The following is a 72,089-nucleotide window of genomic DNA, read 5'->3' on the forward strand; positions in this document are numbered from 1 at the left end:
ACTACGCGATCACGGCAGTGCTCTCGCGAACGCGAAGCACAACTTCTCAGCCTTCTGCGATCGCGGACCACACTGTGAGATCGTGTAGCACAAATTTTGTGCTTCAGCTTCTGCCTCATTCCTTCTTCGCGAACGCGATCCATTCTACGAGTTCGCGGTGCACTGAAAACTAACCTTCCGTGATCGCGTGCCTATCTTCGCGTACGCGAAGGGTAAAACTCACGGCTCAAAATTTCCTCTTTGCGATCGCGGAAATGGCTTTGCGATCGCGAAGCACCATGCACCAGATGACAGCAGAAGCTCAAAAATCAGATTTTTCCAAAGTTCAAATGGTCCGTATGCTATCCGAAACTCACCTGAGCCCTCGGGGCTCTAAACCGTAGATGCACACAAGTCCAAAAATATCATACGAACTCGCTCGCATGATCAAAATACCAATTTAACACCTAAAATTACGAATCGGATACCAAATTAAATGATATTTTTAAGAAAACTTTAAAACTTCTATTTTCACAACTGAACGTCTGAATTACGTCAAATCAACTATGTTTCTCACCAAATTCGACAGACCAGTCATAAATGACATAACGGAGCTATTCCAGCTTTCATAATCGGATTCCGGCCCCGATATCAAAATATCAAATTCGTGGTCAAATTTTAGAAATCTTTAGCCTTTAAATTTCTAGTTTTCGTTAAATAGCCATAACTTGAACTAGGGACTTCCAAATTAAATTCCGGGCATACACCCAAGTCTCAAATCACGATACGGACCTACCGAAACTATCAAAACACTTATTTGAATCTGTTTGCTCAAAATATTGATCAAAATTAACTCATTTGAGTTTTAAGACTCTTTTTCACATTTTAATCAATTTTTCACATAAAAATATTCAGAAAAAATTTATGGACTGCGCACGCAAGTCGAGAAATGATGAATAGTACTTTTTAAGGTCTTAGAACACATAATTAATTATTAAATTTAAAGATAACATTTTGGGTCATCACATTTAATTTTAAATTCATGTTTAAAATTTCTTACATGGTTCAAAGCAATAGTTAGATATCAAATTTTTAGTTGATTTTGAGAATGGGATAAGTTTTTAAAGTATTAGCCACTGTTCTTCGTGTAAACTTTGTACCTACTATCCATGATAATCGTTTGCTTGGTAATATATTTGTCGTTGTACATACTTTTACAAAATCTAAACATGGAAAAATAATATTACTCATTTAAAGTTCTAAATATTAGGACTTCTTACCTAGTTCAAAAAGGGGAAATTTAATAACTAAAATTTATTTGATTTAGAATCCTAAATATTAGGAAAATAGTTAAAATTACAATTTTATCAAATATAAAATGAGTTTTTAAAAGGTAAAAAGGACGGACAATATTTCGCTAAGAAGCTTAGACTTCGTATTTTTAATATAGTATATACGGAAAAGGTCCAAATATGCCCTTGTACTATACGAAATTGAGCACATTTGTCCTTCGTTAATACTTTAGCTCAAATATGCCCTTACCGTCACATAGTTGGTCCATATATGTCCTTAGAGTTACACAGTTGGCCTATATATGCCCTTTTCGAAACGGAATCCACTCAAACTAATTAGTTCTTTCGTTAATTGTATTAAAGTGTATTACAAATACTATTTCTTTTTTATTATTACTTTTTTTCTTTACCTTTCTCTTTTCTTTCTTCTTTTTTCTTTTCTTCTTTTTTTTTTCCTTTTTCTTTCTCCCTTATCCGATTTCCTCCATTGCTGATGTCTTCTCCATTTTCGTCACCAATTTCACTTGAAAAGACTCATGAATTCCAATTACTAAGAAAATTCTCCCATAAGAATATTTTTATAGATCATATGTTTGTCAATTTTTAAACTTTTACTCAACATATATTTAGTTCTAAAAAATTTAACAAAGTAAGATTGAATAATATTTATGTAACAAAAAATCCGAAAAATCCAACAAAACCGAACAATCCAAACCGATATAATTGATTTGATTTGGTTTTGATAAAAACTGAACCAACTCGTTCCATGTACACCCCTAATTTACATAGTTAATAAAAAAAAATAGAAAATGTCCAGCTGAAAAAAGATAAAAAAAAGACTAACAACTCAAATTTATAACACTACAACTTGAACTCTAGGCTTTTAATCATTAAATTATCTTTCTGGAAACAATTTAAATATTTTGGTATTTTGAGTATTGTTAAAGGTTGAGATATTTTTATTATTTTATAGTTTAAAGCATAATTTTTGGAACAATTTAATTTCGTTTATTTAGAGGGCCAGTGAAATTGATACTTGATTACCTTATGGGAGAATTTTCTTAGTAATTGGAATTCATGAGTTTTGTCAAGTGAAATTGGTGACGAAAATGGAGAAAACATCAGTAATGGAGGAAATGGATAAGGGAGAAAGAAAAAGAAAAAAAAAAGAGAAGAAAAGAAAAAAGAAGAAAGAAAAGAGAAAGGTAAAAAAAAAATACTAATAAAAAAGAAATAGTGTTTGTGATACACTTTAATATAATTAACGAAAGAGTTAATTAGTTTGAGTGAATTCCGTTTCGAAAAGGCATATATGGACCAACTATGTGACGGTAAAAATATATTTGAACTAAAATATTAACGAATGACAAATATGTTCAATTACGTATAATACAACGGCATATTTGGACATTTGCCCTAGTATATAAGATTGATGGTTCATTGAACATATGCAGTTTCCTTCGAAAGTCAACTTGGTTATGATTTGGCGGTTGATACCTCCTACTCTGCTGTATGTGTGCAAGTGAGGACAAAGAATATGTTTTCTAATATTAAGTGCATGTGATCCATTTCCTATTCTATATTAAAATTTCTTAATAATAAATAATAATGATAACTTTGGTAGTCGCTTTTCTATTTTGCACCACGCATGCATAATCATGATGTGGAACCCTTGCTCATACTCTCTTACTTTTAGATTACAGTTTGATGGAACTCTTTGCTCCTTTTTTTTATGACATTGTCTAGGTAAGTCTCAATGTATTCTGTATTACGATTATCACAATACATATGACTAGTTTTTATTTACAAACCCGTCAACGTATTATATTATAATCTTTCTCTTTTAATCGTGTTTTAGACAAGAGTGTGTTGCTCTAGTGGTAAGCACCCTCCACTTCCAACCAAAAGGTTATGAGTTTGAGTCACCCCAAGAGCAAGATGAGGAGTTCTTGGAGGAAGGGAGCCGAGGGTCTATCGGAAATAGTCTCTCTACCCCAGGGTAGGGATAAGATCTGCGTACACACTACCCTCCTCAAACTACACTAATGGGATTATACTGGGTTATTGTTGTTGTTGTTTAATCGTGTTTGAGACTGATCGACAATTTGAACAACCTCACACAACAAGGTGTGTTATGTCGAATATGATATGAACTTGTTGTGCATTTAAATAATATACACGTAGAACAACATATAAGCTTATCACAATACAGTCGAATATATATAAGTGTCCTTCCAACGACATACCTCATTTTAGCTTTCTTATCAAATTATTCTTTGAAAAAGTAAAACCTAGTAGTAATAATTATGTGGTTAATGTAATTGAATACATTATTTAGGCACCTTAAGTTTTATTTATTTTGAGGTATATTGAGTTAACGTAATTGAATATATATTTTTCGGCTATTATTTTTACACCGACTATACATTGTCATTTTTTCAAATAAAATCAAATGAAAGGAAAATGACATTATATAGTCGATCTGAAAATAATAGCCGAAAATATATTTTTTTGTATATATATATATTTATATGTTATATACAAAAAAATATACAAATTTTATATACTTTTTGGCTACCAAATGTAAATAGTTTCTGACGCATGCTAAAAGTGAAAAAAGCTCATTTTATTTAGGAATTTTTACCTTCCTATACTATATATGAAACTTTAGTACCCTCCCTAATCAAGTGCTAACATTACACGGGCATATACAATTTACCAATTTTATATAAAATAGTTTTAAATGAGTATCCCTTTTATAGTAGGAATTGAATAGGGAATCTCCATCCTTACACACGCGCTCTCTCTCTCTCTTTGTCTCACTTTCTCTCTCTCTCCTCTTCTCTCCTTCTCAGTTCTTTCCCCAATTTTCTTCCTTCATTTTTCTCTGCTTTTCATCCTCTCTTTTTTTTCCCAGGAAATTCATCAATAAATTTTAATTGTTACAATATAGAGTTTTAACTTAGCAATTTCATTTTCATGTTGCACAATTGGTATTCGAATTGAAATTGTCAATCAATAAATTTTGAAGGTATTTGATTCTCCACCATTGACAACCATTAAAAAGCTCCGAAGCTTTGAACTCGAATTTGAGTTTTCAAAAACTATTGTTTGTTTGGATTTGATGTTGTTGCAAACAATTAAAAATATTCTCTAGAGTTTATATCTCAATTTTGAGGGTGTAAGAAGAAGAAGAAGAAGAAGAAGAAGAAGTTGTGTTAAAGTTGTATGTAAATTATATTTAAATCGTATTATGTTGTACTTATATATTTTTTATTTGAATATTGTATGAAAGTTGAAAAATAGTTGTATAATGTATGAATCATTATATAAAATTTGTATTTAATTTATGAATGCTATCTTTTTACATAAAGTTGTTGATATATATCAAAATTGTATTAAGAAAGGAATTTTTGGTTGAAATTTTCGAGAGGAAAAACACACCACATACATAATATATACAAATCATATACAAAAGACATATTGTATAAAATGTGTATGAAAATTTTATTTAAGTTGTATGATATTGTAGTTATATTTAATCGGGTAAAAATAATGTATGAGAGTTGTAGATAAGTTATAAAAAAGTTGTATACTATATAATTAGTCGTATAAAAACTATTTTTTGTTTATATATTGTTATAGATGTATCAAATTTATATCAAAATTAAGTATTTCGGCATTCTAAATTCCTTTTGATAATTAAACTAAAGAATTTAATTAGTCAAATAAATTAAATTATTAGTCCAAATAACATATTATTATATTCTTTGCTAGCACAGAGGATATAATTAATATTGTGGACAAATTAAAAAATTTTATTTGGAATAAAAAATTAATTTATATCTCTTGGTTGAAGTATATATGTAAATATATTTAGCACTCACAATTAATATTTATATATATAATAGTTGTATATAAAATATTAGTAAATACTTAATCCAATTTGAAATTGGATAATTGTAAAGTAAAGGACGTGTAAGTCAATCCAATTTTGAATTGGATTGTCGTGAAAACCTGTCCATAAGGACGTTCGACATTCGGCAGAATCTTTCTATTAAGAATGGGATTCAATGTTTCCGATTTTTCTTTAGAGAGGAAGTGATTCTTAAATAATACTTTTCTATTTTTCATTTTACATAAATACTACAGTAAAGGCACTACGAGGAAGAGGAGAGGAGGAGAAAAAAAGGGGGAGGGGTAATTGAATCACCTAATTCAAGGTACTAATAATAGATTATATATGGAGAGAGGCGACAAAGAATATGGAAAGAGGAGAAGAGAGAAAAAAGGAAAAAGGTGTAACTAAATCCCTTAATTTAAGGTACTAATAATGGATTATATATAATTTGTAAGCAATCCTTGTTTAGGGCGGGTAATAAATAAAACTAAGATAATTTTGGTAAATAAGTTTTAAATATTGTATAGGAAAGAAAAAATCTCTTTTATTTCGGCATCTTTACTTGGTTCGAGTTGGGCCGAGATCTATCTTTTGGACCAAGTCATGTCCCTCTTCTCGAAGCCCAATATCCAGATTGCAAACGGGATAACGTACTTACGTAATTAGCAGAAAAAAAGCCTAATTATAGATATTGGCATGAAGTAGCCAATAAATATATTATAACGATAATGATAATGTGAATATCAAAATGTATATCACTATCACAACTTTATTTTCCTTTTTGTATATCTAAAATAAGGAATAAATAATAAAACATGAATTTTAAGATTTGACTATATAATTGCCAATTATTTGTAGTTGCCTTTGCCAAAACCTAATATAAGGCTAAACAATTATCAATTCCTCTCATGTATTGTCACCGGGTGTCATTTAACCATTGTAAACAGCACATTTGTGGGGAAAGAGATTTTTTTTTTTTTATGTAGTTGGTATATTTGCGAAAATACACAAGAAAGGGAAGTATTACATTGTAATTTCATATTGATTTCTCATTGAAAAAAGGGTCAATTGGTTTTTTGATTTTTTACAAACTTGTTTTTAGTTTTACGACCTTACCTCTTTTTTTACACATGAGAGATTTACTTTTACACGTAAGAAGTCTTTCTTTTACACGTAAGAGATCTTTCTTTTACACGTAAGAGATCTAAAAAAGATATTTTCTTAAATTGAACATTGTAAAAGGCCTTGTAGGCCTAAAACCTCTTGAAAAAAATGTAAAGAAATTCTTATTGCTCTTGTGAAGATAAATGAACTTTTGAGCTTTATTATCATTATCGTGGGGACTAAAGTTATAGTATATACCCTACGATTTCTTGATATATATCTCTTAGTTTCTTGTTCAAGGTTAATATAAACAAAAACCTGGTATTTACTAACAACTATTGTAGTAATGAGCACTAAAAACTTGGTCATTATTGTATCCCAAACAGGAATACTGCAAAGTAACGAATTCTGCTTTTTCCTTCCTGTTCCAACATTGATGAATCATTTCTATAGTTCGAACATTATTCCCTTGACACCTGTTTTTTCAACTAAAACCAATAAAGCACTCAAATTTACTGGTCATTTTCCATGATTAGACACCATTTATTCCATGACAATGACTTCCATTCTTACAAGTAATTTTCACTTATTCACATTTACCAAATGCAAGGACCCACAAAAATAGACAAAACAGCTACTCCATTCCATTTTGACGTAAAATTCTTTGATTACACACAAAATTTGAGAAATTAAAAAAAAAAAAGAACAAGTTAATGGCAAATTTATGTCAAGTAACAAATAATGAAATGATAATGGTAAGAACTCCACATATTTTTTTATTTTATCTCTCCTAAACAAAGGAATGACCTTTTATAAAGTGGGTCCAAACAAGTCATCTCACTAAAAATAAAGCTCGAAGACTAATTTTTAATAGTTTTCCAATAAAAGAATTGTCCCATAAAATAGGACAGTAAATACTAAACAGATGTCACATCCTGGCTAGCTCAAATACACGAACCCCAAAACAAAATAACCTCCCCAAAGTAAAGTAAAGAAAAAAAAAAAGGGATTTTTAGTACATCCAAATAGCAATCACCGCAAGTCCACTGTTTCCCGAACAAGTCATTATCTATATTTGCAAGTATCCCTATTTCCAAAATATGTGTCCATAACCTAGCAGCGAAAGTTACATATTCAGCAACTCTTTCTTGTAAATATGAAGAAAGAATTGGCGTAGAATGGAAAGGGAAAAGGGGGCAAAGAAACAATCTTGCCAGTGAAACTTTCACCAATTTGACACTACGGGACTAGATTCATAAGCTAACCAAAGACAGATGAATTTAGCAAAAGACAAGACTGGTTCTTTGTCAATATTCCAAAATCACCAGTGTTCTAACACAATAATACCAGCATTTAAGCCTTTCTTTTTTATAACAATAGTGCCCGAGCACCGAGCCAGCTTACCGGAACCTCAATTATTTCACGGCATACCTACTACCTTCCACCAACACAAGGATCAATACTTCTATAATAGGTAACACTTCCAAGTTGGCTGCTAGCCAACAGAAAATCACCTCATGTGTTAAGACTGATTTTTACCACCTCCAACAATGCCAAATTTCATTATTGCAAAACATAGAAAGACCTCATTGGACATTCAGTTCATGTGCAAGAGAACTATAAATTCTTAGAAACAATTCTGCTTAAAACAATGAGATATGTTGAATTACATATGTTCAATATGTTCATATTGTGTGCATCCTGAAGAAAAGAAACAGTACCTGAAAACACATCTTCTAAGGGGAGGAAGTGTTCTAAGGATGTACGTGTTCAAGATCAAGGAAGTGATAAAGGACAATTAGAAAAGAAAATAAACAATGATAACGCGTGTGCGCAAACACAGTTCTAATAATTCAAGATATTATACAACTTCATAATTTAGGATGTTCATCCATGAAGCCTAGTAGTATGATCACCTATATAATATTAGCAAGGCACCGGTTGGTCCCCTGATGGATCAGCACCAGACTTACCCCCTCTACTACGGAGGTTAACATGGGAAAGGTTAACTGTAAATCAGCATATCTGCTAGCCGAAGACAAGATGACCATAACCACTGGCGCATCTATTAGAATATACAACCAATATCCAGACACTTTTGGTACCTGAAATAAATATAGCACAGATCCAGCTACATGATTGAGGTTTTCTGCTTCCAACAACCAACCCAGCCACTGGAGCAGAATCCAAGCACTAGCAAGACCAATAAAGCAGTAATTGGTAATGCTATATAATCTTTCAAACGGTTGAAAGGCTAGGTACTAACTTCAAGAAAACATCAAGCGTCTCGTCAAGCATCCTACTTTGACAAGGTTAAATCTACTAAGAGTCAGAATTCACAAAGTTACTTATCTCATCCATGACAGTATAAAAGTGTTCATTATTTGGCAACAAGTAGAAACCTATTGTCGCCTTCTCCAAATATATCAGTTTAACCTCTTGTCCAGCCTTCTTAAGCCCATCAGTATAGGCCAACTGCCAATCCTGAACAAGGTCCAACCCTGCTACAACAACAAGATTCTTAGGGAACTTAACTCCATTGAGGTTTATACCATTTGGACCAAACGGGTTGCATGCAGGATGGTCCCTGTCTGAACCTTCAGGAAGATAAGCTCTCCAATACCAGTCTCGGTCTTGAAGTGTGACGAAATATTTGCCATCCAATCGCTTCTCCGATTCAGTTCTCTCTTGTCCACCAAACATAGGGTTCAGCAGTATATTTCCCAACACTTGTACGCCGGATTCTACTGCCCTGAAAGCCACATTGTGAACAATATTACCACCAGAGCTATCTCCTGCTAAGTATATGTGAACCTTTGAGTCATTTTTGCTCTGCAACCATTGCCTTGAATTAACCCACTCAAGAGCAGTCCATCCATCATCATAAGCACAAGGATAACGATTTTCGGGCGCTCGCCTGTAATTAACTGACACAACAACTGCCTTGCAATTACCAACAAGGCGCCTACATAGCGTGTCATAGATAGCACTATTGGAAGAAGAGTGTGCAAAACTTCCACCATGGAAGAAAATTATGACAGGTACAACATCAGCAGTCACAGGCTTTTCAAGTTCAATTATGCTCGTCGAAGCTCCATCTTCAAAAGATGGACGATAGACACGGCTGAGTAGGCCTATTTCACGATCGATGACAACATCAAAAGAGAAAACTCCATCAACTGGATTAGCATTGGCTGGGACCTTACGGTCAAGGAACTCTGCCAAGTGACGGTTGAAAGTCCCATCAGGGCGACGAAGAAGATTGTAAGCCAACTTGAAGTTGGAAATTAAGATCCATGTATTGAGTGGAACCACCCTCTATAAGAAAACAGAGGTGAAAGTTGAGAAATTGTACGATTTTGAAGTGATGATAACCTGCACTATGCATAACAATATTCTCAATTTACATCTAACACTTGCAACACAATTGTAAATAACACTACAATGTCCTATTCAAGGATGCTGTGCCCAACTAAAGCTATCCATTTATTATACACATATATCATGATATTTAGCATAAATACTAGTATGACACTGCAGCATACTAAAAGAGGAATAGCAAAAATGATTCAGGTCCATTATACAAAATAGAAAGTCTTTAGCGGAGCAATTAGAGCAATTCCAGACCCGCACTACCAAGGTATACAGACTGAAAATCTACACAAAAGGACACTCATTTTCCTATAAAAACAAGCATATTTCTGGGGTACTGAGCACTGATAGACCAAATATAGCAGCAAAGAACCAATATTTTAGCAAGTACAACCTTTCAAAAATACAAGTTCCAAGATAAACATAACCCTACCCCTCCAAATCTTCAGTACAAACCTACACAAGATCATTCCAAACTAAATTCAAACCATAACGTAGAAACCAAAATCTTGAAGAAAAAAAAAAACCTTAAATCAACACAACAAATTTAATAATTAGAGAAAAGAAAATATTTACCTTAGATTCATTCTTGGACTCGTTGGCAGTAGCTTCATTATTTCTTGCCATAGAAAAAGCTGCTCCTTTTGATGTGGGGAAAAAGAAAACAGATTACAAAAACCACGAAAAATAAAACCAATTTGAAAAAAGAATTCCACACTTGAGAAATAGTAACAGATTACATTTCCATGAAAAAGCAAAAGAACAATAAAGCTTCCAACTCTGATAGTAATTTCATCTCCCACTCCACACAAACTCTTCCCTCAGCTCATTTATGTATGCCAAACAACAAGAAGAGAGAAATGGGTAGTAGCTTACTATCTGCAAGAAAATGACCAGTTGAGATGAGGTGAGAGAATTGAAGGGGGTGAATGATAAGGATTCCGGCGCAAAATAGCAGGGAGTAGTAGATCGATGCTAAAGTGTGAAGGGTGACAGAGGGCTTCGAATAGATAGACGACAAATTATGGGGGGCAAAAAGGGTAATAAACTTTTTGGGGTAAGTTGTGGGACCCACATAGTGATTTTTAGCATAGATATGGTTTTGGGGGGGAGGACTTAAAGTATGGGGTATTTATGAGTTTGGCCCTGAAAGTGTTAGTTTATTGCCAAAATTGGGTGGAAAAAGACAAAAAGAGTGAGGGAACGCCGTCCATTGGGACAAAAGCTAAGGAGCGTTGGGGGAACGCCAAAGAGGCACGTAACGACAAACGGAGTCCGTCAGTGCCTACGACTTCAAATTGATGTTGACACAAAGTGAACAAAACTTGGCTGTTTGTATGTATCTCTTTTGAAGTACACGTATCCTTTGAAGAAAAAATATAAAAGTACACATTACCCGTTACGGTATTGAGAGTTTTCTTAAATGTGGGTGTGGTCTCTAAAAACTCCTTCGACTTTATTTATTTATATTATCGGTTTCAATTTCGAATAAAAAAATTATATTAAATTTATAATTAGCACAAAATTTATCAATTCATAATAAATAATAATAATAATAATAATAATAATAATAATAATAATAATACGAATTGAGATTAAAAGAAGGTCGATCCCGAATTATCATTTCATGGTGTGGTTTCTAAAATTGGATAAAGAAAAGGAGATTTATTGGATAAATTTGTCTATAATTTTTTCAAAAAAAAAAATGCTTTCTTTAAACTAGAATTGGAGGGTGAAGCTTGGAATGCACATTATTTACCTCTGCTTTTAAGTTGTAGAAATCTGAAATAAAGATAAAATGAATTTGAGATTGGAGATAGATTAATTAATTAATTTTCTATTGTTCTATCGACTGTTGTTGGTTATAACTTCGCAATACAGTCCGAACGGGATAAACCATAGAAGTACGAAGAGTTATGCCAGAGACTTGAATTGTGACAACATAAGGTGAGTGCCTCTTTTCACAAGGAAAAAGGTCTAAATATATTGTCCTGCAATTAGTATTTTAAAAGTTTATTTTTTGGAGATTTTCTTGGGGTTCGCCTTGGAGTAGGGCACTCTCATAATGCCTCGAGACTCACGTGTGAAGCTTAATTTTGTGAGGCTTATTTTCCAAGTGTTCAACTGTATATTCTAATACGCTTACCACACGGCTTTTGGAGCTTGTTTAACAGTTTCTAAGCAAATAATGTGTTGACACTTCTTTTTGCAACCATTTTGCAACCAAAAGAAGTGTGCCAACGGCTTGTTAATTTTTCAACTAGAGGAAGGCATTTAGTGCGCGTTTGGACATACGAATTGTAAAATTTTGGGAAAAAGTTTTTTTTTTTTTAAAGAAAAAAATGGTATTTGAAAATTAAAATTGTATTTGGACATGAATACAATTTTGGGTTGTTTTTTAATTTTTGTGAGTGATCTGAAGTGAAAAATTTTGAGAAACAAATTTTTGGAGTTTTAAAAAATTTCAAAAAATTTTGAAATTCATTTTCAAATGAAAATTAAATATTTTATGGTCAAACACTGATTTCGAAAAAAATAAAAAATATTAAAAAAAAAGTGAAAAAAAAAAAAATTAGCCGGGCCTTTAGACTTTGAGAAAAATAAATGAGAACTTACAAATGCTAAAGTAACAGACGTTTTTCTTTTGATATATGGGTATATGCTAGTTTTCACTTCAAGTAATTCACCAAGAACTTTATATCATTTCTCCCCTAAAGGAAATATCTTGTAATTAATAGAAAACAAATAAAGGATACAAAAGTTCAGTAAACTTTAAGTGTTGAAGTAGGTAGAATGATTGATGGAATATAAGTACAATTGATATTAAAGTCCCAGCTGGATTTTTGAGGTATTTGAGGGGTCAAATCGTAAAAAATAAGTTAGTTGGATTAATTGTTTGTGGCATTATTTGGTTGCACATCTCTGTACTTCATTTGGTCATTCATGCACTGATGCACATCACTCATGTGGCCAAAAACTAAACACCGATTCGTTTTTACTTCATTCATCATCCTAATATATCTTGGCTTCTTGTGAATCATTAGTTTCCCCACCAAGTTTCCCCTCCACAACCCCCTCAATATAATATAATCTCCTAACCTAACAATGCTATACAATTTCTCAAGTAATCAAGTTAATAAGATATATAATGGAAAAATATGTAGCCATTTGTGGTTTTTTCTTTATTTTTTAGGAGTCATTAAAGGGTTTTTCATACTTTTACTATTCTTTTATGTTGTGGTACTTGTGTAGGATGTGTTTCATGTGTCTAATCCTGCAAAATATATCAATTATGTACGCTCAACAGTATAGAACCAACTAGTTATGTCATTTTTATCAGTACATTTTGATGGAATAAATCTTATCACTCTTAATCTATGTGGTTTTCCCAAAGAAAAAAGAGGTACTTATATGAAATTATTACTCCCCGTCCCAATTTATTTGTCGATGTTTGCCTAAACATGGTGCTTTTAAATAAATAATTTTTTGTATACATAAGTTAACTAGTATGTATAAAGCACCAAAAGTAAACCTAGTAATAATATGTTTAGTAAAGCTTACAGCAGACTATGTCAATGACGAAATGAGAACACAAAAAGTTAGTAGATTCTAAATATTGATTTGTGCAAATTCGACTAATGGAGCATATAATGGTGCTATAAGATCGAGTTTTGGCACACAGTTTTGGGCTGCGGCAAGACATGGACAAACTTGGGGAAGTGAACAGTTAGCCACTAATTAGAGTTGTATTTACTCTTACACCACTGTTTAAAATGTATTTACTCTTTAGTTAATATTTTAATAAACTTTACCCGCTTGAACGAAAATATCCCTGTGCTAGACATGATGTCCTTAACTTTATGAGTATTGTGTAAATATTAAGGAAGGTGTCATGAATTAGCACCTTTTGTTTTAAACTTTAGGATATCATGTAATTAACTTCATATGTGCAGTGTAAATGTTAAGGACCTTGCCCAGTCCATTTGCCATCCCTAAATTGATAGGATATAGTATATCTCACTGCTTGTCTTTATCTTAAAACGTAAATTGAGCTGTATATATAAGACGTGTCATATATATATATATATACATATGTACCCATTCATATTTCCACCTCAAACTTTCTTTGCTCCAGTTATGCCTCTTGGTGGTTATCGTCAAAGCCCACCACCAATATACTAATCAATCCTGCGTGAACTAATGTTTCCTAACCCAACAAATAAAAAAGTTACCGTGCAGCACTTAATTGTCAATCTTAAATGCAGGTGCTTTTGACCATATACAAGCTTAGAATATACTATTTTCCAAGAGAATTTATTGAAGCATGCATAAGAAGCGGGACAATAACTCTAATTATCCAAAAGCTAAATCTTCGGATTCTCAAATCTGCTTGTTAAATTCATCTATGCCTTCTCTCTGGTACAAGTTCTTCAAAATGTGTAAGAGAAGTTCCATCAAAGAGATACCTTCTATTCCACCTTTAGCTACTCCAAGGATATCAAGAAGGAAAAGCACAAGATAGGCTGAAGTGTTAGCTATTCCACATTATGCTCATTTTATTTTAGAATTCTATGTCATTAACTTCATGAGTATTGTGTAAATAACTAAATATTAAGGACACGGTGTCCTTAACTTCATGAGTATTGTGTGAATTAAGGACAAAGTGTCCTGTATTTGCACCTTCTGTTGTTAAACTTTAGGACATCATGTCTTTAACTTCATATGTGCAGTGTAAATATTAAGGATATGGTGTCCTTAACTTCATGTGTGCAGTATAAATGTAAAGGACATAGTGTCTTTAACTCCATGAGTGTTGTGTAAATATTAAGGACATTGTATCATTAACTTCATGAGTGTTGTATAAATATTAAAGGACAAAGTGTCATGTATTTGCACCTTTTGTTGTTAAATTTTAGGACACTATGTCCTTAACTTCATGAGTGGTGAACGTCCTTAATATTTACACAGCACTCATAAGAAAGGATAAAACCGACTTTTCGTATTAATTTTAATAGAATAACGGCTATTTTTACTCAGCATTAAAAATGCTGGATAAAAACTAAATACCACATTAAAAAGTAACAACCCCACGTCATTTCTACGACAAACTCCATTTAGCCCTTATTATTAATATCCCATGAACCTCATAAGCTTGTTTGAAGGGATATGGCCAACCACAAAAAGAATTTTTACACAAATAGCCGGCCAGATTCATTATTTATTTATTTAATCGATATACATAGATTATATACCGATTACACTAGGTTATACAAATATTATATATGGATCATACATATATTTTTACATCCATTGACTATATTTATTTAAGCGGTTGGATGAACAACTATTTGAGTTAATTCTTCTCACACGCAAGCTTCATGAAACTGCAGGGCGGAGCTACAGTAGTGGGTACAGGTTCGGGCGAACCCAGTGACTTTTTTCGGAACCCTGTATTTGTATTGAAATATTTACTAAATCTATATAATTATATATTGCCGAACCCAATAACAAAAGGGATCTTGGTTCAATGGTAAGGGTTGTGAGTTCGCTGAGAAAGATGGGGGTTCGATTCCCGCCGAAAATAGTATTTTATTATAAAATTTAGAACCCACACAATTAAATTCCTAGCTCCGCCTCTGTGAAGCTGTTGGTATGCTTGTTAACATGTATTAATACACTTATAACCCTTTAGTAATCACTCCTTTTGTTATATGATACGATTACTATTTAGAAAATAACCTTCTAGAAATGTTTTTTCTTATGTAGACTAATTGTGAGTTATAGTCAACTTCTTGAAATAATTGTAATCCAACAGGTCAAACTATTTTTATAAGTATTTTACGAATAGAAAAGTCGACATTAGATATTTTTTATTGCGCTCGCTTTCCTTTCTAAAAACTTTATAAGTATACTAAATTGCAAGTTTTCACATACTAAAATGACAAAATGTAGTTATGAAAATGCATGTCAAAGACTACTTCATTTTTTCAGTACACCCGCGTAGGTTTTTGCTATCGAGTTAGGATTTATTGATCGTGGGAAATGAGAAAGGACACAAAGGGGAAGGCATATATCACCCTACCTCCAAATATATATGTAAAAGATAAGAACTGAAAAACTCACTACTTTTAAATAACATTTCACAGTTAAGTTAAGTGATATCACTTGTAATTCTAATTATGTAATCTCTGGATTATGATGTGGAAGGATAATTTTTTTCCCGTCTAAATGATAATTTATTGGAGTAGAAAAAAAACCAAAATCAACAAAGTGAAGAAAATAAAAGTACTTCACCTTATCACTTTTACTTTTCGATATTCAAACTATATGATGTTGACTAATATATTTTAATTTTCTGTATCATATATAACATAAGAAAAATTAAAACTAATAGTATTTTTCATATAGTTTTTGAATATATAAATTAAGTTGATCTAATTTAATTTAAATTTAAAATTTAATCAAATTAACTCTTAAAAAAGTCAAAAGTAACACTTTAGGAAGGATGAATAACAAATACTCACATAGAATCTACACTATACGCACAAAAATCTTTAGCGAAATATCATTCGCCTTTTTTAACCTTTAAATTTTTTTTACAATGGACATAATTATAATTTAAGTTAGTTTGTAATAGGCGGGACCTTGAAATTAATTAAAATTTTGCATATTAAATATTTTCTTATTAAAATAAATAAAGTCCTAATATTTAAGAATTTAAAATAAAAAAATATTTTGTCTTATATAAATCATATTAATTGAAATTTTAAAATACGCTTATCAAATCAAAAGAGAAAAATCAAGATGAGAACAATAGTGACTTCAATTGATTTTATAATTAAAAAATTGAAATGTGGGAACATAAATGTCATGGCCTCGATTTTTCCTCTGTAGGATGTCGTGATGAAACCTAGTCTCTAAGACTAAGTAAGCCAAAAATTTGCGGAATAACATAATATAAATCTGAAACCCAAATCTCAACATATGAAATAAATATAAAATTACAAAACAATAATTACAACTTCCAAAACCTAGTAGAAATAAGTCACAAGCTTCTAAGAGAAATACTATGTGTTTCTATACATCAAAGTCTAAAAAGAATAAGGAAAAATAACATAACATGGATATAGGGGGACCCCTAGGTCTCCGGACGTTGGCATATGTACCTTGAAGTCTTCGCGTACAGGTTATCTCACCGGTTTCTAGCCTGGTAGAAAGAACCTGGATCTGTACGAAAAGATGTACAGAAGAGCAGCATGAGTACACCACAACGGTACCCGGTAAGTGCCAAGCCTAACCTCAGTAGAGTAGTGACGAGGTCATGTTACGCCCTACTGGAAATACTACGAAGCACAATTTTTTTTTTGTTGAGTTAGTTGTATAGGATCAATGTTTATCAATTTCAAAAGCTTGTATGTTATTTCAAAAGCTTGTTATGTATTGTTTCATAATGTCGTATATTATTGTACTGTACTAGAGCATTTTGATATATATAATGTTTTGATAGATTGTATTGTTTGTCGTCGTTTCATAATGTCATGCACAAACAGTAAGAAAAATAAACTTGTAATATTATTAAAAAAAAAAAAAAGGTACGAGGTAATATTATTATATAAAAATATATGGTAAATGATAAAAAAAAGAATAAGATGAAAGAAAAAAAAAAGGTAACGATGCTACTTTTCATGATGTATACCTAATAAGACGTTCCATAAAGTAATACTTTTTATTTAACAATATGATATAGTAATAAAATTTATATAACAATCAAAAGAGATTATATTTAAAGTAATGTTACGATACAATAACACTCGTTTGAACACGTAACTAGTGTTCTAAAAAAATTAGGCAAAATGGCCTCCGAGCTATCTAAACTTGCATCGAATTTTAAAGCCGGTATATAAACTTTCGATTTTCCCATTTTAAAACCTCAACTTAGCTGGTTGCTTATAGGTGAACACATCTGACCTTTGACTATGATTATATGACAGTGGCACAGCTGACGTGGTCAAAGTGCGTGCCAATCACGCAGAAAAAGTGTGTCCTTCAAATTATTCTATTTAAAAAATGTTAAATCTGAATAAGGAAAAAAGAAAAGTAAATAAAAGACAACAAATAAAAAATTTAAAAAAATACTAAATCCTAAATCCCTCCCGTATCCCCCTTTCTTATCTTCTTCCTTACCCATCTCTCCTCTCCCCTCCCCCCAAAACCCCCACATTTTCTTTCTCCCGACAGTTTCTTCCCGTCCCCCACCCCATCTCCTTTCTCTTCATTGCAGCTTTGAACGATATATTGGCCAGCCTCTATTTCACGTAAACTAATTATTTTGGCATTGGTCTATCTCATTTTTTCAGTTGACGGTAAAGGTATGGCGGGGACAACATTTCCGGCGATCTTCTTTGGTCGATTGGAATGACGAAATTGCTTAAAACTTTTAGGGGTGGGAAATAATAGGTGTTTAAGGAGGTTTGTTAATTTTGATGAGCTTCGCCGAGATGACATTTTTTCCGAGGGAAACTTTATCGGAATGGTTTTGATATTTTTTTAGAAAGATCTTACGGTTTGTTTAGACTAATTTCTGGACTAAGGTTTGGTTAAAATATGTAGTAGGACATGAATGGATCAGATTTGGACTTTTACCATTGAAAATGGTGGTTGGGCAAGAGAAGGTTGTGACAGAGCAGTGGTGAAGAAGAAAGGAACGAGAAAAAAAAATTGTAAGTTGGTTTTAAAAAAGATGGGACCCACAAATTACAAATGTCAAATAATAAATGGTCTTAAGCATCTTACGTGGTATTTATGTGAGGTAATTGAGATACACGCTCTGAGGGAAAGGTTTATTATAGGTAACTTTATCGAGTTGAGGTACTAAAATGGAAAAATAAAACGGTAAGGGTTTGATTTGCCCCTCTACTATCATAAATAGGCCTTATTTATCCTCTGTTTAAGTTTTTTTTTATCAAAAATATCCCTACAGTTATACATTAGGTTCATATTTATCCCTTACACGTTAAAACGTGTTACATTTGCCTTTCATTATTCTTTATGATCATATTTACCCCTATACTTTTTAAAAAGGGTTACATTTGCCCATTCATTATACTTTCTTGATATATTTATCCTTACAATTATACTTTAGGATCATATTTGCCTCTCATCCGTTAGATCGCCATGTCCCACATTTGTTTTCCTACATGACGTCTATGTGAGTTTCTTTTCTTCCAATTTAAATATGGTCACCTATTTAAGATAATTTAATCCGCCCACCCAATTTAAATAAGACACACTAACTAAAATAAATGAAAATCATAATTCCCAATTCCCCTCCCCCCCCCTCCCAACTCGTCCATCTCTCTTCTCCGGGTCAGCTCCATATTTTTTGGAGAGCGAGAAAATTTTGGATAATGAGTGAACGAAACTATAGTGTTATCTCTAATTGATTTATTTATTTAATTATTTCACCTTTGTCTATGATAATTTGTTTCCCTTTAATACTTACGAGTTAGAGATATGAATCACTCAATGATGTTTTGAAGTATTTGTAGAGATACAACTCTGTAAAGTCTAAACTAGGTCAATTGACCATGATTGATCAACGAAAAGTAATTTTCTAATACGACATTTACAAAGATTGTGCGAAATACAATAGTTATAGCAACGACAACATATTGGCAAACAATAACTTTGAACTCAAAATCAGCAATCTAATACAACTCACAATTATTGCAGTAACCAAAGTAAATTACGAGAAGTTGCACAACAATAGAGTTAGTGTGTCTCATTTAAATTGGGTGGGCGGATTAAATTATCTTAAATAGGTGACCATATTTAAATTGGAAGAAAAAGAAATCCACATAGGCGCCATGTAGGAAAACAAAGGTGGGACATGGCGATCTAACAGATGAGAGGCAAATATGATCCTAAAGTATAATTGTAAGGATAAATATGTCAAGAAAGTATAATGAAGGACAAATATAACCCTTTTTGAAGAGTAGAGGGGTAAATATGATCCTAAAGTATAATGAAGGGGTAAATATGATCCTAAAGTATAACGAAGGGGTAAAAATGATCCTAAAGTATAACGAAGTACAAATGTAATCCGTATTAACGTGTAAGGGATAAATATGAACTTAATGTATAACTGTAGGAATATTTTTAATAAAAAATTTAAACAAAAAATAAATAAGACTTATTTATGATAGTACATGGACAAATAAAGACCCCTATCCAAAAATAAAAAGTTCATGTAGCATGTAGCGGCTTTAAAATCCGGTTCAAGTCCTAACGCTTTTTTGCCAAAAAAATTACTAACCTAAATTGCACAAAACCCAATAACTTTTAAACTCAAAACCCAAAACCTCTGGCGGCTTAGCATCTCCTCCGTCTCTTTTGCTTTCTCAGGTATTATCCTTCTCCATTCTCCGAAATGGACCAAAATTCGTATAATTTATGTTTTTCTTTTCAATGTTGAAAGTATTTTTTGGGCGATGTGGCATTTTTTTTTGTTCCAGTGAAATCCATCGATAAACAATGTGGGCCGCCATTAAAGTTCCATCGAACATCCATGGAGGAATAATTCATTACAACTATAGCAGCAAAAATGGTAATAGTAGTAGTTTTGTCAGAGGGCGAAAATCTTTGGTGAAAATGTGTTTTACTTCTGACCAACATGTTCAGCTCATTCAGAACACGCCTTCAATCGATGCACTTCCTATAATGGTACCTTCCCTTCAATCTACCTGGCATTATTATTACTTGGTGTTTCAATTTTTTGCTGTAGTAGCGACTACGCGATGACATTTAACTACACGGGCTAAAACTGTTCTAAATATTTACGAGTTTTAAAGTTATAGTCACCATCCGTGTAAGGAGTTTTTACATTATCATGTCACCTATACCTATTTTAAGGAGGCTTACCTCTAGTCTGTAGATATCCTTTGAGTGACCTTACAGTGTAAAATATCATTAACAGCTAGTGTACATAACTTAAAGTCATGTTTTATACCAATTGCAATTGGTGGTATCAAATATGGTAGTCTCTTCAAAAGTTAAGCTATAGTATGAGAATTTTTAACAATGTTATATGTGAGTACTTTTTAATTCAGATTGATTAAGCTCAATTTTTTTTTTTGGTTTTATTTGATGATATAAAGGTGAATGGTTGTACTGGTAAAATGGGGAGGGCAGTTCTTGAAGCATCAATCTCTGCGGGACTTCAACCTGTTTCTGTATGTTTTAGTGGTCCGGGAGATGCAGGAAAAATTGTGGAGGTGAGTGGAAAAGAGATAACTGTGCATGGTCCTTCGGACAGAGAAAACATCTTGTCCTCTGTCTTTGAGGAGCACCCGAATTTAATTGTAGTGGACTACACAGTGCCTGCCGCTGTGAATGGTAAGACAAAGATTCAAAAAGTTACTTTCGAGTATCTTTTGGCTGTTCTGATATGCTACACATGTATTGATCTCCTTTAAGTTTTGATTTTATTGTGTTTGATCCCAATGCTCAGATACTTTTGGATATCTTCATCTGAAAATAAGGTCAAGCATTCTCTACGAATTACTTTAGACCTGCTGAATCACTGGTACTGAAAATAAAAGGAAATAAGGATCAAACAATACCGCTGTCCTATTGAAGACAGATGAACAGATCCTACTGCTGTTCCTGTACTAAATCCTCTCTGAAATTTGAGGGGCTTTATTAGTTATAAATGTTGTTTTGTTATTAATAGTGTGGAATTACAATCTTGAAGGAAGCATATCCACATGTTATCATAAACAATAGGTTAGCAACATTGCCCCTGGCCTTTGGTCTAGGGGCAAGAGTTCAACACGTGAGTGTGGGTTTTAGGCGCAAATCACAAGTTCGATCCCTTCCGCAACCAAAAGCACGGTAATTAAGGGGAGAAAGGTAGAGGGACGGACCCATTATCTATCGAGTTTCGAACTGTGCGCCACTGGCATCGGGGATTTCTCCGTTATAGAAGGAAAAGTGGTTAGCAACATTGGTTGACCTTATCACAACAAGCAATTGGGGTCTATCCTTGGAGGTATGCTTTTGAAGAGATATTCAGTCTCTGGAATGGAAGAAGTAGACAACATCATTTACAAGAACTATAACTGCACAAGAATAGGTGAAGGGGAGTGCAGAATGATGTGGACAGCAGCGGAAACATTTTAGTGGCTAGGTTTTACATGACACATCACACATGTCTAATACAAAACAACTTGCAGAGAAGATGTTTTTTTTTGTTGTTGTGAAGATTCTGCTAGATCTTTAAGATATATCCTGTTACATTGCCACTTGGCAAATTGTGTGTATGTTTTGGAACTTTTAAGGTATTCAGTGCGTGATGCTGGGAAGCAAGTAGTGACTAGCTGGTAACAGCAGAAGCTAATGATTATAGGTAGACACGGAGAACTGTTCCTTTATGAATATTTTGGACAATTTTGTTAGAAAGAAACCACAAATGTGTTAAGAGTAAAACATAGAATATTTCTCTTATAAAGTGTAGATGTCTTTATGACTTAAAAGTTTTGGTGTACGGGGAAGGTTAGTAATGATTTTTGATAAAATGCTGGACGTTATAGATTGTCTACGTACTCAGATACCCAATCATCTAGACACTGAAGTTTTTATAAATAAAATTTACCAGCATAAGTAGGTTCCTGTGATATCTATTGCACATGTCTTTAGCAGAGGGGAAAAGGGGATGTGGAATGAGGTTTAAAAAACAAAAGCACCAAAATGATATCTATCACATTCTCCGCAGGAGATGCCATTGTAATGTTCTTGTTACCACTATGAACCTGCAGATAATGCTGAATTATATTGCAAAGTTGGAGTGCCTTTTGTGATGGGAACCACTGGTGGAGATAGGGAGAAGCTTTACAAAACAGTGGCGGACTCAAAAGTTTATGCTGTAATCTCACCACAAATGGGAAAGCAGGTTTACACATTTTGCTCTTCCTATTTTCTTTTAATAGTATGCCAGACTTTAGTTTAACAGGGGGTATACCTTGCCTCTGTTTTAGGTGGTAGCTTTTCTCGCAGCCATGGAAATCATGTCCGAACAATTCCCTGGAGCTTTCTCTGGGTACACTCTACAGGTTTGTCTTCTTCGTCGTGCGAGTTGACCATTGGTTTACAAGCTCTTGTATATTCAGCCAAAGTGTTTCTTATTGAGACCTTGATAACTAAACAATTTCAGATTAAATTGAAATGCTGACTATATTTTGTATGCTTTCATTCTTTTACCATGAAGGTGCCTAGTTGCATTACTTGCATTGGTATTTTCGGTTTCTGATCTCGTTGACAATACATGTATATGAGGTTAACATAAATTCTTTTCCTTCGGAGATTTGCATATATTAAACCCAAATGGCTTTTGAATTTAATGTTGCTATAGAAAATGTTAAGAGCTACTGGGAATCAATTTTACGGCAGACAGCAGAATTTGACTAGTAATTAAGCGCTAAATAACTGGTTACCATTTTTACATCTTTCACTAATATCCATCTTCGTGGTACATGTTCTATGGATGTATTTAGAGTTAACGACCTCAAAAATAGTAATTGCTTGAGATTGTGTACATGAAGCTTTTAATACTGAAGATATATAGCTCAGTGGTGACGGGTATACACGAATTGCTGTATTTGGCATTTCGTGTCCATGTTGTGGCTGGATATCTAAAGGGCCAATTGAAACCACCAGTTGTTCGATTCGTGTGTGATTGGGCCACTAGGCCGCTGGATGTTATCTCATCTTGCTGCGTGATTACAATGGCTGTTCCTCACTCATTGAGGAGTTTAGCAGCTGTTCCTTTTACAACTGGGGTTTTGGTTTGCCTCTTAAGAGTTCATGAATGGAGAGAAATAGGCAGGAACATTAAGGGGTCTGAAATGCCTTGCAAATATCTGAACATTAAAATACTCTTTTTCAACTTCAACCAAATATTGTCCAAACTCCTATTAAATCATTTAGTACCCACCAGGTATCATGCCTGCATTTTAGGTGACTATTTGCATGCTCCAGGATTAGGCAGAGCGATTTAAAGACTGTCTTTCTTTGGTTCGGTTCTTTTATTATTTTCTTCTTCTGATTTGACATACAGTGGATATACCTCATGCTTTTCTTACTGAAATATGAAGGAACTGGTCCGAAGAATTATTGGAGTTACTCTTTTCGATTGTGCTGTTTAACCTAAGATATCTATATCTAATTGAGGCAAATCTGGGAATCCGATCATATATGTGATGTGCATGCTTGTTGCCTTGGCTAATTATCGGTGTATTTGTGGTGCATTTGTTTTCTTCTTTGCTTGCCCTTTATTATTCTCTATTTTGCTGATCCTTTTGCAGTCTTATTCATCTCAATGTGTTAACAGAAAATTGAGTTTGATTTATAGTATCCTGTGATTGAAGTGTGAATTTTGAGCCTCTTTATCAAATTATAAGGTGATGGAGTCTCATCAAGCAAGTAAATTGGACACCTCTGGAACTGCAAAGGCTGTTATCTCTTGCTTTCAGAAATTAGGCGTTTCTTTTGATTTGGATGAGGTACGTCTACAACTTTTTTTTATTCAATAATGACAGAACATTTGTCCTATTGTGGTTCTTCCATACCCTTTTCTCTCAAATTTCCATTCCTTCTTCCATTTTATTTCGTCTTGACTTTATCCTTTCATAAAATAGTGCTCGTGGTCTTCTATACTTTTACGAACGCGTTCATCTTTACACAATTTGACTATTTTCTAATACCACCAACTTTTTTTGATGATGTGAGTGCCTGTATATTAATAACAGAAGCATCCAGAAGATGCATAAATTACAAAAGAGGAAGATATCAGCTCCTAAGGAAGACAAAAAAGAAACCTATTAAAGGACTATAGAGCTGATAAATTCCAAAAAGAGGTCATGGCTATACACGGGTATGATTGACCCAACAAAAGAGGAAAACTAAACATCTAGCCTTAAGTTTGCATCTGGCAGTTGTAACGCCATCAAAGCATTTTTGATTCCTTTTTGTCCATTAGCCCAACAAAATAGTAGCAGGAACCATAGACCAGATTTTCTTGATGGACTTGTCAACTTTCCAGTTGCTCCAACACACAAAGGCTTTCCTGACACTGCATGACATAGTCCATTGCATTCCATTTCTAATACCACCAACTATACCGTCCTGCTTAAATAAGTTGAACGGGAAAGAATCTGATAGCATAGAGAAAAAGATTGACTTTACTGCTCCGTGGGAGTTCTTATGCTTCATAGCTCGTAAAGTGAAGCATCTGAATTCAGGGTCATTGATGAAGAGTTTCAGGCCTAGGTTGTGGAGCCAACTTTACCGTCCTGCTTAAATAAGTTGAACGGGAAAGAATCTGATAGCATCGAGAAAAAGATTGACTTTATTGCTCCGTGGGAGTTCTTATGCTTCATAGCTCGTAAAGTGAAGCATCTGAATTCAGGGTCATTGATGGAGAGTTTCAGGCCTAGGTTGTGGAGCCAAGTTGAGTGGAAATAACTGCCACAAACAAATTTGTTGTGTTTTAACTTAACCATGTTTTAGATAACTGAAATGGGCTTCATGAGAGGATCTGATGATAAAGCTATCAGACTCGTACAATATGAATGTATCACCTCCCTCCTCTCCTGTGTATGGCTTCAAAATGGCGCTTTTTGCGTTAAAACTTTTCTTTATATTGAATCAAATTTCTGAAATGGTGACGAGATCTGACAGACATAGAGTACAGATAACATCCACTATTTTTTCTTCCGAAGCTATCAATATATTATCATCCCTGGCACTTTATTGTCATGCTACTTGCTCCTATATCATATCTTATTCCATCTGGTTCGTATATCTTCCCATAGTGCCATTTTGCTATGGGGTTTCCGACCCCTTCCGCAACCCTTTTCCTGGGACACACATTCCTGTAGTTAACTTGCAGATATATGTTTCTCTTTCTTTCTTGGACATTCATCTAGCAGAACTCACCACGTTCTCTTAAATCCATTGTACAATTTCAATAACAGCAAAAAGTCTCGAGTAAATTCTATTTCCTGTACAGGATTACAGTTCTATTAAGCTTGTCTGGGATGGTTTTTCTACAGACTGTCAAGTTACCAAATATTTTCAAACTGTGCTTCAAGTTTGGAAGGGAAGGAGAATGAAACGAAAGATACAAGGTCTAATATTTTCAGCCTTCTCCGAGTTTTGGAGGAAAAGCGAATGAAATGAATGAAGAAAGATTAAATTAAATTGGAGTTGGAGCATATAGAGAAATTCAATTTGCTCTCAAGCGTTGAAAGTGATTTTTCTATATAACTTGCATTTTACAAGGTAGAATACCGATTCTCAGATCCCTAACAGAATATTTAATTATCCTCATGAATATTCTGTCAGGTACAACTAATACGAGATCCCAAGCAACAAGTTGAGATGGTTGGTGTCCCAGAAGAACACTTGTTAGGTCATGCTTTCCACATGTACCATCTGACCTCACCAGACGGAACGTAATACTGTCTATCCTTTGCTTTCCCCTATCTTATTTTTGTTGCCAATGTTTATAAATTGAACAACTTTAACTTGGTATCTCCCTTTTTTTTTTTATAAGGTTTAACTTTGTATATCCTTTTTCAGGGTTTCTTTTGAATTTCAACACAATGTTTGTGGTAGATCAATCTATGCAGAGGGAACAGTTGATGCTACACTTTTCCTTGCTAAGAAGGTAATCTGAACAAAAAATGTCTAAATTTGTTATTGGAGCTTCTCTTTGCAGAGCTTTCACCATGCATCTCAAGGAACAAATTCAGTTAGAAATAGAAGTTTCAAATATTTTTGTGATGTGTTCTAGCTTTTTACTCTGCATTCACCAAAGAATAACAGTAGATGTTTTCTGAATATAGGTGAAATTGAAAGAAGAGAAGCGAATATACGACATGATCGATGTGCTGCGGGAGGGAAACATGCGATAACAGCTGAGTAACATTAACATATGCTGGAGTAGGATGTATAACATTTAGACCTAGGAATGCAGAGAAACAAATGTTGGGTTCAATTTACTTGTTGTTTTCCCTCCAGTGGTTATTTTACAATATTCACCATGTATTGAGTTTTGGCTATTTTACTATTGAGATTATTACATGATTTACATTCATTAGGTTTGATTTGATTTTATCTGGTTCAATTATTGTAATATGCCGGGATTAGATGTAATCTTGCCTAGAATCAATAGTATGCCAATGTATATTTGCAGTTTTACAAATCCCAAGCAAGCTCGAGGGTGTTATCAAAGTATTTCCTTTATTTCTCTCTTCTGAGTTTGAGAGTCAAGTGGATTTTTCATATCCTCTTAAATATTTTGAATTATTAATTATTGTTACTTACAGTACTCTTTTTATCAAGTTTTCAAATTTGTAAATTTTATTTCAAAAAACTTAAAAGATTTTATATCCAAATTCGTGGTCAATATTGAGAAGTTTGACTCTCGAAATTTGAACTTTATCAAATAAATTGGGATGGATGGGGTAGGTATTATGGTCTATATCAGTCGAACTATGGTCTGTGGGACAAAAAGTTAAAAGATCTATTAGCGTATAGTCCTAGTGATGTTTCAGATGCTCTGATGAGACTAGTAGAAAAAATTAGATAGTAAATTGAGTAACTTGTTATGGAATACTTTGTAGCTTAGTTTGTCAATTTGTTTCAATCATGCCAAACTTATGGTATGGTTTGAACCAAGGACAATTCTTTATATACGAATGGTGCAATAAGTATGTGAATTTGTCTTAGATATGGTGAGTGACCAGGAGGTCACGGGTTTGAGTCGTGGAAACAGCCTCTTATATAAATACAGGGTTAGGCTGCGTATAATAAACCCTTGTGGTCCGGTCCTTCCCCGGATCCCGCGCATAACGGGAGTTTAGTGCACCGACTGCCCTTTTATGGTGAGATAATTGAAACAAATGAATCTCTAACTTATGTGATTAAAAATATATACAATATCCATTATATTCAAGGATATTAATTATTGACATCTAAGTGTAGAGGGTCATGAAAATGGTAGCTTGTTAAGCTTTTTTTTTTCTTCTTCAAGTGAAGAGATAAGCCGTTTCTGATTAATATATTAAGAGGGTGTTTGGCTAAGCTTATAAGTTGGCCAAACTGGCTTATAAGTATCTTTTAGCTTATCTACGCGTTTGGTAAATATCCAAACTTCAAAGTACTTATAAGCCCATAAGTCATGAGTTGATCACCTCCAACTTATGGCTTTTTAGCTTATAAACACTTTTAGTTTGACCAAAGCTTTTACTAATTTATCCTTAATACTAATCTTTTGTAAAAATTTTAAGAATATTTTAGTCATTTTAATAAGGAAAAATTTCACATAAGAACAAGTGGACTCCCTACTTTTTAATTTTATAGCCCATATTTCAACTTACAACCAACTAGCCCAAAATAATAGGTTAAGATTCAACATTCAACTCCAATAGATTCTCGAAATTATTATTTAATTTTAAAAAAAGATTGCTCAAGCTTTTAAGTTAATTTTCAAATCAGTAACTGTGACTCAAATATTAGTTCAACAAACCAAATCTATTTGGGTGGTAAAAATTAGATTTTTAACAAGTTTAAATATTTGGGTTTAAATTCCGAATTTGATTTTGTAAGAAATTTGGAGTGAGTGTTATTTAGACTTGTTAGAAATAGTATAAGGAGGTTGTATATAAAATTTGAAGTCATTTAATGAAGATTTGGACTGGTTTTGAACAAGAATTGCAACTAAAAATCGTGGAAGAAGTTCGTCTACAGACGCTTGTATAAAGGTGTATAAAAGTGTATAATAATGTATAAGATATGTTTATACACTATTATACAAGATTATACATAATTATATAAAAAACTAACTTCGTCTTCTTCCTTGCGTTTTTTCTGAAATTTAACTCAAATCTTACTCAAATCTACTCCAAATCACTTCAAATTTAAATTTTGAACTACCTTTTTGATATTTTCAATCAATTGGAACAACATCCAACCCAAACAACTAACAAACTCAAAAAATCTTATTTTCGAAAGCGAAGCTTTGAATGGCCTTCAATGGTGGACTTTACTCTTCAATTTTCTTACACTGCAACCAGGTGATACAAGGGGAGAAGCAGTAACGGCGGACGACCCCTTAAAGCATATGTAGAAGATGTAAGAAGAAGAGAGAGTGAAAGTAATGGTTGTGAGAACACAGATTTAACTCCATAGCTTTTTGAAACAATGGTTATAAGAACACAGATTTTGAATTTGCTAGTGCTTTCAAAATATGTACAATATAGGTTAGGTCGGGTAAAACTTAAAAATATGGGCAATTTTTTGTTATGGCGTGAAGTCACGCCTATTTTCTTGTTATTCTTTCTTTTAATAAAAGCACAACTTATGTCACTTTACTATCAAACATATATTATGGGTTTCAGCTAATCCAGACGGGGGCGTCGTCATTTTATTATGTGTTCATTGATTTAAGCCTCAAATTGAAGGCTTGATCCCAAAAACTCAATTCTGTCATCCTTTCATGTTTTTCAGAATTCAATCCCATCGAACATTGTGATTTGTTATTTTTCAGGCCCAGCAAATTAAATCAATTCATCACTGTCATTCTCGCAAGTTACTCAAAGAGATAAGCCGTTTCTGGTTGAAAACTGTTTCCCTAATTTCCAGTTCACCTGTCTTTTTCCTTCTTTCTGAACACTTGCTCGGGCTTCACTTCACTTGACTTGGCTGTATGTGTGGACGGACCAAGTTGAAAACTGATATTCTAATTTATTGGAACAAGACTCCGGTAAGTCAATTTTCTCCCCACATTTTTCCCTGTACTACTTTCAGTACGTGGCACTCTGTTTTTCTCGATTCTTTAAAATATTCTGAAATGTTAATTATTATGATATGTAATACTTTTATGTAATTTCAAGTATTTAAATTTTATTTCAAAAAAACTTAAAGATTCATTCATGGTAAAAGTTAAGATGTATGACTCGAAATTCAAACGGTACCATATCAATTGGTTAAAGGGAGTACTAAAGTTGAAAGGTATATACTCCTTTAGTTTTGAGTTTAAGGTCTAGGCAATGACATAAAATAAATACTTATTTAAGTAACTAACTTAAATCATTGTATATAACTTAAATCAATTTAGTTTATACATGAATGATCTTTCTTGCAAATTATGGATGAGCTCAAGACAAACAGACCAAGTCTTTCGTAGGACCTATTGTTTTGTTTTCTATGTGATGGCACTTTGCTAGCTTCCTACTTTATTCCTCCAATATTTGCTGAATATATACTCTTCACCTTCCTTTACCACAGGATCCATCCACAAAATTCTATATTGAGGGGAAAAACATACTATAAATAATTTTCCATCGCATGAATTCGCTACACATTCTTGTCTCGGAACAACCTTCGCCTAAAATTATTCCATTTAAATCATATAACTTGCATAGGATCAGTGGCGAAACCAGGAAATACAACCCTTTGCCAGTGGGCTATGCAAGAGTGTTCAAAGTTTATTTTTAATCAATAACAAGTAATATTTTACCTTATACGTAGTATAATTTTTCGACAAATGGTGGTCAGTTGACCACCCTTGGGCCAACATAGCTTCGCTCCGGCATAGGACTATGACATACTTCTTTAGAAAGAACAAAATAAATACAAAGTTCAATCAAGTATCTACGTTAAAGGTGGCATGTGGGCCGGTCCCGGGCCGGTTCCAATTTAAACTGGCTTCGCGGTCCCGGTCTTGGTGGTCCTTTTGTAGGAACCGGCCCGGGACCGGGCCCACGAACTAATGGTCCCGGGCTAAGTGGGACGGTCTCGGGCCTAAGTGGTCCCAACGGATATTTTTTTTTATTTAAAATTTATAGAAGTTAGAGAAAAAAAGATGAAAATAAAAATATCTAAGGCAATTTCTTGTAAATTATATTATAGAATTGTGAGCTAAATTTTTTAATTCAAATTTAAAAATAAAAATATTGTAAAGAGATATTCAAAGCAATGCATTATAATTTATTATAGCATTAAAAAAATATGGCAATATCTTTCTTAATCTTCCTCCCCCTATGGAATGAGCACAACAAGGTGCTAATACCACTATTGAGAAGAAAAAGAAACTAATCAAGATGTACCAAAATACAAGTTACATAATACATACTAATTTTTGTTCATACAAGTTACATGGTATCTCTTACAAACTTCATAAATCCATTAAGGTTCGGAGGAATTTCCGTTGGTGGTGGTGGAAAAGAAGCTTGGTCATCACCGCTTCCGGGCGAAGCAGAATCCTCCGCAAGTTCAGTGCCAATTCTTTCCGATCTTTTTTTGGATCATAATATAAAATACCACCGGTAACAGTGTTAATTTTCGGTTGAAATTGATTTGACCTGGTACTAGGGTCAGTTTGACTAGGAGTAGGTACACATGTCCTCTCGGCCAAGGCTTTCATACGAAGATATTTGACTTTATCTTGAGGGTGTATCAATATGTGTCTAGCCAAAGTTCCCGTCCCTCCCGACCTCCAAAATATTTAAAAGCTAACTCCTTGCCATAAGTTTTCACTTAGCCTTATTTTGTGGAATTAGCTGAGTAAAAAACGGCCAAACAATAGATTTTTTGTCCGTTTGGTACGTTATCTAGAAAAATTAGGGATAGTAATAGGAGGGTCAGACGGGGCATCATTTGGATTATCATTAATTGGGTTAACTTCAGGAGCAGGACTAGTGGGTGTATCGTCATCCGGTTGCGTTTCATCAAAATCTATTTCCTCCTCGTCATTTTTATCAATAGTTGGATTAGAATAAAGAGCATTCATTAATTCATGGTCTAATTGTTCACCAGCTCCAACATTATAGCAAAATTGGCTCTCAGTAAATTATAATAAACTATTATTACTATCAATAATAGCAGGTGTAGGACGGGTATGGGGTTTGGGTCGGGGAGCCGGGGGAAGTGGAGGAGGAACATATTGGCCACTAGATTCGCCACTCTTGGATTTTTTCTTATTTTTACCAAAAAGATTTTTTAAGGAAGTCATCTTAATTAATCAAATAATAGAAAATAAATAAAACAAACAAAAGTATAATATTAAAAATGAAGAGTTGGAATGAGTTTACCGAATTGACGAACAACTTGTTGAAAATTGATTATCGTTGAAGACTTGAAGGTTTCAATTCACCAACTTCACAATTTTTTTACAAATTGTAACAATAAAGTAAGCAATAGTAGCAATTATAGAAGAAAATTAGAGAGAGATTGATGATTTTGTGAGAAAAATAAAAGAATGAGGGGGTATTTATAGTTAAAAATAGGAAAAATATGTAATTATAAAAAGTTTGGGGTTAAAACAAAGTTTGGGGGGTTAAATGGCTATTTTGACAGACCAAACGGCTAGTTTTTAAATGCCCAAACGGGCAATTTTTTTTTTTTTAAAAATCTGACCGTTGGGATCGTTTAGGCCCGCCAAGGACTGGTCTGGTCACGGTCCGGTCCCGATCTCAAACGGTCCTGGTTTTGCGGTCTTTTGTGAAGGACCGACCTGCCTCAACGGTCCCGGTTCTAACTGGTTAAGGACCGTTTAGGCCCCGAAGCCCACATGGTCCGCGGTCCCGGGCCGGTCCCGGTCCCGGGCCTGGATCGGCCCACATGCCACCCTTAATCTACATTAGGGGTGGCAAGTGGGCCGGTCCAGGCCCGGGACCGGACCAGTCCCTTAGCGGGCCAAACGGTCCCAACGGCTATTTTTTTTTTAAAAAAAAAAATAGCCGTTGGGCTGTCAAAAATAGTCGTTGCCTATTTATAAAATAGCCATTTAATCCCCCCCTCCCCCCAACTTTGTTTTAATCCCAAACTTTTTATAATTACACTTTTTCCCTATTTTCAACTATAAATACCCCATCATTCTTTCATTTTTTTCTTACAAAATCATCAATCTATCACAATCTCTCTCTAATTTTCTTCTATAATTGCTACTATTGCTTACTTTATTGTTACAATTTGTGGAATAATTGTGAAGTTGGTGAATTGAAGTCTTCAACGATAATCAATTTTCAACAAGTTGTTCGTCAATTCGATAAACTCGTTCCAACTCTTAAGTTTTAATATTATAATTTTGTTTGTTTTATTTATTTTTTATTACTTTATTAATTAAGATGGCTTCCGGAAACAATAGCCTCAATTAGAATAAATGCTCAAACTATTTTTAATACTTATCAAGTTGCATTAAATCATGCTAGACCAAATGTTCCAACTCATTCTTCTTCTGATTCTCAATCATCTAAAAGAACTGCGGGAGTAAGAGCACTTAGTGCTTGGACGGGGTTTAGGGGTTCTCAAGGTTCTAGTAGTAGTGATTTTTCACAACTAAATGAGTTTGAAATTTATTTGTCACAGAAAATTGAGGAAGTGAATCCCGACGGTTCCTTTAATCTTTTGGAATGGTGGAAGGACAAAGAAAAACACTTTCCTGTTCTTTCAAGGATGGCTCGAGATATTTTAACTATTCAAGCTTCAACAGTGGCATCAAAGAGCGCTTTCAGTCAAGCAAGATTTCAACTCGGTGATTATAGAGCGTCTATGAGGGAGAGTTTGAAAAAATCAGTACTTTTCAAAGATTGGATCCGGTCGAAAAGAAGAAATTTTGGACTTGCTGAATCACAACCAAATGAAGATGAAGCTTACGAAGAAATGCTAGCTGAACTTGCGGAGGATGTTGCTTCGCCCGAAAGTGGCAATGACCAAGCTACTTTTACGCCACCACCAACAGAAATTCCTCCGGACTTTAATAGATTTATGAAGTTTGTAAGAGATTCCATGTAACTTGTATGAACAAAAATTAGTATGTATTATGTAACTTATATTTTGGCACATCTTGTTAGTTTCTTTTTCTTCTCAATGGTGGTATTAGCACCTTGTTGTGCTCATTCCATAGGGGGATGACGACTAAGAAAGATATTACCATATTTTTTAATACTATAATAAAATTACAAGGCATGTCTCTTTACAATATATATACTATACTATACTATATATACATCTTATATATAGTATATAAGATGTATATATAGTATAGTATAGTATAGTGTATATATATATATACTATACTATACTATACATCTTATATACTATATATAAGATGTATATATAGCTTATCGAATATGAGAATACTCACTATTCTTGCTAGTACTCATTTCTTTTATCAAAACTGTTAATGGTATCAGAGCGTAGGTACTTTCATGGTATATATAAGATAGATATGAAATATTCGACATAGATATATTTCTGAAATATGGATTTAGGAGAAACTAGTATGAAAAATACTAGATTGGAAGAGGTAGATATACCTCAAAACCTTGATTTGTTAAACAAATGGACTATTCCTAAAGTCCCTATTAGAACAATCTATGATTATGGATGGTTTGATAAACTCTCTTCTAAACAACTTGTTAAAACAACTGAGCAATCTTTAGCTTTAAATTCGTCTGAACAGACTATTCGTTTGTTAAACAAGCATGATGTAGATGTTTATAAACACCAGTATAATTATTTGCATATTGGTATGGTTCAAATTGCTTTTAAGCCTTTAACCCTTAAAGGGTTACCAGAGACATTTTTGGCTGCTCTCAGAGATGCCAGAAATTTGAATTTTAGACAGTCTCTGATGGGTTCTATTGAATCTACTGTCGCCTATGGCCCAGTATATTTTAATACTCAACCCAATTTGCAATTATCTTTATCTGATGTTAATATACTTGATGCATTAACATTAAATGTGAAAACGCATGGTTATAATTATGCGCCTGGTTCTGAACTGATATGTTTATCATATAGAATATATTTTAAATTACTATCTACGTTAAACCCCAGATGTAAATTATATGATACATCTGATCAGACTATTCTAGTGGAAACGAATTTTGCAAAGTCTAAGGTCACCACGAGAAGACCTATTAAGTGGGAAGAAATTAATTTTCCAACCACATGGACTTTGGATTCGGTTATATCCCCCAATCAGATAACTAATGCTGTCAGTAATACTGAGTATTCTCATATTACTCAAAATTCGGATGGAAGAATTTGCATTCAGTTTGATGATAATAGTTCCACTTATAGTAGACAGTCATTTTCTAATAATAGACAATTGCCTGCTATTAGTTCTAATTATAATAGACATTCCTTTACCAATCGTAGACTGTTGCCTGATATTCAACATATTTCTCCTATTGAACCAGTCTATGGACCAGCTAAAAATCGTACTGCATCTTTACACACAATTTCTACTAAAGTAGATGATAAGCCAGTTGAAAGGGTTAAGATTAACCCCAAGAAAAATATTATTCAGGATAATGATAATATTTCTGATAAGGATATTCTTTCTGCGTCCGAGATGGATTTTGACCCAAATGATGTTTAAATGATTCCACACCAAATTGATTTTAGTCCAGGGTCACAAGCTAGAGGTTATATTCAAAAGAAATTTTTCAATGATAAATGGAACCGGTTTAAAACTTGGTTTTTTGATACTTATAGTAAAGAGGATTTAAACAATATTTCTCAAGAATTTTATGAAATTTCTGCTTTACATAATCAAATTATGTATTTTGTTCCTTGGTTTATAACCACATATTTACCACTTTTTATAAAAGTTTTAGAAAGATCTTATAAAGACGGGAGTGGCAATATTACTAAAGCTATTTACCCTCCTCAAGCACCTTTTGTTTTACCTAATAATACAGGTATTACTTTTACTGCATTTTAAAAATTTATTGATGAAGATATTGTTGCAGTCAGCATCGCAGAAATTAATAAATTAATTTCGCAAAATAATTATTTGAGCTTATATGTTAAAGTTTTAGGAGAACATATTAGTTTTCTTGATAAAAAACTTGATGATTTAACAGTTTTGATAAAAGAAATTAGTACTAGAAAGGAAATAACTGATATTGCCTCTACTTCAGAAAGCAAATCAGAATCTCAAATTGTCTTTACTCATATTCAAAGACTTCCTGAGATTCAGGATTTTAAATTTAAATCTTTTAATGATTTAGAAGAACTTCTTGATAAAAAGTTATCCGGTTTGAATATCAAACCCATTGATTTATCAAATAATTTTGCTGATAAATTAGATTCTACTTTTGACTATAAAAAGGATGTTTTGTGAGAGTTTAATAAACTCAGAAGTTACCCCAAAAAGAATAGTAAGTTTGCAGATAGCTGATACACTGATAAACCCGGAATGCAAACTTATTATTACAATCGTCCAACTCCTCAAGATGTTTTAATAGAGAAACGTGATTGGAATCAGACTAATACGTCTTACAGTGGTTCTGAAATTTATGAATAAAATCTTGATGGATTAACTGATAGACAATTGACTATTCTTGTACATAGAATGTTTATGTATGCAACTATCTGTAAAAGTGTGAAAAATACAGATAGAAATATTTGCAGAATGATTGTTGCAGGTTTTACTGGCCATTCCTGGTTGGTGGCACAATTTGTTTGACTATCGAAGAAAGAGCAATGGTTATTACTGCTCAAGCCACTGAAGAAGGAGTTGATAACTTAGGAATGGCCCTAGTGGCAAATAGAGAAGATGCTATTTATACTCTTATTCTTACTATATTAGAACACTTCAACGGTAGATTTACCAACCAGAATGAGACTGTCCGTACTCTCCTTAATGGCCTTAGATGTAAGACCTTAGATGAGTTTAGATGGTATAAAGACACTTTTATGAGTAGAGTGATGGAACTACCAGAAAATAAGCTTGAACATTGGAAAGCTAAGTTTATAGATGGCCTTCCCTCTTTATTTGATGAAAGAGTTAGAAAGATTTTAAGAGGTAGTTATGGTGAAATTCCATACAGAGACTATACCTATGGTAAGTTAATAGTAATTTGTACAAAGGAAGGGTTAAACTTGTGCAATGAATTAAGATTGTCCAGACAGCTTAAAATGGATAAGCTCAAGGAAAGAAACCAATTAGGGGACTTTTGCACCCAGTTCGGTTTACCCGAGACTTCTACTCATAAGAAGAAGAAACATAAGTATCATAGATACCCCAACCAAGACAGTCCTTATAGGAGAAAGAGATCTAGATATAGATCCAAAGAAGAACGAGAAGCTAAGAAAGCCCATCGTAAGGCGACTAGATTTACCAAAAATAGGTCTAAGAGAGATCTAGCTGACATTAAGTGTTACAAGTGTGGTAAATTTGGCCATATAGCCCAGAATTGTAAGCTCCAAAAGCTGAAAACCTTAGGACTAGACGATGAGTTACGTGATAAGGCTTATGGTTTGTTATACACTTCTGGATCAGAATCTGATTATTATTCTGAATCAGAATCCGAAGCTGAAATAGATTTAATTGATTTATCTGATAGTGATAAAACTGTTGATAATACTTGTACAACATGCAAAGGTAATACATGTACTTGTGATGATGATGAATTTTATAAATTGCAATCACAGTTTCAAGATTTGAACATGAAAACTGTTACATCTGATAATGTAATAGAACTTTTAAAAGAAGTTACTGATGAAAAACTTCGTGAAAAAAATTATTAATTTGGCTGCTAGTTCAAGTTCTAATTCTAGTTCTAGTTTTGCAAAACCTTTTGAAAAAGAATTTGAATATTCCCCGCCTTATTCTTTTCTGGAGGTTAATAACCGTCTTTTAAATAAAAATGTAACTCAAGCAAGAGATTCTTCTTTCGATAATTTGAAGGTTGAAGTTGAAAACTTGAAACGAGAGATCAAATCACTTAAACAGAATCAGATGATTTGTGATCATAGGATTACTCAGATTGAGAAAATTAATTCTCCAGCTGAGAAATCTAATGATAAAAAATAAAGGTATTTTTGAAAATGATATTGAAAAAAAACCTATTAGTTTTAATCCTAAACATGATATGTTTTTATGAATGATGCAAATTATTACTGCTCATAAATGGTATATTAAATATACTATTCTCATTGATAATAGTTTTTCTATTACAAACATTGCCATGATTGATAGTGGAGCAGATGTTAGCTGCATTCAAGAAGGTTTAATACCTACGAATTATTTTCAAAAAATTACTCACATGGTTAGATCTGCATCCGGACATGCTTTAGAAATAAAGTATAAGCTTTCTAATACGGGTATTTGTCAGAAGAAAGTCTATATTTCTCACTTCTTTTTCTTGGTAAAAAACCAGTTATGCCCTCCTATTATACCTGAAACACCGTTTATTAAAACCATTTATCCTTTTACTAGCATAGACTCGAAAGGTTTTACTGCTACTTATAATAACAACAACAACCCAATAAAATCCCACTAGTGGGGTCTGGGGAGGGTAGTGTGTACGCAGACCTTACCCCTACACTGGGGTAGAGAGGTTGTTTCCAAATGACCCTCGGCATCCTTCCCTCCAAGAACTCCCCACCTTGCTCTTGGGGTGACTCGAACTCACAACCTCTTAGTTGGAAGTGGAGGATGCTTACCATCAGAGCAACCCACCTTGTCAAGAAGGATAAAGAAAAAAGTTATACTTTTGTTACAGATCCAGTAACTAGAGATATTAATGCTTTAATTGATATGAAGCAGAAACACGTTGATTCTTTGCAGTTAGAATTGTTTAGTATGAATATATTTGATACTTTGAATTCTACTAAAGTACAGAAAAAAATCAAATTGATTTCCGAGCAGATTGCTATTGATATTTGTGCTGAGCATCCTAGCGCTTTTTGGAATAGAAAAAAACATATTGTCACTTTGCCTTATGAAGATAATTTCTCTGAGGATGATATTCATACTAAATCTCGACCTTGTCAAATGAATGCAGAATTGGTAGAATTCTACAAGCAAGAGATTGATAGCTTGTTACAAAAGGGTTTGATAAAACACTTAAAGTCTCCTTGGTCTTGCACAACTTTTTATGTTAATAACGCAGCTGAAAAGGAACGTGGTATTCCTAGATTAATCATTAATTATAAACCTTTGAATAAATATTTGAAGTGGATTAGGTATCCTATTCCCAATAAAAGAGATTTATTATCGAGATTATATGATGCCAATATATTTTCAAAATTCGATTTAAAATCTGGATATTGGCAGATTCAAATATTCAAAGAGCATACTTATAGAACCGCTTTTAATGTTCCATTTGGGCAATATGAATGGAATGTTATGCCTTTTGATTTGAAAAATGCCCCTTCTGAATTCCAAAAAATTATGAATGATATTTTCAACCCATATCTAGACTTTATCATTGTTTATATCGATGATATTTTGGTATTTTTCAAAACACTTGAAATGCATATTAAGCATTTAGATATTTTTAAAAGAATTGTTATACAAAATGGTTTGGTTATCTCAAAACAAAAAATGAGTTTATTCCAAACTAACGTTCGATTTTTAGGATATTATATTTGTCAAGGAAAGATTACTCCTATTCAGAGATCGATCGATTTTGCTTCAAAATTTCCCGATGTTATTACTGATAGAACCCAGTTACAAAGATTTTTGGGAAGTTTAAATTATATATCGCCTTTTTATAAAGATTTGTCGCGTGATTTAGCCCCCTTATATGATAGGCTAAAAAAGGATTATAAAACCCTCGGACTGATAGTCATACTGCTTTAGTTAAAAATATTAAGCAACGTGTTAGATCTTTACCTTGCTTGACCCTTGCTAATCTTGCTTGGCAAAAGATTATCGAGACAGATGCGTCTAATATTAGTTTCGGAGGGATTTTGAAACAGATAAATCCCAATAATAAACATGAATACCTGATTAGATTCTACTCTGGTAAATGGTCTGAAGCCCATAGAAAATACGCTACTGTGGCACATGAAATGTTAACCATAGTAAAATGTGTTTTAAAATTTCAAGACGATTTATACAATCAAAAATTTTTGATAAAAACTGACGCACAATCTGTTAAATATATGTTTAACAAAGACTTTAAACATGATGTCTCGAAAATGATATTTGCAAGATGGCAGGCTCAATTAGCCCATTTTGATTTTGAAATACAATATAAAAAGGGAATTGATAATTCTCTGCCAGATTTCTTATCTCGTGAATATTTACAGGATGGAACCCCCCTGGGGTAGGGGAAGAGGTAGAGGTTGGGGAAGATCATCCCCACAGTCCAGAGGAAGATCATCACCTTCAGGATCGTCATACGGATCCACATCAAACTCCCCAGTTATACAAATGGGAAGAAAAAGTTTAACCAATGAGAGGATATCTCTCAGAGAAGAAGCATCGATCGGACCATCCGTCCATCTGGAAGATATTTCAGAAGATAGTCCGTTATACGCACATTTGCAGGCATATTTGACTGCTCAAAAACAGAAAGATACTTCTGCTAAGCAAAGTGATACTTTTGCTTCCATTACAAAAGATGACAATGATGATATCAAGTCATATGAGAAAGTGTCTAAAAAAGAAATTATATTTCTTTTAGAAAATTCTGATATTCAGAGAAAAGAAGAGCCGTGGAAGATATTCCAAAGGTATTTAATAAATAAATTATATTATCCGGGTGAGTCATACAAAACCCGCTCCTATTATGAAACAATACTAACCAGTACTGGCAGTGCAGATTTTCAGCACTTTTCTGGGTATGGCACAGACGAGAACGTTTATAACTTCTCGAAGATTATAATTAAACAGATTATATCTATTGAAGATTGGGGTATATCCACAATAAAAGAAAAGGCAGATAAGCCTTAACAAATCTAGAATGAATTTTACCTATTGGGATTATATCCAAGCATTTGATAAAGTATTATACTACAATAATAATCGACACAAACATACTTGGTTTATTAAAGTATGTGCAAAGATATTTGCAGAGGCTGTTCCTAATTAGTTTTTGAACTGGTGGTCATACCACGGTCCGACAGTAAAAATTTTACCAGATCCATTTCTCAAGTTATACAAAGAATGGATAAAAATTTCCCCTTTTATAAACAACCTATATCACACGGATCATATCTGTTACCCAGATAAAATTAACCAGATTTATTTCTTTCTAGAATTCTCTATTCCTTGGATTCACAAATGGACTCCAGAAGTCGGATTCACCGAAGAACAAGTCCCATGCTTATACAGGACTTTTTACAACAATATTTGGGATAAACTGACGAAGAAGGATCCCAAAACAAAGACATTATATGGTCAAGAAATCTTGGATTCAATTGAAATAAAAATTCAAGAATATTCCAGTAATCCTCAGAAAGAGGTAATTGATGACAGCACAGTGAGGCATATTGCCGGAAGGATTTCCTTTCAAGAAGGAGATAAAGCAGAAATGATTAACAACTACTTGGAAGAAGTCAAAAGAAATTTACTTCATTCCATTAATCAATATGAGAAATCAGACACTTCTATGCAGAGTGAAACCAGCAATGATGATATTGCTGAAGATTCTCAACCCTTTGAATCAGAAAAAAATACTGTCTGATGAAGATTTACAGTATGCGAAAGAATTCATCCGCAAAATGAAAGAAGCAGACAAGAGACCAGCACAGTGAAATAGCTGGACCCTACAAAAATAGTGAAGCCCCCGGACCCACAGCACCGTGAAGCCGTCGGACCCCACTCAAACAGTAGATACACTGTTTCAACAGTAGAAACACTGTAACAGGGACCCACGGGACCCATTTTTTACTGTTTATAGATTCTTTTCTTTTCTATTTATACGTTTTATTCGTTCAGAAGAAAGGCAAGCTAAGTCGAGACCCTCTCTCTCTAAAACTCTCTCTCCTCTCTGGCCGTGACGATGTCCGGCTAAGAGACTTCATATCTATGTTGAGTATCTAACTTCTCTCCTATATAAACCATGAAAGAGATGGCATCTATTTAAATATAAATGAACTTTATATATAGAGTTTTGACTTGGTGTCAAGATGGTTGGTACAGTCTAATATAACACTGCTCTAATTGGCTTTGCCTTAGTGGCTTCGTCTAGCCAGCCATGAACCTCAGCCCGATAATGGAGTTAAAAAGGGCATCTTCTTTCACGGTTAGAACTGCTAGACACATGGGCTCAATAAAAGTATGTATTATATTACGACAGACCCCTTGCTTGAGTAAAGGTTATAACCTTCCATACAGTCATTAAACTATATATAAAATTCAAGTATATTTCAATTCTTATATCCTTACTGATTGTGCGGATTACCGCCAATCTTTAAATATAAAGGTACTGAATTAGCTAGATTAAGAATTCTCAAATATGTTAAAATAGAAATCTTTAACTGGTGGAAACCTCGGTGAACATATAAAAGTCAGCAGAGGTGCGAAACAATTTCAGTTTCCGGTCAAACGGTGATTTCTGCTTTAGCTTAGTTGAGAAGGCCGTGCGGATTACCGCCCGCCACTTGATCCTGTTAAATGGTATCAGAGCGTAGGTACTTTCATGGTATATATAAGATAGATATGAATTATTCGACATAGATATGTTTCTGAAATATGGATTTAGGAGAAACTAGTATGAAAAATACTAGGTTGGAAGAGGTAGATATACCTCAAAACCTTGATTTGTTAAACAAATAGACTATTCCTAAAGTCCCTATTAGAACAATCTATGATTATGGATGGTTTGATATACTCTCTTCTAAACAACTTGTTAAAACAACTGAGCAATCTTTAGCTTTAAATTCGTCTGAACAGACTATTCGTTTGTTAAACAAGCATGATTTAGATGTTTATAGCAACCAATATAATTATCTACATATTAACCCTTAAAGGGTTACCAGAGACATTTTTGGCTGCTCTCAGAGACGCCAGAAATCTGAATTTTAGACAGTCTCTGATGGGTTCTATTGAATCTACTGTTGCCTACGGCCCAATATATTTTAATACTCAACCCAATCTGTAATTATCTCTATCTGATGTTAATATACTTGATGCTATGACATTAAATGTGAAAACGCATGGTTATAATTATGCACCAGGTTCTGAACTTATATGTTTATCATATAGGATTTACTTTAAATTGCTATCTACGTTAAACCCTAGATGTAAATTATATGATACATCTGATTATACTATATTAGTGGAAACAAATTTTGCAAAGTCTAAGGTCACCACGAGGAGACCTATTAAGTGGGAAGAAATTAATTTTCCAACTACATGGACTTTGGATTCGGTTATATCCCCCAATCAGATAGCTAATGCTGTCAGTAATACTGAGTATTCTCATATTACTCAAAATTCGGATGGAAGGATTTGTATTCAGTTTGATGATAATAGTTCCACTTATAGTAGACAGTTATTTTCTAATAATAGACTGTTGCCTGCTATTATTTCTAATTATAATAGACATTCCTTTACCAATCGTAGACTGTTGCCTGATATTCAACATATTTCTCCTGTTGAACCAGTCTATGGACCAGCTAGAAATCGTGCTGCATCTTTACACACAATTTCTACTAAAGTAGGTGATAAGCCAGTTGAAAGGGTTAAGATTAACCCCAAGACAAATATTGTTCAGGATAATGATAATATTTCTGATAAGGATATTCCTTCTGCGTCCCAGATGGATTTTGACCCAAATGATGTTTAAATAATTCCACACCAAATTGATTTTAGTCCAGGGTCACAAGCTAGAGGTTATATTCAAAAGGAATTTTCAGTGATAAATGGAACCGGTTTAAAACTTGGTTTTTTGATACTTATAGTAAAGAGGATTTAAACAATATTTCTCAAGAATTTTATGAAATTTCTGCTTTACATAATCAAATTATGTATTTTGTTCCTTGGTTTATAACCACATATTTACCACTTTTTATAAAAAATTTAGAAAGATCTTATAAAGACGGGAGTGACAATATTACTAAAGTTATTTACCCTCCTCAAGCACCTTTTGTTTTACCTAATAATACAGGTATTACTTTTACTGCATTTCAAAAATTTATTGATGAAGATGTTGCTGCAGTCAACATCGCAGAAATTAATAAATTAATTACTCAAAATAATTATTTGAGCTTATATGTTAAAGTTTTAGGACAACATATTAGTTTTCTTGATAAAAAACTTGATGATTTAACAGTTTTGATAAAAGAAATGAGTATTAGCAAGAAAATAACTGATATTGCCTCTACTTCAAGAAGCAAATCAGAATCTTAAATTGTCTTTACTCATATTCAAAGACCTCCTGAGATTCAGGACTTTAAATTTAAATCTTTTAATGATTTAGAAGAACTTCTTGATAAAAAGTTATCCGGTTTGAATATCAAACCCATTGATTTATCAAATAATTTTGCTGATAAATTAGATTCTACTTTTGACTATAAAAAGGATATTTTGTCAGAGTTTAATAAACTTAGAAGTTACCCCAAAAAGAATAGTAAGTTTGCAGATAGCTGATACGCTGATAAACCCAGAATGCAAACTTATTATTACAATCGTCCAACTCCTCAAGATGTTTTAATAGAGGAACGTGATTGGAATCAGACTAATACGTCTTACAGTGGTTCCAAAATTTACGAATGGAATCTTGATGGATTAACTGATAGACAATTGACTATTCTTGTACATAGAATGCTTATGTATGCAACTATCTGTAAAAGTGTGAAAAATACAGATAGAAATATTTGCAGAATGATTGTTGCAGGTTTTACTGGCCAACTTCCTGGTTGGTGGCACAATTTGTTTGACTATCGAAGAGAGAGCAATGGTTATTAATGCTCAAGCCACTGAAGAAGGAGTTGATAACTTAGGAATGGCCCTAGTGGCAAATAGAGAAGATGCTATTTATACTCTTATTCTTACTATATTAGAACACTTCAACGGTAGATTTACCAACCAGAATGAGACTGTCCGTACTCTCCTTAATGGCCTTAGATGTAAGACCTTAGGTGAGTTTAGATGGTATAAAGACACTTTTATGAGTAGAGTGATGGAACTACCAGAAAATAAGCTTGAACATTGGAAAGCTAAGTTTATAGATGGCCTTCCCTCTTTATTTGCTGAAAGAGTTAGAAAGATTTTAAGAGGTAGTTATGGTGAAATTCCATACAGAGACTATACATATGGTAAGTTGATAGGAATTTGCACACAGGAAGGGTTAAACCTGTGCAATAAATTAAGATTGTCCAGACAGCTTAAAATGGATAAGCCCAAGGAAAGAAACCAATTAGGGGACTTTTGCACCCAGTTCGGTTTACCCGAGACTTCTACTCATAAGAAGAAGAAATATAAGTATCATAGATACCCCAACCAAGACAGTCCTTATAGGAGAAAGAGATCTAGATATAGATCTAAAGAAGAACGAGAAGCTAAGAAAGCCCATCGTAAGGCGACTAGATTTACCAAAAATAGGTCTAAGAGAGATCTAGCTGACATTAAGTGTTACAAGTGTGGTAAATTTGGCCATATAGCCACGAATTGTAAGCTTCAAAAGCTGAAAACCATAGGACTAGACGATGAGTTACGTGATAAGGTTTATGGTTTGTTATATACTTTTGGATCAGAATCTGATTATTATACTGAATCAGAATCCGAAGCTAAAATAGATTTAATTGATTTATCTGATAGTGATAAAAATGTTGATAATACTTGTACAACATGCAAAGGTAATACATGTACTTGTGATGATGATGAATTTTATAAATTGCAATCACAGTTTCAAGATTTGAACATGAAAACTATTACATCTGATAATGTAATAGAACTTTTAAAAGAAGTTACTAATGAAAAACTTCGTGAAAAAATTATTAATTTGGCTGCTAGTTCAAGTTCTAATTCTAGTTCTAGTTTTGCAAAACCTTTTGAAAAAGAATTTGAATATTCTCCGCCTTATTCTTTTCTGGAGGTTAATAACCGTCTTTTAAATAAAAATGCAACTCCAGCAATAGATTCTTCTTTCGATGATTTGAAGGTTGAAGTTGAAAACTTAAAACGAGAGATCAAATCTCTTAAACAGAATCAGATGATTTGTGATCATAGGATTACTCAGATTGAGAAAATTAATTCTCCTGCTGAGAAGTCTAATGATAAAAACAAAGGTATTTTTGAAAATGATATTGAAGAAAAACCTATTAGTTTTAATCCTAAACATGATATGTTTTTAGGAATGATGCAAATTATTACTGCTTATAAATGGTATATTAAATGTACTATTCTCATTGATAATAGTTTTTCTATTACAAACATTGCCATGATTGATAGTGGAGCAGATGTTAGCTGCATTAAAGAAGGTTTAATACCTACGAAATATTTTCAAAAACCTACTCACATGGTTAGATCTGCATCTAGACATGCTTTAGATATAAAGTATAAGCTTCCTAATACAGGTATTTGTCAGAATAAGGTCTGTATTCACACTTCTTTTTCTTGGTAAAAAACCAGTTATACCCTCCTATTATACTTGGAACACCGTTTATTAACGTCATTTATCCTTTTACTAGCATAGACTCGAAAGGTTTTACTGCTACTTATAAGGATAAAGAAAAAAGTTATACTTTTGTTACAGATCCAGTAACTAGAGATATTAATGCTTTAATTGATATGAAGCAGAAACACGTTGATTCTTTGCAGTTAGAATTGTTTAGTATGAATATATTTGATACTTTGAATTCTACTAAAGTACAGAAAAAAATCAAATTGATTTCCGAGCAGATTGCTATTGATATTTGTGCTGAGCATCCTAGCGCTTTTTGGAATAGAAAAAAACATATTGTCACTTTGCCTTATGAAGATAATTTATTTGAGGATGATATTCCTACTAAATCTCGACCTTGTCAAATGAACGCAGAATTGGTAGAATTCTGCAAGCAAGAGATTGATAGCTTGTTACAAAAGGGTTTGATAAAACACTCAAAGTCTCCTTGGTCTTGCACAACTTTTTATGTTAATAACGCAGCTGAAAAGGAACATGGTATTCCTAGATTAATCATTAATTATAAACCTTTGAATAAATATTTGAAGTGGATTAGGTATCCTATTCCCAATAAAAGAGATTTATTATCGAGATTATATGATGCCAATATATTTTCAAAATTCGATTTAAAATCTGGATATTGGCAGATTCAAATATTCAAAGAGCATACTTATAGAACCGCTTTTAATGTTCCATTTGGGAAATATGAATGGAATGTTATGCCTTTTGGTTTAAAAAATGCCCCTTCTGAATTCCAAAAAATTATGAATGATATTTTCAACCCATATCTAGACTTTATCATTGTTTATATCGATGATATTTTGGTATTTTTCAAAACACTTGAAATGCATATTAAGCATTTAGATATTTTTAAAAGAATTGTTATACAAAATTGTTTGGTTATCTCAAAACAAAAAATGAGTTTATTCCAAACTAACGTTCGATTTTTAGGATATTATATTTGTCAAGGAAAGATTACTCCTATTCAGAGATCGATCGATTTTGCTTCAAAATTTCCCGATGTTATTACTGACAGAACCCAGTTACAAAGATTTTTGGGAAGTTTAAATTATATATCGCCTTTTTATAAAGTTTGTCGCATGATTTAGCCCCCTTATATGATAGGCTAAAAAAGGATTATAAAAACCCTTGGACTGATAGTCATACTGCTTTAGTTAAAAATATTAAGCAACGTGTTAGATCTTTACCTTGCTTGACCCTTGCTAATCCTGCTTGACAAAAGATTATCGAGACAAATGCGTCTAATATTGGTTACGAAGGGATTTTGAAACAGATAAATCCCAATAATAAGCATGAATACCTGATTAGATTCTACTCTGGTAAATGGTCTGAAGCCCAGAGAAAATACGCTACTGTGGCACATGAAATGTTAACCATAGTAAAATGTATTTTAAAATTTCAAGACGATTTATACAATCAAAAGTTTTTGATAAAAACTGACGCACAATCTGTTAAATATATGTTTAACAAAGACTTTAAACATGATGCCTCGAAAATGATATTTGCAAGATGGCAGGCTCAATTAGCCCATTTTGATTTTGAAATACAATATAAAAAGGGAATTGATAATTCTCTGCCAGATTTCTTATCTCGTGAATATTTACAGGATGGAACCCCCTTGGGGTAGAGGAAGAGGTAGAGGTTGGGGAAGATCATCCCCACAGTCCAGAGGAAGATCATCACCTTCAGGATCGTCATACGGATCCACATCAAACTCTCCAGTTATACAAATGGGAAGAAAAAGTTTAACCAATAAGAGGATATCTCTTAGAGAAGAAGCATCGATCGGACCATCCGTCCATCTGGAAGATATTCCAGAAGATAGTCCGTTATACACACATTTGCAGGCATATTTGACTGCTCAAAAATAAAAAGATACTTCTGCTAAGCAAAGTGATACTTTTGCTTCCATTACAAAAGATGACAATGATGATATCAAGTCATATGAGAAAGTGTCTAAAAAAGAAATTATATTTCTTTTAGAAAATTCTGATATTCAGAGAAAAGAAGAGCCGTGGAAGATATTCCAAAGGTATTTAATAAATGGATTATATTATCCGGGTGAGTCATACGAAACCCGCTCCTATTATGAAACAATACTAACCAGTACTGGCAGTGCAGATTTTCAGCACTTTTCTGGGTATAGCACAGACAAGAACGTTTATAACTTCTCGAAGATTAGAATTAAACATATTATATCTGTTGAAGACTGGGCATATCCACAATGAAAGAAAGGCAAATAAGCCTTAACAAATCTAGAATGAATTTTACCTATTGGGATTATATCCAAGCATTTGATAAAGTGTTATACTACAATAATGATCGACACAAACATACTTGATTTATTAAAGTATGTGCAAAGATATTTGCAGAGGCTGTTCCTAATTGGTTTTTGAACTGGTGGTCATACCACGGTCCGACAGTAAAAATTTTACCAGATCCATTTCTTAGGTTATACAAAGAATGGATAAAAATTTCCCTTTTTATAAACAACTTATATCACACGGATCATATCTGTTACCCAGATAAAATTAACCAAATTTATTTCTTTCTGGAATTATCTATTCCTTGGATTCACAAATGGACTCCAGAAGTCAAATTCACCGAAGAACAAGTCCCATGCTTATACAGGACTTTTTACAACAATTTTTGGGATAAACTGATGAAGAAGGATCCCAAAACAAAGACATTATATGGTCAAGAACTCTTGATTTCAATTGAAATAAAAATTCAAGAATATTCCAGTAAACCTCAGAAAGAGGTAATTGATGACAACTCAGTGAGGCATATTGCCAGAAGGATTTCCTTTCAAGAAGGAGATAAAGCAGAAATGATTAACAACTACTTGGAAGAAGTCAAAAGAAATTTACTTCATTCCATTAATCAATATGAGAAATCAGACACTTCTATGCAGAGTGAAACCAGCAACGATGATATCGCTGAAGATTCTCAACCCTTTGAATCAGAAAAAAATACTGTCGGATGAAGATTTGCAGAATGCGGAAGAATTCATCCGCAAAATGAAAGAAGCAGACACGAGACCAGCACAGTGAAATAGCTGGACCCTACAAAAACAGTGAAGTCGCCGGACCCACAGCACAGTGAAGCCGCCGGACCCCACTCAAACAGTAGATACACTGTTCATCAACAGTAGATACACTATTTCAACAATAGAAACACTGTAACAGGGACCCACGGGACCCATTTTTTACTGTTCATAGATTCTTTTCTTTTCTATTTATACGTTTCATTCGTTCAGAAGAAAGGCAAGCAAAGTCGAGACCCTCTCTCTCTAAAACTCTCTCTCTCTCTCTCTAAAGTTGTAAGTAAGAGTTTATAGCTGGTAGCTTGTAATAGAAGAACAAAGTAAATAAAGAGTTTTCAGTTCTACATCTTCAGACCTTGCATCCCGGCCAAAAGGTACTGATTTCTTTCTTAATTAGTTTTTCTTCTAGTCTCTCCTCTCTGGCCGTGACGATGTCCGGCTAAGAGACTTCATATCTATGTTGAGTATCTAACTTCTCTCCTATATAAACCATGAAAGAGACGACATCTATTTAAATATAAATGAACTTTATATATAGAGTTTTGACTTGGTGTCAAGATGGTTGGTACAGTCTAATATAACACTGATCTTATTGGCTTTGCCTTAGTGGCTTCGTCTAGCCAGCCGTGAACCTCAGCCCGATAATGGAGTTAAAAAGGGCATCTTCTTTCACGGTTAGAACTGCTAGACACATGGGCTCAATAAAAGTATGTATTATATTACGACAGACCCCTTGCTTGAGTAAAGGTTATAACCTTCCATACAGTCATTAAACTATATATAAAATTCAAGTATATTTCAATTCTTATATCCTTACTGATTGTGCGGATTACCGCCAATCTTTAAATATAAGGGTACTGAATTAGCTAGATTAAGAATTCTCAAATATGTTAAAATATTACTATATATACATCTTATATATAGTATATAAGATGTATATATAGCTTATTACTTATATATATATATATACTATATATATATATATATATATATATAATATACATACATATTATATAAATGGTATCAGAGCGTAGGTATTTTCAAGGTATATATAAGATAGATATGAAATATTCGACATAGATATGTTTCTGAAATATGGATTTAGGAGAAACTAGTATGAAAAATACTAGGTTGGAAGAGGTAGATATACCTCAAAACCTTGATTTGTTAAACAAATGGACTATTCCTAAAGTCCCTATTAGAACAATCTATGATTATGGATGGTTTGATAAACTCTCTTCTAAACAACTTGTTAAAACAACTGAGCAATCTTTAGCTTTAAATTCGTCTGAACAGACTATTCGTTTGTTAAACAAGCATGATGTAGATGTTTATAAACACCAGTATAATTATTTGCATATTGGTATGGTTCAAATTGCTTTTAAGCCTTTAACCCTTAAAGGGTTACCAGAGACATTTTTGGCTGCTCTCAGAGATGCCAGAAATCTGAATTTTAGACAGTCTCTGATGGGTTCTATTGAATCTACTGTTGCCTACGGCCCAGTATATTTTAATACTCAACCCAATCTGTAATTATCTCTATTTGATGTTAATATACTTAATGCTTTGACATTAAATGTGAAAATACATGGTTATAATTATGCACCTGGTTCTGAACTTATATGTTTATCATATAGGATTTACTTTAAATTGCTATCTACGTTAAACCCTAGATGTAAATTATATGATATATCTGATCAGACTATATTAGTGGAAACGAATTTTGCAAAGTCTAAGATCACCACGAGGAGACCTATTAAGTGGGAAGAAATTAATTTTCCAACTACATGGACTTTGGATTCGGTTATATCCCCCAATCAGATAGCTAATGCTGTCAGTAATACTGAGTATTCTCATATTACTCAAAATCCGGATGGAAGGATTTGCATTCAGTTTGATGATAATAGTTCCACTTATAGTAGACAGTCATTTTCCAATAATAGACAGTTGCCTGCTATTAGTTCTAATTATAATACACATTCCTTTTCCAATCGTAGACTGTTGCCTGATATTCAACATATTTCTCCTGTTGAACCAGTCTATGGACCAGCCAGAAATCGTGCTGCATCTTTACACACAATTTCTACTAAAGTAGGTGATAAGCCATTTGAAAGGGTTAAGATTAACCCCAAGACAAATATTGTTCAGGATAATGATAATATTTCTGATAAGGATATTCCTTCTGCGTCCGAGATGATTTTGACCCAAATGATGTTTAAATAATTCCACACCAAATTGATTTTAGTCTAGGGTCACAAGCTAGAGGTTATATTCAAAAGGAATTTTTCAGTGATAAATGGAACCGGTTTAAAACTTGGTTTTTTGATACTTATAGTAAAGAGGATTTAAACAATATTTCTCAAGAATTTTATGAAATTTCTGCTTTACATAATCAAATTATGTATTTTGTTCCTTGGTTTATAACCACATATTTACCACTTTTTATAAAAGTTTTAGAAAGATCTTATAAAGACGGGAGTGGCAATATTACTAAAGTTATTTACCCTCCTCAAGCACCTTTTGTTTTACTTAATAATACAGGTATTACTTTTACTGTATTTCAAAAATTTATTGATGAAGATGTTGCTGCAGTCAGCATCGCAGAAATTAATAAATTAATTAATCAAATTAATTATTTGAGCTTATATGTTAAAGTTTTAGGAGAACATATTAGTTTTCTTGATAAAAAACTTGATGATTTAACAGTTTTGATAAAAGAAATGAGTACTAGCAAGAAAATAACTGATATTGCCTCTACTTCAGGAAGCAAATCAGAATCTCAAATTGTCTTTACTCATATTCAAAGACCTCCTGAGATTCAGGATTTTAAATTTAAATCTTTTAATGATTTAGAAGAACTTCTTGATAAAAAGTTATTCGGTTTGATTATCAAACCCATTGATTTATCAAATAATTTTGCTGATAAATTAGATTCTACTTTTGACTATAAAAAGGATGTTTTGTGAGAGTTTAAATAAACTCAGAAGTTACCCCAAAAAGAATAGTAAGTTTAGATAGCTGATATGCTAATAAACCCAGAATGCAAACTTATTATTACAATCGTCCAACTCCTCAAGATGTTTTAATAGAGGAATGTGATTGGAATCAGACTAATACGTCTTACAGTGGTTCCGAAATTTATGAATGGAATCTTGATGGATTAACTGATAGACAATTGACTATTCTTGTACATAGAATGCTTATGTATGCAACTATCTGTAAAAGTGTGAAAAATATAGATAGAAATATTTGCAGAATGATTGTTGCAGGTTTTACTGGCCAACTTCGTGGTTGGTGGGATAATTATTTGACTATCGAAGAAAGATCAATGGTTATTAATGCTCAAGCCACTGAAGAAGGAGTTGATAACTTAGGAATGGCCCTAGTGACAAATAGAGAAGATGCTGTTTATACTCTTATTCTTACTATATTAGAACACTTCAATGGTAGATTTACCAACCAGAATGAGACTGTCCGTACTCTCCTTAATGGCCTTAGATGTAAGACCTTAGGTGAGTTTAGATGGTATAAAGACACTTTTATGAGTAGAGTGATGGAACTACCAGAAAATAAGCTTGAACATTGGAAAGCTAAGTTTATAGATGGCTTTCCCTCTTTATTTGATGAAAGAGTTAGAAAGATTTTAAGAGGTAGTTATGGTGAAATTCCATACAGAGACTATACCTATGGTAAGTTGATAGTAATTTGTACAAAGGAAGGGTTAAACTTGTGCAATGAATTAAGATTGTCCAGACAGCTTAAAATGGATAAGCTCAAGGAAAGAAACCAATTAGGGGACTTTTGCACCCAGTTCGGTTTACCCGAGACTTCTACTCATAAGAAGAAGAAACATAAGTATCATAGATACCCCAACCAAGACAGTCCTTATAGGAGAAAGAGATCTAGATATAGATCCAAAGAAGAACGAGAAGCTAAGAAAGACCATCGTAAGGCGACTAGATTTACCAAAAATAGGTCTAAGAGAGATCTAGCTGACATTAAGTGTTACAAGTGTGGTAAATTTGGCCATATAGCCCCGAATTGTAAGCTTCAAAAACTGAAAACCTTAGGACTAGACGATGAGTTACGTGATAAGGTTTATGGTTTGTTATATACTTCTGGATCAGAATCTGATTATTATTCTGAATCAGAATCCGAAGCTGAAATAGATTTAATTGATTTATCTGATGGTGATAAAACTGTTGATAATACTTGTACAACATGCAAAGGTAATACATGTACTTGTGATGATAATGAATTTTATAAATTGCAATCATAGTTTCAAGATTTGAACATGAAAACTGTTACATCTGATAATATAATAGAACTTTTAAAAGAAGTTACTGATGAAAAACTTCGTGAAAAAATTATTAATTTGGCTGCTAGTTCAAGTTCTAATTCTAGTTCTAGTTTTGCAAAACCTTTTGAAAAAGAATTTGAATATTCCCCGCCTTATTCTTTACTGGAGGTTAATAACCGTCTTTTAAATAAAAATGTAACTCTAGCAAGAGATTCTTCTTTCGATGATTTGAAGGTTGAAGTTGAAAACTTGAAACGAGAGATCAAATCTCTTAAACAGAATCAGATGATTTGTGATCATAGGATTACTCAGATTGAGAAAATTAATTCTCCAGCTGAGAAATCTAATGATAAAAACAAAGGTATTTTTGAAAATGATATTGAAGAAAAACCTATTAGTTTTAATCCTAAACATGATATGTTTTTAGGAATGATGCAAATTATTACTGCTCATAAATGGTATATTAAATGTACTATTCTCATTGATAATAATTTTTCTATTACAACATTGCCATGATTGATAGTGGAGCAGATGTTAGCTGCATTCAAGAAGGTTTAATACCTACGAAATATTTTCAAAAAACTACTCACATGGTTAGATCTGCATCCGGGCATGCTTTAGATATAAAGTATAAGCTTCCTAATACGGGTATTTGTCAGAATAAAGTCTGTATTCCTCACTTCTTTTTCTTGGTAAAAACCAGTTATACCCTCCTATTATACTTCGAACACCGTTTATTAACGTCATTTATCCTTTTACTAGCATAGACTCGAAAGGTTTTACTGCTACTTATAAGGATAAAGAAATAAGTTATACTTTTATTACAGATCCAGTAACTAGAGATATTAATGCTTTAATTGATATGAAGCAGAAACATGTTGATTCTTTGCAGTTAGAATTGTTTAGTATGAATATATTTGATACTTTGAATTCTACTAAAGTACAGGAAAAAATCAAATTGATTTCCGAGCAGATTGCTATTGATATTTGTGCTGAGCATCCTAGCGCTTTTTGGAATAGAAAAAAGCATATTGTCACTTTGCCTTATGAAGATAATTTCTCTAAAGATGATATTCCTACTAAATCTCGACCTTGTCAAATGAACTCAGAATTAGTAGAATTCTGCAAGCAAGAGATTGATAGCTTATTACAAAAGGGTTTGATAAAACACTCAAAGTCTCCTTGGTCTTACACAACTTTTTATGTTAATAATGCAGCTGAAAAGGAACGTGGTATTCTTAGATTAATCATTAATTATAAACCTTTGAATAAATATTTGAAGTGGATTAGGTATCCTATTCCCAATAAAAGAGATTTATTATCGAGATTATATGATGCCAATATATTTTCAAAATTCGATTTAAAATCTGGATATTAGCAGATTCAAATATTCAGAGAGCATACTTATATAACTGCTTTTAATGTTCCATTTGGGCAATATGAATGGAATGTTACGCCTTTTGGTTTGAAAAATGCCCATTCTGAATTCCTAAATATTATGAATGATATTTTCAACCCATATCTAGACTTTATCATTGTTTATATCGATGATATTTTGGTATTTTCCAAAACACTTGAAATGCATATTAAGCATTTAGATATTTTAAAAGAATTGTTATACAAAATGGTTTGGTTATCTCAAAACAAAAAATGAGTTTATTCCAAACTAACGTTCGATTTTTAGGACATTATATTTGTCAAGGAGATTACTCCTATTTAGAGATCGATCAATTTTGCTTCAAAATTTCCCGATGTTATTACTGATAGAACCCAGTTACAAAGATTTTTGGGAAGTTTAAATTATATATCGCCTTTTTATAAAGATTTGTCGCGTGATTTAGCCCCCTTATATGATAGGCTAAAAAAGGATTATAAAAACCCTTGGACTGATAGTCATACTGCTTTAGTTAAAAATATTAAGCAACGTGTTAGATCTTTACCTTGCTTGAACCTTACTAATCCTGCTTGGCAAAAGATTATCGAGACAAATGCGTCTAATATTGGTTACGGAGGGATTTTGAAACAGATAAATCCCAATAATAAACATGAATACCTAATTAGATTCTACTCTGGTAAATGGTCTGAAGCCCAGAGAAAATACGCTACTGTGGCACATGAAATGTTAACCATAGTAAAATGTGTTTTAAAATTTCAAGACGATTTATACAATCAAAAGTTTTTGATAAAAACTGACGCACAATCTGTTAAATATATGTTTAACAAAGACTTTAAACATGATGCCTCGAAAATGATATTTGCAAGATGGCAGGCTCAATTAGCCCCTTTTGATTTTGAAATACAATATAAAAAAGGAATTGATAATTCTCTGCCAGATTTCTTATCTCGTAAATATTTACAGGATGGAACCCCCCTGGGATAGGGGAAGAGGTAGAGGTTGGGAAAGATCATCCCCACAGTCCAGAGGAAGATCATCACCTTCAGGATCGTCATACGGATCCACATCAAACTCCCCAGTTATACAAATGGGAAGAAAAAGTTTAACCAATGAGAGGATATCTCTCAGAGAAGAAGCATCGATCGGACCATCCGTCCATCTGGAAGATATTCCAGAAGATAGTCTGTTATACGCACATTTGCAGGCATATTTGACTGCTCAAAAATAGAAAAATACTTCTGCTAAGCAAAGTGATACTTTTGCTTCCATTACAAAAGATGACAATGATGATATCAAGTCATATGAGAAAGTGTCTAAAAAAAAAATTATATTTCTTTTAGAAAATTCTGATATTCAGAGAAAAGAAGAGCCATGGAAGATATTCCAAAGGTATTTAATAAATGGATTATATTATCCGGGTGAGTCATATAAAACCCGCTCCTATTATGAAACAATACTAACCAGTACTGGCAGTGCAGATTTTCAGCACTTTTCTGGGTATAGCACAGATGAGAACGTTTATAACTTCTCGAAGATTATAATTAAACATATTATATCTGTTGAAGACTGGGTATATCCACAATGAAAGAAAGGCAGATAAGCCTTAACAAATCTAGAATGAATTTTACCTATTGGGATTATATCCAAGCATTTGATAAAATGTTATACTACAATAATGATCGACACAAACATACTTGGTTTATTAAAGTATGTGCAAAGATATTTGCAGAGGCTGTTCCTAATTGGTTTTTGAACTGGTGGTCATACCACGGTCCGACAGTAAAAATTTTACCAGATCCATTTCTTAGGTTATACAAAGAATGGATAAAAATTTTCCCTTTTATAAACAACTTATATCACACGGATCATATTTGTTACCCAGATAAAATTAACCAGATTTATTTCTTTCTGGAATTCTCTATTCCCTGGATTCACAAATGGACTCCAGAAGTCGGATTCACCGAAGAACAAGTCCCATGCTTATACAGGACTTTTTATAACAATTTTTGGGATAAACTGATGAAGAAGGATCCCAAAATAAAGACATTATATGGTCAAGAACTCTTGGATTCAATTGAAATAAAAATTCAAGAATATTCCAGTAAACCTCAAAAAGAGGTAATTGATGACAGCTCAGTGAGGCATATTGCCAGAAGGATTTCCTTTCAAGAAGGAGATAAAGCAGAAATGATTAACAACTACTTGGAAGAAGTCAAAAGAAATTTACTTCATTCCATTAATCAATATGAGAAGTCAGACACTTCTATGCAGAGTGAAACCAGCAATGATGATATCGCTGAAGATTCTCATCCCTTTGAATCAGAAAAAAATACTGTCTGATGAAGATTTGCAGTATGCGGAAGAATTCATCCGCAAAATGAAAGAAGCAGACAAGAGACCAGCACAGTGAAATAGCTGGACCCTACAAAAACAGTGAAGCCCCCGGACCCACAGCACCGTGAAGCCGCCGGACCCCACTTAAACAGTAGATACACTGTTCATCAACAGTAGATACACTGTTTCAACAGTAGAAACACTGTAACAGGGACCCACGGGACCCATTTTTTACTGTTCATAGATTCTTTTCTTTTCTATTTATACGTTTCATTCGTTCAGAAGAAAGGCAAGCGAAGTCAAGACCCTCTCTCTCTAAAACTTTCTCTCTCTCTCTCTCTCTCTAAAGTTGTAAGTAAGAGTTTATAGCTGGTAGCTTGTAATAGAAGAACAAAGTAAATAAAGAGTTTTCAGTTCTTCATCTTTAGGCCTTGCATCCTGGCCAAAAGGTACTGATTTCTTTCTTAATTAGTTTTTCTTCTAGTCTCTCCTCTCTGGCCGTGACGATGTCCGGCTAAGAGACTTCATATCTATGTTGAGTATCTAACTTCTCTCCTATATAAACCATGAAAGAGACGACATCTATTTAAATATAAATGAACTTTATATATAGAGTTTTGACTTGGTGTCAAGATGGTTGGTACAGTCTAATATAACACTGCTCTTCTTGGCTTTGCCTTAGTGGCTTCGTCTAGCCAGCCGTGAACCTCAGCCCGATAATGGAGTTAAAAAGGGCATCTTCTTTCACGGTTAGAACTGCTTGACACATGGGCTCAATAAAAGTATGTATTATATTACGACAGACCCCTTGCTTGAGTAAAGGTTATAACCTTCCATACAGTCATTAAATTATATATAATATTCAAGTATATTTCAATTCTTATATCCTTATTGATTGTGCGGATTACCGCCAATCTTTAAATATAAGGGTACTGAATTAGCTAGATTAAGAATTCTCAAATATGTTAAAATAGAAATCTTTAACTGGTGGAAACCTCGGTGAACATATAAAAGTCAGCAGAGGTGCGAAACAATTCCAGTTCCCGGTCAAACGTTGATTTCTGTTTTAGCTTAGTTGAGAAGGCCGTGCAGATTACCGCCCGCCACTTGATCCTGTTAAAATAGAAATCTTTAACTGGTAGAAACCTCGGTGGACATATAAAAGTCAGTAGAGGTGCGAAACAATTCCAGTTCCCGGTCAAACGGTGATTTCTGTTTTAGCTTAGTTGAGAAGGCCGTGCGGATTACCGCCCGCCACTTGAGTAAACGGTGATTGTCCCACCAACCACAAAGTTTGCCAGTAAAACCTGCAACAATTATTCTGCAAATATTTCTATCTGTATTTTTCACACTTTTACAGATAGTTGCATACATAAGCATTCTATGTACAAGAATAGTCAATTGTCTATCAGTTAATCCATCAAGATTTTATTCGTAAATTTCGAAACCACTGTAAGACATATTAGTCTGATTCCAATCACGTTCCTCTATTAAAACATTTTGAGGAGTTGGACGATTGTAATAATAAGTTTGCATTCTGGGTTTATCAGCATATCTGCTATCTGCAAACTTACTATTCTTTTTGGGGTAACTTCTGAGTTTATTAAACTCTCACAAAACATCCTTTTTATAGTCAAAAGTAGAATCTAATTTATCAGCAAAATTATTTGATAAATCAATGGGTTTGATATTCAAACCGGATAACTTTTTATCAAGAAGTTCTTCTAAATCATTAAAAGATTTAAATTTAAAATCCTGAATTTCAGGAGGTCTTTGAATATGAGTAAAGACAATTTGAGATTTTGATTTGCTTCCTGAAGTAGAGGCAATATCAGTTATTTTCTTGCTAGTACTCATTTCTTTTATCAAAACTGTTAAATCATCAAGTTTTTTATCAAGAAAACTAATATGTTCTCCTAAAACTTTAACATATAAGCTCAAATAATTATTTTGAGAAATTAATTTATTAATTTCTGCGATGCTGACTGCAGCAACATCTTCATCAATAAATTTTTGAAATGCAGTAAAAGTAATACCTGTATTATTAGGTAAAACAAAAGGTGCTTGAGGAGGGAAAATAGCTTTAGTAATATTGTCACTTCCGTCTTTATAAGATCTTTCTAAAACTTTTATAAAAAGTGATAAATATGTGGTTATAAACCAAGGAACAAAATACATAATTTGATTATTTAAAGCACAAGTTTCATAAAATTCTTGAGAAATATTGTTTAAATCCTCTTTACTATAAGTATCAAAAAACCAAGTTTTAAACCGGTTTCATTTATCACTGAAAAATTCCTTTTGAATATAACCTCTAGCTTGTGACCCTGGACTAAAATCAATTTGGTGTGGAATCATTTAAACATCATTTGGGTCAAAATCCATCTCGGACGCAGAAGGAATATACTTATCAGAAATATTATCATTATCCTGAACAATATTTGTCTTGGGGTTAATCTTCACCCTTTCAACTGGCTTATCACCTACTTTAGTAGAAATTGTGTGTAAAGATGCAGTACGATTTCTAGCTGGTCCATAGACTGGTTCAACAGGAGAAATATGTTGAATATCAGGCAACAGTCTACGATTGGTAAAGGAATGTCTATTATAATTAGAACTAATAGCAGGCAATAGTCTATTATTGGAAAATGACTGTCTACTATAAGTGGAACTATTATCATCAAACTGAATGCAAATCCTTCCATCCGAATTTTGAGTAATATGAGAATACTCAGTATTACTGACAGCATTAGTTATCGGATTGGGGGATATAACCGAATCCAAAGTCCATGTAATTGGAAAATTAATTTCTTCCCACTTAATAGGTCTCCTCGTGGTGACCTTAGACTTTGCAAAATTCGTTTTCACTAATATAGTCTGATCAGATGTATCATATAATTTACATCTAGGGTTTAACGTAGATAGCAATTTAAAGTAAATCCTATATGATAAACATATAAGTTCAGAACCAGGTGCATAATTATAACCATGCGTTTTCACATTTAATGTCAAAGCATTAAGTATATTAACATCAGATAGAGATAATTGCAGATTGGGTTGAGTATTAAAATATACTGGGTCGTAGGCAACAGTAGATTCAATAGAACCCATCAGAGACTGTCTAAAATTCAGATTTCTGGCGTCTCTGAGAGCAGCCAAAAACGTCTCTGGTAACCCTTTAAGGGTTAATGGCTTAAAAGCAATTTGAACCATACCAATATGTAGATAATTATGTTGGTTTCTATAAACATCTACATCATGCTTATTTAACAAACGAATAGTCTGTTCAGACGAATTTAAAGCTAAAGATTGCTCAGTTGTTTTAACAAGTTGTTTAGAAGAGAGTTTATCAAACCATCCATAATCATAGATTGTTCTAATCGGGACTTTAGGAATAGTCCATTTGTTTAACAAATCAAGGTTTTGAGGTATATCTACCTCTTCCAACCTAGTATTTTTCATACTAATTTCTCCTAAATCCATATTTCAGAAACATATCTATGTCGAATATTTCATATCTATCTTATATATAGTATATAAGATGTATATATAACTTATCGAATATATCTTATTATATATATATATATATATATATATATATATATATATATATTATACATTTAATATATATACTATACTATACTATACTATATATATATATATATATATATAGTATAGTATAGTATAGTATATATATTAAATGTATAATATATATATATATATATATATATATATATATATATATACTATATATACATATATACTATATATACATCTTATATCGATATACTATATATAAATCTTATATACTATATATATTCGATATTAAATATTAAATATTAAAATTTAGGTCACAATTCTATAATAAAATTTACAAAGCATTGTCTTAGATATTTTTTTAACATCCTTTTGTCTCTAATATCTATTTAATTTTTTTAAAATATATAAAAAATATGTTGGGCCCACTTAGCCCACGGGCCGGGACCGTTTAGCCCGGGACCAAACGGTCCCGGTTCCGATCCCTACAAAAAGCCCGTTTAGGCCCGGGCCCGTTTGGCCTGTTTAATTTGGGACCGGCCCGGGACTGTTTGGACCGGCCCACTTGGCCCGTTTAGGCCTGGGACCGGCCCACTTGTCAGCCTAATCTATATTATCAACTTTGAATAGTCAAATATTTCTATTCTGCGTTATCAAAAAAATAAAAAAAATATATATATATATATATATATATATATATATATATATATATATATATAAAGAGAGAGAACAATTTTCAAAAGAAAAACATGTTGCTTCTTAATCAGTTAGTTTTGTCTGTACAAACTTAATGTTTTTTTTTTAAAAAAAAGACAATGATTTCAAGATTCTCATAAAAATTGAAAAGTGAAAAAAAACAGAGTTACGGCATATAATCCCACACTAAAGATACTATAAGCTTTCTGACTATTTGTAAATAAGAAAGTTATTTTGAAGCAGAAATTAAGTGAGCAGTTTTCTCTATAATGCTTCACACCTACATATATGATCGAACTCCATTTTGCATCACAGTCTTTTAATCATGACTACTTTCCTTTTAATAAACCAATGGGGCAAAACAAGTAAAATAGGTTCAAGTCTATATATGTTGATATAAGTCAATTGAAAAGATATTACTAAAAGGAATAGCAGTTTACTACTGAAAATTCCTGATCTATCAAGGCATACGTTTGAGGCCAGGTCTACAAGATTTAATCAATGGTGTCTTTTTTATGATAACTTGGGTGAAGCCTTTAATTAGCTGATCGGTGAACAAGACTTGTGGCTATATAGTAAACTAAGAGAGGAGTTTAACTTAAATGAAACCTTTAATTTAGCTGATTTGTCCCTTTTTGTATGATATTCTTTATTGAGATAAAAAGGGCAGCCCGATACATTAAGCTCCCGCTATGTGCGGGGTCCGGGAAAGGGCCGGACAACAAGGGTCTATTCTTTATTGAGACGTCTCAAGATATTTGGTGTTATTTAATTACTAATTATATTCAGCATTTACAAGAACTGAAATATCATTTAACCAACGAGGCAACTTACCGCTGGGGTCTCTTTTGGGACAATTGTTTAGTATGGACTTGTGGCGGTTTGCCGTATTCTTATAGTTGGTTTGAAACTCTATATAAATGATAGTATGTCTTTTAACAAGTTGCATTTGCTATTAGACAAAGATGAGAAAGAGAGAGATGGAGAGAATATTGACACTCATTTCTTTGTTTCTTCTCTATGTTGCCCTGGCAGTTCAAGTGGTTTCTTTTTCCTTTGGGCATTCACTTTGCTCTTCACATGATTCCATTGCACTTCTACAGTTTAAGCATTCACTTGCCGTGGCGGACTATCCACTTTTAAATTATTATGACTTCTTTTGCCCATATTCTTATCCTAAGACGACGTCTTGGAATAGGAGTAGTATGGATTGTTGTAGGTGGGATGGAGTTACCTGTGATAGATTCACTGGTCATGTGATTGGTTTGGACTTGAGTTGTGGCAAACTTGAAGGAACTATCCATCCCAATAGTAGCCTTTTCCAGCTTCGTCATCTTCAAACGCTCGATCTTTCCCTTAACAACTTTTCGTTATCTCATATTCCACGGGGCATAGGTCAGTTGGTCAGTTTGATGCATCTCAACCTTTCTTATTGTATGTTCGAAGGAGGGATTCCATTAGAAATCTCACACCTGTCCAATTTGGTTTCGCTTGATCTTTCTTATCTCTTCTCTCTCCAGTTTAGCCAGGAAGGATTCAACATGCTCTTTCGAAACTTAACCAAATTAGAGGTACTTTCTCTTTCTTTTGTAAACATCTCATCCAAGATTCCCATGAATGTATCATCCTCTTCTTCTTTGAGATATCTAGATCTTGGAAAAACTGGCTTGCATGGCAACTTGCCAAAAAGCATTTTCCTTCTACCCAATTTGGAAACTCTCAGATTGTCAGGAAATTTTGATCTCACTGTTTCTTTCCCCAAGTTTAACTGGAGCAGTAGCCATACACTAACTGAGCTAGATCTCTCTCGCAATAATATTTCTGGAGGACTACCTGGTACACTTGGAAGTCTCAAAGCCTTAAAACTTATGAAGCTTCATTGGTGCAACCTCATCGGACCTATTCCCGAATCCATCAGGAACCTTTCACAAATTACTGAACTGGATCTTTCATACAACCATTTGGAGAGCAAAATTCCTGATGCTTTTTCCAACTTGCAAAAGCTTACATTCTTAGCACTGGATGGCAACGCCTTCTCTGGCCTGTTCCCATCTTCCCTTGTCAACTTGACAAAGCTTGAAGATTTGAGATTGAGTGACAATTCACTCAGTGGTCCACTTCCTTTAACTGCTAACGGGCTTCAAAATCTATATCGACTAGTTTTGTCTAATAACTCACTCAACGGCTCAATCCCGTCTTGGATGCTTAGTCTTCCTTCATTGACTGAGTTACATCTGGAGAGCAATCATCTCAGTGGACCACTTCCTGAGTTTAAGCCCAACTCTATAGAATGGCTTGATTTGTCTCAAAATCAACTCTGTGGTTCCATTCCTCAATCGCTTAGAAATCTTGTGAACCTAAGCGATCTTAATCTTGGACAAAATAAGTTGGTCGGGGAGGTTGGAGCAGAAATGTTTTCAAGCATGACAAACCTCCGATATCTTGATCTTTCATCAAATAATTTGAGTGGTGAGGTAGGAGCAGAAATGTTTTTCAGCGTGACAGACCTCATCCGTCTTGATCTTTCTCATAGTGGTTTATCATGGAGTAGCAGTAAGGACAACATCACCATTCTTGCACTTTCGTATGTAAGTTTAGGCTCTTGTCGTGTGAAAGATTTTCCAAATTTCTTCTTGAACTCGACGAGCTTAAAGTACTTGGATCTCTCGGAGAACGAAATTCACGGCCACTTCCCGAAATGGTTTGATGGTCTGAGTTCAATGAGATTCCTTAACCTCTCTCACAACTACCTTACAAGCTTAGACCATCTACCTTGGCAGACAATGACAGTTGTTGATCTTCAGTCAAACTCACTCACTGGACCTCTGCCGTCCTCCCTTTGCACATCAACTTACCTTTCATTTCTGGATTTGTCTTATAACAATCTGAGTGCTGAAATCCCCAATTGTTTGTTGACTTCTTTCTATCTGACGGTCCTAGACTTACGAGCAAACAACTTTTATGGTCCCATTCCAAACAAATTCTCGAACTTTTGTGGGCTAGTTCATATTAGTTTGAGCAAAAATCAGTTGGAAGGTCCAATTCCAAGATCGCTAGTCAACTGTGCATCCTTAAAAGTCCTTGATTTGGGATACAACAAAATCCACGATCCATTTCCCACTTGGCTGGAAACCTTGCAAGAGTTAGAGGTTCTCATATTGAAATCTAATAGATTTTATGGATCAATCGTTGCTATCCAAACAAAATCGCCATTTCCAAATCTGAGGATCTTTGACCTCTCTGGAAATTCTCTTACTGGCCCTTTACCTACCCGGCTTCTAAAAGGTTTCAAAGCTATGGTAAACATGGATACACACAAATCAAAATTGGAATATTTTGAGGAAGATATTGGTTATGTTAATCGCGCAAAGCATGCGGAAATTCTTGAGTATCGGAGTCCTCCTAGTGCTGGTGCTAGTGATGCAACATATGAGGAATCAGTGGATTTAGTGATGAAAAATCAAGAGACTAAATTCAGAAAGATCTTGAAGATATTCACAACAGTTGATTTATCAATGAACAAGTTCGAGGGAGAAATCCCAAAGTCCATTGGGAACTTGAATTCACTTCTGCTGCTGAATTTATCTCACAACAACCTCACTGGACATATTCCTGTTGAAATGAAGAAGATGAGCACACTTGAAGCTTTGGACCTTTCATTTAACCAGCTTACTGGAAAAATTCCAGAGGAATTGACAAGTCTAACATTTCTTGCGGTTTTAAATCTGTCGCACAACCATCTTGTTGGACCTATTCCTCATAGTAATCAGTTCAATACATTTCCAAATGATTCATATTTTGGAAACAGTGATTTGTGTGGGTTTCCATTGTCAACTGAATGTGGGCATCGTAAGAGTGCATCAGTACCAGGATTATTGGTTGAACAAGAAGAAGATGAGCCGAGTTTTCTTAGTGAAATGACTTGGAAATCTGTCTTAATTGGGTATGGTTGTGGCTTGATATTTGGATTTACCGTCCTGTATCTCATATACTGTTTTGAAAGGCCAAGATGGTTCGTAGACTTTTTTGCAACTATCACTCATGAACTGACATACAGAACAAAGAGGAGAGGTCAAAGACGTAGGAACTTTCACAGAAGAAGACACTAAAATCTATGAGGTAATATTTTATAGTCAGGTTACTGTTCCTAATTCATTCTTGTTCTTGTTTGCATAATCAAGTATACAAATGATGTTCTTATTCTAGTAGTAGGAATTCAATTTCATGAGAAAAAAGAAAAAGCGATTAGGAGGTAAAGAGGGTAATTTGCACTTGCCTTAATTGCAGAGCACTAGAATTCCGTAGATATTCAAAAAGTTAAAATTGTGTTATTTTTTCAGTCAAGAATCACAGGAAGTGTACACAATATCCGAAGACCGTAATGTAATTCATTGTTTATTATTGCTCTGCAGATGGCAACCAGAAAGTATCAAGAAGCAAGAGAGGCCATTAGTGGCTTTGGAAAATAGTGGTATTAGTATATTTCTGCAATATGTGCAAAAAGTAAGAGAATGCAGATCACTGTTAGTGTTTCTTAAGTAGTACTCCTATTGTATAAGCAACTTGTTATCCCGTTTGACTAAATTCTACGTTGGTGTGTTTCGTGCTTGCTTCCCTTTTAACCAATTCTATTTTTAACTCTCAAGTTTAAGTATCTTCTCGCGCCTAAAATTTGGCAGTCTTTTAGTAGTTCAGAAACGGAAGTTTTCCAAACAGCTAAATCACCTGTGTATACTATTTACGGAATAGGGCCATAAATGCCCCTAACATATTGAAAATGACTTAAAAGTATCTTTAGTTAACCTTTGGGAGCAGAAATACCCTCAACCTTTTTTTTGGGCTCAAATCTGCCCATGAGATTTAACAGACCAGTCATGGTCAAATTTACACTTTAAATTTTCACGTGGCACGTGTATTAAACAATAAACAAAATTAAAATCCATGTTTAAATAAAGCTACCCGACCCGACCCATTGACCCATAATACATATAACCCATTTAACTAAAACCTAAAAACGAGCGGTAAGTCAGGTTAAACACACACCCCCATTCCTTCTTCCTCATTTTTGCTTCTTTAATTATGTAATTTTTCTTCTTCCTCTTTTTTCTTCCAATTATTTTATCATAATCTCCCGTTATCTTTGTATAAAAATTTGTTCTTTTGTGATAGAATATCCAAAATATTTGTTTCCTCTCAAAGCTCAACCAATTGAGTAGATGTAGTTGCGGACAGGTTACGAGTCAATTTACAGCCAAAACTCCTATTAATTTATGGAGTAAGTAATATTTTTTGCCGAGAAACGTGTAAGTTTGTTTTTTAATGTTTCGAATGATTTGAAATTTTATTTTGATAAGGTTGCCTCTTGTGGCTATTGGGTATCTTTTTAAAGATGGATTATTGTTTAATACACGTGGCACACTTATAACGTGCCACGCAAAAAGTTAAAGAGTAAATTTGACCATGATTGGTCTATTAAATCTCATGGGTAGACTTGACCCCAAAAGAAAAATGTTGAAGTTATTTCTGGTCCCAAAGGTTAACTGAGGGTATTTTTGAGTCATTTTTAATACGTTAAGGGCATAACGGCTAACAAGGGACTGTATGCTTTTATCTAATTTATTATTATCACAGGCTTCTAGAGCTGTTTGGTATGAAGGAAAAGGTTTTTTTAGAAAATATTTTCTTGAAAAATAAGTAGTTTTGTTACTTTCTTGTGTTTGGTTAGGTAGCAAAAAATATTTTAAAAAAATATAGTATAATTTAGACAAACACTATGAGAGATAAAATGCGTAAGGGTGAGTGAGGAGGGTGGTAGGTTGGGTTCTTTATTTTTAAGATCGATAATAATTGTTCTTTGTTTTTGAGAGGGATAATCAAGATCTTGCTATGAGAAAATATATTTTAGCTTTAGTAAATATTTACTTTATACATTTTTTTTTTGTATGCAATCAATTAAGATTGCAAATTGTTGATGAATAATATCCTCTTAAATTCATTCTATAACAATAACAAATTCCTCTATATTTTGCATTAATAATGAATAAAGGACATACTCAAATAATCGAAATACATGTTTTCTAACAAGGCTTAGTAAATATCAATTTCGATAACAAAAGTTAGTGTTATGAAATAAAGCACACACACCAAAAATATAGTATATAAATGGTAAATGTTAGATGAGATACAATTAGATAATTTTTCTTGAGGAAAAAATCACTATTGTTTAGTGGTTATTAACTTCTTATAGCTACCATATACATAATTACTTCCTATAGCTACTATTCAGTTGTTACGGTAGTGTATTCATTGTATTCGTGTTGCTGTATTCATGAATACAGCAGCAAAAAATGCCTAAAATTAGTGCCTCTTATTATAACTCAATAAAATCAATTCTAACATGCATCATTATCAACCCAATTAATTAGAATAATTTTTCAGTTGTATTTAACTTTTGTATTCAGTGTGTTTCAATATTTGTTTTTTTACTTTTGCATTCATTAGATTCAATATTTGTATTTATTGTATTCGCTATTTTTATATTCAGTGTATTCAAATGTATTTGCGTTAACATTATTTTAGTTATTCCTAATACATGTTATTACTGCTGTATTCAGTATATTTCATTGGTTGTATTCACTGTATTTCTATTTGTATTCAATGTATTTTATTGTATTTTACTGTATTTTAAAATTAAATGTATTCACTGTTTATATTCTGTTCTATTTTAATGTTTATATGAGTGTATTTCAATGTTTATATCCTGTATTCATGAATAATGTATGTACAATATGCATGAATATAGGTGTATTAAGTTGTATTACAAAAACACAGATCTTCGAAATACATAAATACATGCAAAAAATGTATTTATATAAAAATATAATGCGTTTGAGTGAACTTGTATAAAATGCAATGTATTTGTATCATTGTATGTAACTAAATAGCAAATAAGAGAAGAAAGTTCGTCGGAGATGGCGTTTTCCGGTCAAGAATAGAAGAAAGTTCGTCGGATCCGTATAACAAATTTATGATAAGAGTTTATCACGTTGCTCCTTTCCGTTAGAAAAATTCACTCTTTTCTATATCCTGGCTGCCTTCTACTCTATTCTAATGTCTCGTCGGCCATCAATATTAGTGCGTGTATCTTGAGTTTTTCGAACAGAGATATTCTTCTTTCTCGTCGGCCATCAATACTACTGGTTTTGAGTTGCTCGAAGAGAGAAGGAAGAGAGAGAGAAAGAAGAAAAAAACTGAGAGAGAATCAAAGAGAGAGAGTTTCTTCTTTCTCGTCGACCATCAATATTACGGCTTGAGTTGCTCGAAGAGAGAGAAGGAAGAGAGAGAAAGAAGAAAAAATTTGAGAGAGAATTTTGTGTTAATTGAAAGAAGAGAGAGGAAAAATATAAATAGTTATTTCATGCCTTAGTGGTAGTATATACCATAAATACCTATTTAGTTATAAAATATAAAGGGTAGCTATAGAAAATAATATTTTAAAATAATTTTTGTTTATAATAAATATGGTGTATACCTTTGCTATAAGAGTTAAAATTTCCTAATTTCTTTGTCTCTCATAAAATAAAGGTAATATAGCATAGTTATCTAATAATATTTAACTGATATTATTATAATTTGATCGTTTTTTTAATATGTTCAGATAATTTTCATTTTGATTTCTATTATGTAATCAATAATCTCATTTTAGCCATTGATTTAAATTTAAGGGAGTTAGTGTCACATTTAAAAGGTGAAGTAGGTATTATTTCTCAAACCCAAACTAAAGAAGATAGTGTAATTTAACTCGGTATTATTTTTCAGTTATTCCATTTATTCTTCTTCTTTTGGCTTTGAAGAATAAAATAAACGAACAAACAAAACATATATGTTTGGTCGAAGCGAATTAGCGATATAGTAGTCTTCTCTTCTTCAATTCAACAACAACGGAGTTCTTGTTCACAATTAGAGGTTGTCACTGAAACCCCCCCTTGTAATTAAATCTTTCAAGTTTTCTAAACACTGCTATATATATAATATATACATAATATTCACAATTAGGATTCTAGGGTTTGTGGGTATCTCTGGTATGTTCCTTTTTTGCTCCTAATCTTATATAGTTATTTATTCATGGATCCATATTCAATTCTTTGTTAATACAGTTTCCCCGCTTTGTAATTCAATTGTTTGTAGCTTAGTTGTTTATAGCAAAATACATGGGAATGTGAGGGGAAAGAGTTTTTTTTTTTTTTTTTAATTTATTTAAAATTTTTGGTTCTGGGTAGGTGTTTTTGTTTCTTCCTGAATTGGTTATACATGATGTAGGTTTATTCTGTGATAGATACTGATATATGCTTTTTAAAGTTTGTTTCTACAGTTTAGTTATATTGGGTTATCCATATTTTGTTTCTTGTTGCAGTTTATAGGGGATTCTTGAAGTTCAACTATGATTTACACGGCATTAGACACATTTTATCTAACAGAGGAGCAGCTTATAAACTCCCCTTCTAGGAAAGATGGTATCGATGATGTTACGGAAACAACACTTAGAATCTATGGCTGTGATCTTATCCAAGAAAGTGGGATTTTGCTCAGACTGTATCCTTTTCTTTATGTCAGTTAACATGAAGATATATGAATCTGATATAATCATACCAGCTGAGGTACTTTTCTAATATAAAGTTCACTGCTTTTGGCTTTGGGTGTCTCCTTAACACTATAATTTGCAGACCCCAAGCTGTAATGGCCACAGGTCAAGTACTATTTCATCGCTTTTACTGCAAGAAATCATTTGCTCGTTTTAATGTGAAGGTTTCTTTCTCTTCCCCTCTGCCCCAACTCCCTCTTATCTCTAAAGGAAAAGTGTGCTGTCCATGCTGACGTGTGGTTCTTTTGTGTTAACTTTTGCAGAGGGTTGCTGCTAGTTGTGTTTGGCTTGCATCAAAGCTCGAAGAAAGTCCTCGAAAAGCAAGGCAGGTGCTTAATGTTTTCCACAGAATGGAATGTAGGAGAGAGAACTTACCTTTAGAACATCTGGATACATCTTCAAAGGTAAGATATCTCATTTACTTGAGAAAAAGAGTTTATTTCTGTCTACATGTTAGTTCGCTTTACTCAATGATATATATTGGTGTGGTGTGTTCTATATCGGTATTATTATTTTTTTGTTCCTGAAATACCCAATTGGGAAGGGTCTGCATATGCAACTTTCCTGCAAGTACTATCAAAACTTTTTATCTTCAATATAAGTGGAACTGATAGTACCCATGAGATCAGATCAAAGTTTTGATGAGCTGCAAGTCGCTAGACTGCAATAGAGACTAATATGCCAACCTTTTAAGTTTTAGTTCATGAGTAAAATGGTCTATCTGCAACTTTCCTTTTAACCCTTTTTCCTTTTTTTGGGGGGGGGGGGGGGGGGGTTCAGATGCATTTGTGTCCACCAAGTTAGCATTTTCTTCCATGTAACGACATCAAGTTGATAACACAAGATAAAGATTTTGTCTCTTTTGCAGAAATACGTTGATTTGAAAGCAGACCTAATCAGAACAGAGAGGCATCTTTTAAAAGAGATGGGTTTCATCTGCCATGTCGAGCATCCTCATAAATTTATATCAAATTACCTTGCAACTCTTGAAGCACCTGCAAAATTGAGACAAGAAGCTTGGAATCTTGCAAATGACAGGTGAGTATGTTAGATGTTGTTATGTTTATCTGAATATGTTTTTAATGTAGCCTTTGACAATGGAAAGTATTTCTTGAATTGCTACAAGTTTTAATAGTGGCTGATGACCTTTGTGTATATTGTAGACATTTAATGCCCAGTACTCTAAAATTGATTAAGATATATCTGTGTTTCTGCCATGTATCTTCTTATATTACATTGTGTTGTCAACTTGAAACGCTTAAAAGCTGTATAAACTCCGATATTAGCTTGAAATTTAGTTAAACTTTTTAGGTAATAACTTATGCTAGGTATGATCAATATATGACAATTTTCGAGATCCATATCTGTCCTTAAAATGAAAAGGTCATGTAACGGTAATCAAAAGACAATAAGTGGGAAAAGCTTTTTGATTTTTGTTTTTCTTTCGTAATGTCCTATCATTTTCCATTCCCAATTTTCTATGCTGTGTGGAATCATATCGGTTTTTACACTGTCTTCATCCTTTTTTCCAGGAAAATTATAACCATCTCTTTTGTTTTATTATGTCATTGCTTGTTTCAAATTAAACCAGGTGCTGTCTACTTCCTTTTCCTTGTGTTATTAACATATAGTTGAAGAACGTAAAGAAGGTCATCCGGTATACAGTAACTCTTTGGCTACATAGAGGGTACTGTTATACCAAAGCAAGAAGAAAACACAGAATGCACAATTGTTATTATCTGAAAAGGCAAGCTAATGCTTGGCCCATGGTATCACAATTGCTTTTTTCAAACCTTTATTGGGATGTTGTGGGAAGTTCTTTCAAATTTGATCAAAGTATCTTGTTTCTTTTGGCATTTATATATTTTCTTATAACAAATGTCATGGTAATCTTGGATGAAGCTTAACTAATTGCTCAGCGATTAATAGTTAATTTGCCTAAAATTTCTATTTAGCTCATTGCCCAGAAATGATAATGTTTCTAAACAATAAAACCCTACTGGGTGTTTTTGTCTGTGAACAGCTTGCGCACAACACTCTGTGTAAGATTC

General features: G+C 33.3%; 4 protein-coding genes across 13 annotated transcripts in view; 3 read left to right on the forward strand and 1 right to left on the reverse strand.

Annotated features, from left to right (window-relative positions):
• Positions 1-8,087: 8,087 nt before the first annotated feature.
• Positions 8,088-10,955, reverse strand: LOC104119718 (gibberellin receptor GID1C-like). 7 transcript variants are annotated; one of them, XM_009631294.4, is made up of 3 exons: positions 10,525-10,672; positions 10,225-10,289; positions 8,088-9,594 (listed from the first exon to the last, which is right to left on the reverse strand). In XM_009631294.4, exons 2-3 carry the CDS (start codon positions 10,273-10,275, stop codon positions 8,599-8,601), a joined length of 1,047 nt encoding a protein of 348 aa, XP_009629589.1. In that variant the 5' UTR covers positions 10,276-10,289; positions 10,525-10,672; the 3' UTR covers positions 8,088-8,598. The 7 variants fall into 7 exon arrangements, 2 of the variants coding, with proteins under 2 accessions (XP_009629589.1, XP_009629588.1); XM_009631293.4 differs by having other exon boundaries at positions 10,389-10,657; XR_011409444.1 differs by having other exon boundaries at positions 9,451-9,656; positions 10,389-10,753.
• An 8,962-nt stretch (positions 10,956-19,917) lies between these two features.
• On the forward strand, positions 19,918-26,823 carry LOC104109192 (4-hydroxy-tetrahydrodipicolinate reductase 1, chloroplastic-like). The gene is made up of 9 exons (XM_070181213.1): positions 19,918-20,052; positions 20,163-20,370; positions 20,805-21,042; positions 22,464-22,597; positions 22,683-22,757; positions 24,105-24,206; positions 26,050-26,159; positions 26,287-26,374; positions 26,553-26,823. Exons 2-9 carry the CDS (start codon positions 20,182-20,184, stop codon positions 26,619-26,621), a joined length of 1,005 nt encoding a protein of 334 aa, XP_070037314.1. The 5' UTR covers positions 19,918-20,052; positions 20,163-20,181; the 3' UTR covers positions 26,622-26,823.
• A 35,430-nt stretch (positions 26,824-62,253) lies between these two features.
• Positions 62,254-65,999, forward strand: LOC104117369 (receptor-like protein 9DC3). Its single transcript, XM_009628414.4, has 2 exons — positions 62,254-65,516; positions 65,810-65,999. Exon 1 carries the CDS (start codon positions 62,363-62,365, stop codon positions 65,504-65,506), a length of 3,144 nt encoding a protein of 1,047 aa, XP_009626709.1. The 5' UTR covers positions 62,254-62,362; the 3' UTR covers positions 65,507-65,516; positions 65,810-65,999.
• A 3,223-nt stretch (positions 66,000-69,222) lies between these two features.
• Positions 69,223-72,089, forward strand: part of LOC104117368 (cyclin-L1-1) — a 4,322-nt gene continuing 1,455 nt past the window's right edge. For 2 of the 4 annotated variants that reach the window (XM_009628412.4, XM_009628409.4), the window contains exons 1-6: positions 69,223-69,362; positions 69,811-69,989; positions 70,121-70,202; positions 70,302-70,442; positions 70,907-71,076; positions 72,062-72,089. The exon at positions 72,062-72,089 is cut by the window's right edge and continues 246 nt beyond it. In XM_009628412.4, the coding sequence (XP_009626707.1) occupies positions 69,838-69,989; positions 70,121-70,202; positions 70,302-70,442; positions 70,907-71,076; positions 72,062-72,089 (573 nt within the window). In that variant the 5' untranslated portion in view covers positions 69,223-69,362; positions 69,811-69,837. Of the gene's footprint in view, positions 69,479-69,810; positions 69,990-70,120; positions 70,203-70,301; positions 70,443-70,906; positions 71,077-72,061 lie in introns of all 4 variants that reach the window. The other 2 variants (XM_018778005.3, XM_009628411.4) reach the window with 2 other exon arrangements.

The sequence above is a fragment of the Nicotiana tomentosiformis genome, chromosome 1 (genome assembly GCF_000390325.3).
Source record: "Nicotiana tomentosiformis chromosome 1, ASM39032v3, whole genome shotgun sequence".
NCBI classification, from domain to species: domain Eukaryota; kingdom Viridiplantae; phylum Streptophyta; class Magnoliopsida; order Solanales; family Solanaceae; genus Nicotiana; species Nicotiana tomentosiformis.

Bases quoted from the DNA above. Each gene is read 5' to 3' on its own strand.
- LOC104119718 (XM_009631294.4), bottom strand. From the start codon at position 10,275: ATGGCAAGAAATAATGAAGCTACTGCCAACGAGTCCAAGAATGAATCT. The intron at 9,595-10,224 runs GTAAATATTTTC...GTTTTCTTATAG, and splicing joins AGTCCAAGAATGAATCTAAG to AGGGTGGTTCCACTCAATAC.
- LOC104109192 (XM_070181213.1), top strand. From the start codon at position 20,182: ATGTGGGCCGCCATTAAAGTTCCATCGAACATCCATGGAGGAATAATT. The intron at 24,207-26,049 runs GTACGTCTACAA...ATATTCTGTCAG, and splicing joins TTTCTTTTGATTTGGATGAG to GTACAACTAATACGAGATCC. The intron at 26,375-26,552 runs GTAATCTGAACA...TTCTGAATATAG, and splicing joins CACTTTTCCTTGCTAAGAAG to GTGAAATTGAAAGAAGAGAA.
- LOC104117369 (XM_009628414.4), top strand. From the start codon at position 62,363: ATGAGAAAGAGAGAGATGGAGAGAATATTGACACTCATTTCTTTGTTT.